Here is a 72,089-nt window from a genome sequence, read left to right as displayed (position 1 = left end):
AATTTTCTATTTCACCAGTATTTCATAATGAATATTGAGACGGTCTCTAATTATTTCACATTATAAGTAATAGCATCAATCCATTTTATTTATATAAGAGATACATATCACTTTTTTTATTTTTTTTATTTTAAAAAAAAAAAGACAAATGACCCATTTTATTAATAAATCATCAAATCAATTCAATTCAATTAACACCTTTTAATGATATTAAAATTTTATTTCAATTAATAATTTAAGTAATTTTATTATATATTAGAACAATTAGAAATTTTATTTTTCAATTAATTCTGTTAAAAATATATTTTAATAATAAAGTATTTGTAATTTTTTAAATCACAAAAAATAATTCATATGTTAAGTAAATTTTAAAAAAATATATTTATAATTTAACTTGTTTTTTACAACTACTATACTAAATATTAAAAAATTGCAATATAGAAAGGTTGTTGATTGTGGATGAATACCATCAGGAAATGATTACTCAAAAGCATGTTGGTTTATCCAAAGAGTAATGGAGGGATTCCAAATGTTTTATTAATATTTTTACGAAATGTTTTATATGAGTGTGAGATCTATATAGGACCCATATAGTGTGGATCATACACCTATGTAAAACATTTGATAGAAATATTAGTAAAACATTTGGAATTTCTAACATTTTTTGTTATCCCCACGAAGGATGCGTGTGTAAATTAATTGTGTAAATAAAATAAACAACAAAATAAATTAATTCAGAAAATAATTTTAAAAATTAAATTCTGAATTAAACGCTTATAGAAATTAAAGTCGAGACTTGTGTTGGATACAATCTCCTTAAAGTAGATTTCACCATCGCTTCGGTGCTTCGAGTTGTAACGGCGTCTACATCCTAGGATGCAATGACTAACACTTGAATTTTGCAGCACTGCAAAACCAAGCCTTGCGAACCAAAATATGTTGTAACTCTTTCTCTTTCTTTTCCTAAAAAATAAATGCAAAAAAGATACAGAGAAACACAGAGAAGAAGGACGAAATTCTGATGGAAAAATCTAATCAAATGAATTGCTGGAAGTAGGCTTTATATAGGCAGAATGGTGGTTGTTCGAACAGGTACCAACATATAGGCAACTGTTCAAATAGGTTTCAACAGATAGAAAATTTGTTTGAACTGTTTGGACAGTTCCAGATCTGTCCGGGAAAGGATTCAACAGGCTCAAACCTGTTCGTGTGGAAACCAACAGGTATAACCAGTTTGGACCTGTTTGGGTGAGGAAAAAAAAACCTGGACCATAATTATTTTAATTTTTGAAACTGAAATTTAAAAATAAAAATTATTTTTGGCCCAAAAAGATAACTGTTGGGCTGGGCAAGCCTAACCCAACCCAACCTTACACCATGCACCCGTGCAACCGATTGGACGGACGGCGGCGTGCGTGTGGTTTTTTGTTTTGGGTCCAATCGGTCTAGCCTATTACACCCATAACCTCATCCTTTTACAAACTTGGGTACCCCTTGGGGCCCGTCCTAAGTATCCTAAGCTAAGGTATATAAACTGAAACAAATCCTTAAGCTTTTCCAATGTGGGACAAGCACATTTCACAGATGTGTAGTAAACCCACCTAAGACTAGTTCCACAAACCCGAAAATGCTCGTTGAATTCTCATTCATCCGGAAATGATTTTGAGCAACCAAATACATAGTTTTATTCACTATGCGACATTAAATATGAACCCAATGAAAAATGTTAAAAATAACGCTTGGGTCCCACCTCAATTAATTCTCAAAGTTAGCAAAAAATAAGAATTTTTAAAGCCATTTTCCAATAAACCCCCACATGGATGGAATTCACAATAACGGACATACAACAAGATGCTGACAAAGAAAGAGTATCTTAAGAAGATACACCATATCGAGATAGGTAACTTTTGGTGTTGAACCTCCTCTAGTGAAAGCCTATTGGACTTACTGGCTAAGTAGTGCGATGCCTTGAACTATTCAGCTGTTTGTGTAAGCCAAGACAATAGACTGCACATAGTGTATCCGCAGACACAGTTTGGTTCTTACATTTGTGTTCATTTTGGCCCTCAACAGCGCCTGGTAATTCATGAGTGCTCTAGAGAATTTAGCCTTCTCAATTCTCATAGAATTGGCCCAGTTCACACTCATATAGGTGATTTCTTGTTAAGAGTATCCTGCTATATCCCACTTGGATGTCCAAGCTATAAGAATCATTAAAAGCAAAGCTTATCTTACTAACGCTGCAGGTATCACTCTTCTTATCATAGAAATGGATAAGAGTAAACTTCCTTAGTGATACATGAAGTCATCCATAACCTTTGAACCTAGATCTTGGGATCTCCAGTCAACTAGGTTGGGTTGCCATTATGGCGACTTTTAAGTAATAGGTTTTAATCCCATTCCTCTCGATAAAATAGTACACTTACTCTTTGGCTAGCCCTTTACTCAATGGATTTACAATATTCTCCTTTGACTTTACATATTCTATGGAAATTATTCCATGTGAGAGCAAATGCCTAACGGTATTATGTCTTTGAAGGATGTGTCGAGACTTACCGTTATACATATGATTCTGTGCCCATCCTATTGTTGCTTCACTATCACAGTGAATGCATATAGCTGGCACAGGTTTAGGTCACATTGGAATGTCTTCCAAGAAATTACGAAGCCATTCTGCTTCTTCTCCCCGTTTTATCTAATGCGATAAACTTAGATTCCATTGTCAACCTTGTTATGCATGTCTACTTGGAGGATTTCCAAGAGACTGCAGCACTTCCCAGGGTAAAGACGTATCTACTTGTGGATTTTGAGTCTTTAGTATCTAATATCCAATTTGCATCACTGTGCCCCTCGAATATTGCTGGATATTTGGTATAATGAAGGCCATAATTCTGGGTATGTTTTAGATACCTAAGTACCCTAATTATCGCTTTCCAATGATCGGACCCTGGATTACTTGTGTACCTACTCAGTTTGCTTACAACATAGGCTATATTTGGCCTAGTGCAATTCATTACGTACATCAAGCTTCAGATTATCCGAGAGTACTCTAATTGTGATATGCCTGCACCTGTATTTTTTGACAAATAAAGACTAATGTCAACAGGTGTTTTAGCAGGACGGTCGTCATGCATTCCAAATTTCTCTAGAATCTTCTCAACATAGTGAGACTGAGATAAAGCATACCCTTCAGATGTTCTAGTAATTTTTATTCCTAAAATTACATCTGCTACTCCCGGATCTTTCATGTCAAACTTTTTGTTCAACATTTTCTTTGTGGATTTAATCATGTCATTATTGCTTCCAATAATGAGCATGTCATCCACATAAAGACAAACTATGACATAGCCTTTGTCTGTGTTTTTAACATAGACGCATTTGTCACATTCGTTTATCTTAAAATCATCCGAAAGCATAGCGTGATCAAATTTTTCATGCCATTGTTTCGGAACTTGTTTTAATCCATAAAGGGATTTGACAAGTTTACAAACCTTTTTCTCTTGGCCAGGAACTTGAAACCCTTTCGGTTGTTCCATATAGATTTCCTCATCTAACTCGCTATTCAAAAAAGTTGCTTTAACATCCATTTGATGTATTTTTAGATTATACAAAGCTGCAATCCCAATCAACATGCGAATAGATGTTATTCTTGTCACTGGTGAATATGTGTTAAAATAATCAAGGCCTTCCTTCTGCTTGTATCCCTTAACAACAAGCCTAGCCTTGTATTTATCTATTGAACCATCTGCTTTCATTTTTCTCTTGAATATCCACTTATATCCAAAAGGTTTACACCCTGGTGGAAGATCCACCAGTTCCCAAGTATGATTTTGCAATATTGATTTAATTTCACTATTCACAGCCTCTCTCCACAACGGACCTTCAGGACTTGACATTGCTTTCTTGAAGTTTTGAGGCTCATTTTCTAACAGGTATGTCAGAAAATCTGGACCAAATGATTTAGAGATCCTAACCCTCTTGCTACGTCTAGGTTCATCTGATTCATTATCATTGTGGTCTTCACTGCTATCCATAGTAGTATCAAAAGTTCTTTTATTTGAACTTTTCTCTTCAGTTTTCTTGCATGGAAAAATGTGTTCAAAAAACGATGCATTCCTTGACTCAATAATAGTGTTTACATGCATATTAGGATTTTCAGATCTATGAACTAAAAATCTATATGCACTGCTATTATTTGCATAACCAATGAACACACAATCAATAGTTTTTGGTCCTATCTTAGTTGTTTTGAGACTAGGGACTGCCACCTTCGCCAAACACCCCCGCACTTTGAGGTAATTGTAGGTAGGTCGTCGACCTTTCCATAATTCATAAGGTGTTTGATCGAGTTTCTTGTAGGGTACCCTGTTAAGGATAAAGTTAGTAGACAAAATCACCTCCCCCCACAAGTTCTGAGGTAACCCTGAACCAATCCACATGGCATTCATCATCTCTTTAAGAGTTTGATTCTTTCTCTCAACAACTCCATTTGACTGAGGAGAATAGGGTGCAGTGGTTTGGTGAGTGATACCATGTTCATAACAAAATTCTTCAAATGGTGCATCATACTCATCACCTCTGTCACTCCTCACTATCTTAATAGTTTTGCCAGGTTGATTTTCAACCTCAAGTTTATATTGCCTAAAAGCTTCTACGGCTTCATCTGTACTTCTCAATAAGGGGTTGTTTGGAATGACTTAAATAAGTGTACTTTTTATCTTTTTATGAAAAGATGTGCAGAAAAGTAGAGAGATGATGTGATGAAAAAAAGATAAAAAGATAAAAAATATGTACTTATTTTAGGTTGCCAAACTTGACCTAAGTAAACATAGCAATATCGAGTGCAATCATTAATAAAACTAATAAAGTACTTCTTACCTCCTCTAGTTTGAACAAATTTTAAACCACAGATATCTGTGTGAATTAAACCTAGAGGTTCAGTACTTCTTTCAACTTTATTAAATGATGCCTTAGTGAGTTTTGTCTCAACACAACTCTCACATTTATGATTAGGATCAAATTCTAAGTTTGGTAAACATTCTAAAGCAACAAGTCTACGTAAAGAATTAAAATTAACATGTCCTAATCTACCATGCCATAAAAAAGAGGACTCAGCAATATAAACAGAAGATGTTCCTATTATTAAAAGCCAAATTAGATACAACCCTTATTACATTGAGCTTAAAAAGCTTGTCACTCATGTAACCCCGCCCCACATACATTCCACTCTTGGAGAGTACAACTTTATCAGATTCAAAAACTAATTTGAACCCATTCTTGATGAACAATGACCCAGAAAGCAAATTCTTGTGAATCTTTAGCACATGGAGTACATTGTTAAGAGTGAGTTCTTTTCCTGAGGTCATTTTTAACACGATCTTTCCTTGTCCTTCTACAGCTGATGTAGAGGAGTTTCCCATAAAAAATTGTTCTCCACTTTCTACCACTTTGTAAGTTATGAACATTTTCTTATCTGCACAGATATGACAGGTTGCTCCAATATCCACCCACCACTCCTTGGGATTACTGACCAAATTTGCGTCAGAGACTATTACAGCAAGATTGATGTCTGTCACTCCATCGGAAATATAAAAATCCTCGGCTATATTTGGCTGTGCTGGCTTTTTGCTCGAACTCCCTTCGTCCTTGCGAACGTGACAATCCTTAGCACGATGCCCATCTTTGCTGCACACAAAACATTTGCCTTTGAACCTCTTGCTGAACCCGTTGTTGATCCCTTTGTTGATCTTACTAGTGGATCCTTGTTGCAGACCATTACCATCATGCTTCCGCTTTTTGTTGTTGAACTTTGACCCTTGTTCATGTTCCACAACATTTGCTTTAGCCTGCATGACATGGTTTCCTGACTTCTTGTCGGAACCATGGTTGTCCTCCTCAATTCTGAGTCGCACAATCAATTTCTCCAATTTCATCTCCTTGCGCTTATGCTTTAGATAATTTTTGAATTCTTTCCAAGATGGTGGCAATTTTTTAATGATTGCCGTAACCTCGAAAGATTCACTAAGAACCATCCCTTTCGCATGTATGTCATGGAGAATTAATTGGAGATCTTGAACCTAGCTAATAACTCTCTTGGAATCCATCATTTTAAAATCCAGAAAACGGCCAACAACAAATTTCTTTGTACTGGCGTCCTCTGTCTTATACTTATGATCTAGAGATTCCTACAGTTCTTTAGCAGTGCTTTTGACACTATACACATTGTACAGTGTATTGTCCAACCCATTGAGGATATAATTCTGACATAGAAAATCACCATGTTTCCATGCATCGACTACGACAACCACTTGCTGGTCAGTTTCTCCCTCGTTCAGTGCCTGTACTTTTTCATGAGTGAAGCGAGTCAAATTCAATGTGGTAAGATAAAACATCATCTTTTGTTGCCATCTTCTAAAATCATTTCCATTGAATTTTTTTGGCTTCTCCCCATGATTTACTAGTATTGTTGGAGTCATCACTGGCACAACAGGTGTGGGGGTTTGAGTAATAACAGTCTCAGTACTGTTAATTTCAGTTGTCTTAATTCTGACAAAATAAAAATGTACTAATCACAAATTTATACACAAAAGAAATTACTCACAAAAATATATAGGAAAATATTTTGTAACAAAATTTCAATGATAAACAATGTATTACTACTATGTTATCAAAGAAATCATTAAATACTATATTACTACTATTTAAGAAATTAAACAGTATATGACTACTACTTAATTTTTTGAAACAAAATATTCATCTGTCTAACACAAAAATAAATAAAAATAGAAATCTACTTAAGATTGTTATCCCTATGAAAGATGTGTGTGTAAATTAATTATGTAAATAAAATAAACAACAAAATAAATTAATTCAAAAAATAATTTAAAAAATTAAATTCTGAATTAAATGCTTAAAGAAATTAAAGTCGAGGCTTGTGTTGGACACAATCTCCATAAATTAGATTTCACCCACGCTTCGGTGCTTCGAGTTGTAACGGTGTCTACTTCCCAGGAAGCAACGACTAACACTTGAATTTTACAACACTACAAAACCAAGCCGTGAAACCAAAATATGTTGTAACTCTTTCTCTTTCTTTTCCTGAAAAATAAATATAGAAAAGATGCAGAGAAACACAGAGAAGAAGGACGAAATTCTGATGGAAAAATCTAATCAAATGAATTGCTGGAAGTAGGCTTTATATAGGCAGAATGGTGGCTGTTCGAATAGGTGCCAATAGATAGGCAACTGTTTGGACAGATTTCAATAGATAGAAAATCTGTTTGAACTGTTTGGACAGTTCCAGACCTGTCCGGGAAAGGATTCAATAGGTTCAAACCTGTTCAGGTGGAAACCAACAGGTATGAAACTATTTCGACCTATTTGGGTGAGAAAAAAACAAAACCTAGACCTGAATTATTTTAATTTTTGAAACTGGAATTAAAAAATAAAAATTGTTTTTGGTACAAAAACATAAGTGTTAGGCCGGGCAAGCCCAACCCAACCTCACACTATGCACCGGCGCAACCGACAGGGCGGACGGCGGTGCGCGTGTGTGGTTTTTTGTTTTGGGTCCAATGGGTTTAGCCCACTACACCCATAACCTCACCCTTCTACAAACTTGGGTACCCTTGGGGCCCATTCCAAGTATCCTAAGCTAAGGTATATAAACCCAAATAAATCCTTAACCTTTTCCAATGTGTGACAAGCATATTTCACAAATGTGTAGGAAACCCACCTAAAACTAGTTCCACAAACCCAAAAACGCTTGTTGAATTCTCTTTCATCCGGAAATGGTTTTGAGCAACCAAATACACGGTTTTATTCACTACGCGGCATCAAACATAAACCCAATGAAAAACGTTAAAAATCACGCTTGAATCCCACCTTAATTAATGCTCAAAGTTAGCAAAAACTAAGGATTTTCAAAGCCATTTTCCAAAATTTTTCTTATACAAAAAAAAGAATAAGAGAAATAAGCAAAGCATGAGCCAAAAAGTCACTGTTTAAAGAGCAGCAGTATTCCCAGACCCTTTTTAATTAGTGTTGTCATTAGAAGGATCCATCAAGAACTGCTATTTGTTTTCTTTACAAATGTTAGGTGCATGCACAAAAAAAAAAAAAAGAGTACAAATTTATTCACACACTTTAATTTTGTATTTGGTTAGAGATTTGAGAAGGAATTTAAAAAGAAAAAAAGAAAAAGCGTATAAAACTTTGTAAATTATAAGTATATTTTATTCACATTTCATCTATTTTTTGTTTTTCCTTTTCAAATCTATTCTCAAATCTCGCAATTTAACACGACGTAATAGTGCATGAAATTGCACTTTTCTAAGGTATATGTGGAACCATCTCATTCATTCACCAATGGGAGAATATTCAAATAAAACTAAAATATATATATATATATATATATAAATTAAACTCTATGGCTTAGATTCATCTTGGGTTTGTTGTTCTTCACAGTAATTTTTTGAACCAAAGTTAAATAGGGAAAATACTTGGGACCCCCATTTTGGGGGCCCCTATGACCCCCAAATGATTGTGATTGGTTGTGTGTCTTTTTTTTTTTTTTTTTCCTATCTCTCTGACACGTGTGTAGGGAGTCGTGGGGGTGGGTGTTTGTAGGGGTCTATATCATTTCTGGTTAAATAGGTTTTCCCACAAATCTAAACCCAAACATACATAAAATGAGAGTTTAGAGGACTAAACCAAGTAAAACACTCCGTTTTACGGGTCAAGAATTTTCAAAGAATCCTGACGACGGTCTACACAGAGGCTTGCACCCAAGTGCACAAGACAAGGATCGAGCTAACTGCAACATATATTAACAGTGAAAAATGCTAGAGGTCCAAGTATTCTATCACCAAATTTACCAAACAATCTTATAAGTATTGGACTGTGGGTGTTGATTTTCGACCACACAACCAAAGAGAGAACTCAGTTGGAGAGCACCAGTAGAATGTATTAAGCCCAACAACCTGTAACAAAAAGATGAGAATTCCCGCGGTGGTTCGTCCACCCGGGGGCACTCCGATGATCAAGTCAATAAATTTTATCTCTCACAAATATTAAAACAGTACTTAATACACAAGACAAAGCATCACAAGTAAAAGCATACCTTAGACCCACAAGGGTGCCTTACTTTTATAATGATCAGTGTCCAATTTCTCCTAGAAGTCTTATTTCATAGGACTCTATCCTTTACAAAGATAACATCTATCACAACTCACACTATTCAGATTAAGATGAACTCCCTCAAGAGTCCCATCTCTATCCAAATAGGTAGCTTTATGTCATCTAGGGCTTTAGTCCTCTATCCAAATATCTTGGATTCTAGTATCCTCGCAGAATACCTCGACAGTGCCCCAAACATCTCAGCCGACATGATTTGCCCACATGGCACCTTGGTTGACACCTCAACGTCGCCTTAACCACATGACGTTATCTCAAAATACTTCTCCATAACTGCCCCCTAGGTTCTATTACCTCGACAACCTGAGGTGACGGAACCTATATCGTTTCATCTTCCAACATGCTAGAGATACTCTTCTGACCGAGATCAAGACTCACCGGCGTATCGAAACAAGGGCTCAAATGTCCACTCGTCAAGAACCAAGAATCAAGAACCATCATGTTCTATTTCATCTGGGTCCAACATCTTGACAGAGATCACACTATTAGCAGAGATCATGATTCACTAGTTCAAGAACATTAAGACCCTAGTATCAACTCATCAGGAACCAAGAACAAACAAGTTCTATCCTATCTAAATTCAACATGTCAACCGAGATCATCATCTCAACCAAGATCAACATCCTAACCGAGATCATCATGTTATCACCTTGTTGGTTCGTATCAGTTACGCATCATTCTATCACATCAAAACTGCCCACGCCTTCTAATAGGCTCGTTGTCCAAGGCAATTACATAATGTTTCACCACATTTTCGTTTTTGGACAAAACTTCCTTCACTTTCTCTCTAGTAGTCTCCATTGCCATTCCTTCGAAGCTTTTCCTATTACAACTCTGGTCACCACTTTTGGCATGCACTCAGCAGTTCCGTTCCGATCAGAGCATTGTCTGACTCTGTCGAAACCCATTCCAGCATTTACTTCCTCGGCTCCACTTTGTAAGTCCTCGATTTCTTTTATTTTAACTTCAGTTCTCCACTGTTTTCAAATATATTCCTTCTGTGGATTGTTACACATCATACACAGTATCTGTATCTGCATCTACATTGCCATTTTGTATTCATATTTGAATCCTATTGTTCTACATGCCTTCGCTTGCTTTTACTCATATTTTGTCCTCCATGTTCTTGAGCCCATCTTCATATTTTTTGTACTTGACACATATCTTCTGCCACACTGTCACCGAATTCTATCAATTTTGTTCATACCCTGAATCTGTCAATGCTCTATTTTTCTTGTATTCTTGAATCTTTGATCACTGTTTCTTGTTTTTGAAACCTGTTTCTTTGGTCTGTTCTTGCTTGTTAGTAGATTATTGCCTCTAAATCTTGTACATTTGCATAGACTTAGGTTTAGGATTTGCTAGAATCTACACTTAGGAAAACTGAAACAAATTTTGCCCCAAAGCCTTCCTCAGAACCTTGAAACTGATAACCCAGCAATCCTTAGGGTTTTGCAGAGGTCTTTAATCCATATAGTCCAACCTTCCTTGCGAAAATTGTCCTAGCCGAGGTCATGGGGATGTTCAAATAGAGGGTAGACTCCTCCAATAAACTAGAATACTTCCGTCAGGAATTCTCCATTCTAGCCGGCGTTCATCTAAGGTTGGCTGGAGAGGAGGATTCCATGATGCCTGGAGAGACATATATGCCCTTCCCTGTAGTATCTATCATCGAGGGTATAGTCAGATTCCATCTTGACATCTTCTTTTGCTTTGGGCCAAGGTGCCTTTTTTTGTATCTGAATAAGTTCTCTTTTTGAATGCAAGTCCTCTTTTTGACTAAGTGTTGAATGCTTGTCTATGTCTTTACTGTCTTGTATGATTCCATACTTAGAATATTTTTGTACTTCTCCCAATTATACTTTAATTGTGTAATCACTTCAGGTTAGAACACATCTGGCATGTACCACCTCGGATCTACTTCATCTCGGGTCCACCCTTAGTTGGTCACCTCGGACCAACTTACCTCGTAGTTCACCTTTTACTGTGATCTCGGCCAACGGGCACTTTATAATTTTTTTTTGAATAACATTCAACAAGTATTGCTTCCTTACTTGTGCTTGTTGTCTTTTATCAAGACTTTACACTTCTAACATTTCCAGGTTTGACGACCTGGTTAGTGATCTCGTGTAACCAAAAATTCGAGTGCCCCTCATCTGGATACCTCGGTTGACTCCAACTTGTAAATTTTTTCAAAAATTTCAACAAGTGCCAAGCCTATTCCTACTTCCTTCATCTAGATACCTCAGCTAACTCCAACTTGTAAATTTCAACAAATGTCAAGCTTATTCTTTATTCCTGCTTCCTGCTTCATGTCCCCCTAATGTGAACCTAAGTATCACTTTTGTTCACATTAAGCATGCATCTTCAATTTTACAGAAGTCTGATTCAAACAAATCTTAGCCTAGGTTTTCTACTTCGGTGTCTTTGTTAATCTGACTAGATCAAACTTAGTTCAACTCTGCCGTTATGGCAAGTCTAAGTTATTCGTCATGTTTCATTCGGAAACATCGCTAACTTAGTTCAACTCTACCATAGGCAAGTTGAGTTCAACTCTACCATATAGTAAGTCTATGTTATTCGACATGTTTTATTTGGAAACATCGCCAACTTAGTTCAACTCTACCATATGATAAGTCTAAGTTATTCGTCATGTTTCATTCGAAAGCATCGCCAACTTAATTCAACTCTACCATATGGTAAGTCTAAGTTATTCGTCATGTTTCATCCAGAAACATCGCCAATTTAGTTCAACTCTACCATATGGTAAGCTAAGTTATTCGTCATGTTTCATTTGGAAACATCGCCAACTTAGTTCGACTCTACCATATGGCAAGTCTAAGTTATTCGTCACATTTCATACTGAACGATCACAAACTTAGTTTAACTCTACTATCTTGGCAAGTCTAAGTTATTCGTCATGTTCGCTAGGAAAACATCGTTATGAGACTTTTCGGGTTTATCACATAATTATGGATTTTAACAATATTTTCATGCATTTTAATATAGGCTTTGGCATCCTTTTGCATGTAAAGCCACCAGAATCCCTGCGATATAGCTCTGTGGGCAAAGGATCTGCCCTCTGCATGGCTTCCACATACTCCTTTGTGGACCTTGTATAAAACGTCTTCAACCTGGTATGGATGTACACATCGTAATAGAGGTCCAGTAAAAATCTTTTATATAGATGGCCTTCTACTGACATGCAGAACTTGGCCAACTTTAGTCTGATCTTCTATGCTTCCTTTTTGTCTTCTAGGATCTGGGATCTGCTTACTTAGATTGAGCTCTTCTCTTCTCGGATCTAATCATCTGGGCCGAGATCTTATTTTCTGGAATCTGGGATTTACTTACTCAGGCCGAGCTATTCTCTTCTCGGACTTAATCATCTAGGTCGAAATCTTGTTTTCTGGAATCTAGGATCTGCTCACTTAGGCTAAGCTCTTCTTTTCTCAGACCTAATCATATAGGTCGAGATCTTGTATTCTTGAATCTAGGATCTACTCACTCAGGCTGAGCTCTCGTCTTCTCGGACCTAATCATCTAGGTCGAGATCTTGTTTTCTGGAATCTGGGTCTGCTCACTTAGGCTGAGCTCTTCTCTTCTTGGACTTAATCAGCTAGGTCGAGATCTTGTTTTCTGGAATCTAGGATCTGCTCACTTAGGCTGAGCCCTCGTCTTCTCAGACCTAATCATCTAGGCCGAAATCTTGTCTTCTGGAATCTGGGATCTGCTCACTCAGGTTGGGCTTTGGTCTTCTCGGACCTAATCATCTTGGCCGAGATCTTGTCTTCTGGAATCTAGGATCTGCTCACTCAGGTTGAGCTCTTCTCTTCTCGAACCTAATCATTTAGGCCAAGATTTTGTCTTCTGGGCACCAGTTTTGGTTGCGGGTGCCGGCATGTCCTTTAATGGAGATGTCGGCCGCATCACGTTGTTTTGCATCATGAGGTTGACCACTGTCTGTAGATCTTTTCTCCGGCATCTGTCCCTCCATACCTGAAGGTCGCTTTCACGGTAGTATTCATCTCGGCTGTCCTTTTTGTTCCCTTCTCGGCCTTTGGTGACATTATTCGCCTCAGGATTCACTTCTTGCACTTTTCCGTTATGGTCCCCGCTTTCAGTGTTAGGATCCACATGCTTATCATCCTTACTGTGGATGTTGTTTCCAATACTTACTTCCTGTCTGTTGTTGGCCATCTATCCTTACTAAGTTCCCACAGACGGCACCAAATTGTGGGTGTTGATTTCGGACTACACAACCAAAGGGGGAACTCAGCTGGAGAGCACCAGCAGAATACATTAAGCCCAACAACCTGTAACAAGAAGATGAGAATTCCCGTGATGATTCTAGGGCTGAGTAAGGAATCCGTGAAATCCGTAATCCGATCCAGTCCAGTCCAGTCCAATCCAGTAGGTTTGGATTGATTTTTTGAATCCGTGGTTCGGTTCCGGATTGAAAAATTAAAAATCCGTAATTCACGGATTGGTTCCGGATTGAACCCCACGGTTCCGGATTGGAACCGATCCGGACCGTATACAAATAGTCTATATTTTTATTATACACCCTCCTGTATAGTAACTTCTTTGATTTCATATAAAATTTAAATCCAAACCTAAACTTACATAGTATCTTCTTTTATTACTTTTGTTTGCTAGTTTTTAGTGTTAATTTATAATGGTCTAAATACTTATGGTGGAACTAGTTTTCTTATGGTTGTTTAAATTCTAGAATAGTTTGTCGCTATTATGAAAAGACATGTTGCTATTGTGAAACTAATATAGTGCTATATTTATATTTTTATGAAATTAAAGTGTTATATATATTTTTTTGTTATTTAATTATGTAAATCCGTGGTCCTAAACCGATCCAATCCGTGTTTAAATGGATTGGTTCGGATTGGTTCGGATTGGTTCCACGATTTAAACGGATTGGATTGGTTCCAATTTTTCAAGATCCGTAGATAACGGATTGGTCCTGATTTTACTTCAATTCGATCCAATCCGGACCATGCTCACCCCTAGATGATTCGTCTACCCGGGAGCACTCCGACAATCAAGCTAGTAAATCTTATCTCTCACAGATATCAAAACAGTAATTAATACACAAGTCAAAGCACCACAAATAAAAGCATACCTTAGACCCACGAGAGTGCCTTATTTTTATAATGATCAGTGTCCAACTTTCCCTAGAAGTCTTACTTCATGGGACTCAACCCTGTATAAGGATAATATCTATCATAACTCACACTATTTAGATTAAGATGAACTCCCTCAAGAGTCCCATCTCTATCCAAATAGGTAGTTTCCTGTCATCTAGGACTCTAGTCCTCTATCCAAATATCTTGGATCCTGGTATCCCGCAAAATACCTCGGCAGTGCCCTAAACATCTCGGTCAACATGATCGGCCCACGTGGCACCACGTGGCGTTATCTCAAAATACTTCCTCACATGGACCATACTTTTTTGAGTATTTGATAAAAAAATTTGATAAGATTTTTTTGTATTAGTAACATTGCTCATTGACTTGGGTACAACAAGGATAGATATGGGGGGCATGGGACGATTGCATTTCCAAAGCATTTTAATTTTTTTAATATTATATTAATAATTTGTAAGATAATTTTAAATTAATATACTTTGCATCCTTAAAATCTGAGTAGTTCGCACACTTAAAATTATAAAGGTTCAAATTTTATCAAAACACTAATCCATTTTATTTGTTATTTATATTATTATTATATTTTTATATTGTTTAGTTTTTTTTTTCTTTTTTTTTTGAGGAAAGGTTATATTGTTTAGTGTTGTTTATATTTTATATTTATTCTTTTTTTAGATGGGAATTATTCTATTTATACTTATTTATTATTATTCTTGTTTTTTTTTTTTTTTGTTGGCATGTTATTAATGTTTTTTTTTCTTCATTAAATCACACTTTAATTTGTTCTGTGCACCTTATTTTGTATTCATTATTATTTGTTGTGTAAATTACACTTTACACCAAATCTCATTTTGGTCCTTACACATGAAATTGTGATAGTCAACCCCTTACACTTTTGTTAAGTGTCAATGTCCCCTTTTGTTATTTCATTGTTTAAGCGTTTAACAAAATTTAGTCATGTGACAAGTATATGAATACAAAATGAGAGTAAGAGAGAAAAATCATTTACATTTTCTACCAAGACACATAAACATGTGAGAGTTATATAATATTATATATATATATATATATATATATGTGTGTGTGTGTGTGTGTGTTGAAAATAGAGACGAAGGGGTAAGAAAATAGAATTTTTTAATTTAAAATAAGTGGCAGAGAAATTAAAGAAAAATGAAGAAGAATAGACGGAAGACATGTTAATGCGGAAAACATAACTTTGTGATTCTAATTTCTGCAAAATCCTAATTTATCTCTTTTATCGTTCACAATCTACAATTTGTTTTAGCCGAATACAATCATAATTTGATGTAAATTTTGGAACAAAATATGTATAGATGGGAAATATGGGTTCTTTTTCTCATTTGCCCTCATTTCATAGTCATATGTTTGTCGCATTACTGATTTCTGTTAAAGACTTACATGGTGGAGTAACAAAAAAAAAAAAAAAAAAAAAGACATTGGCACTTGACCAGAAGTGTAAGGGGTTGATTGTCACAATTTATATATAGCGATCAAAGTGTAATTTGGTACGAAATGCAAGGGTGAAAAGTATAATTTATCCATATTTGTTTATTCTTTAGAAACGAGAATATTTTCTAGAAATGAAAATATTGTCTATGTTCATCATTGCAATCTTAAAAAAGAGTTCATAAAATTTAGGACAAATTACACTGTAGTCTCTGTACTTTGATCCTTGTGTGATTTTGGTTCTTATAATTTTAATTGGATCGATTTTGATCCTGAATTTTTTTATATGTCAAATTGGTCCAATTGTTAGCAACCTTTTAAGGCAAATGCGTACATAAGTGGCATGTGCTATGTTTTTAGCAGTAAAATTATAAACTTGATCAATTCAGTAACTTAACATCAACCAATTCAATAAAAATTTTCTGTTAAAAATCCTAACGACGTTATCAATTAAAAAAAATTGAAGCAAAATTTAAAATTAAGGGTTGAAATTGAACCAATTGAAACTATAATGACTAAAATGACATAATGTAGAGACTACTTATATAATTTGCCCTAAAATTTAATATTTTTTATTAAAAAGAATTATCATTTTATTCATAGAAACATGCATTTATAACTATGAATTTTTTTAAAACTAAACTATGTAATAGGATAGAAGATAATTTTGTAACAAGTTACTTGATCACATTTATTAAGCCATCGCTTGGGAAAGCAAGATTGAGGCTTTTTTTGACTATTTTAGTCACAAAAAATACAATAGGTTTTTTAGCCAAATAAGACAAAGTATCATATCTAACCCATAATCATTACATTCTTTCTTTCACACCAAATCTAAAATAGCCAAAAAAGCCAAAAGCTCTTCCCAAACCAAGCTTTTTAGCCCCAGGCTAAAATAGCCAAAAAAGTCAAAAAGTTAAAATGTCAATCCACTTCTTAAACGAAGGCTAAAAAAGATATTCTTAAGATTTTGATATCGAGCTTATCATAGATATTTTTATATGTATATTATAAAAAGTGACAATCACAATATTTTCAGATAATTAATTTCAATAGACATAATAATAGTTACTATTTTTGGTAAGTTAATGTAGACAAAAAAAAAAATATATGTTCAATCATATTTGTGTACTCAATTATGTTTACAAAAAAAAATGCCTGGTTAATAGTGTTATTATTTACTTTCTGTGCTGATAAGAATTGAATTAAAATTTTTACAATATTTTTTTCAATTAAAAATTGCTTGTGTTTTTGTACCTCTAAAAGCCAAATCCTAAATTCGTTCGTGAGTACAAACGCGATGAGTTCACTATCGTACGTCTAAACTTTGGGGTAGTTTAACGAATGAGATTAAATAAGAAAACTATTTAACAATTACTAAATGCAAAGGTTTAGCATTTACCAATTTTAAGACTACATATTGGAAAGCAGAAAAAAATAAATGACAAAATTTTTGAGATGTGTACGGTATATAATAGAATATATATATATATATATATATACTATAATGTTAGCATATTGGTCAAATCTTCTTGGAATGCGTTACTATTTTTTATTTTATTTTATTTTATTTTTTGAATTGTATATTAACCAATTGCCTCACAGTGAATTATTTTGGGGTAAATTGTACTATTGATCCCTTTAGTTTGAACAAAATTTTACTTTGATCCTTATAATTTCAATTTAAACAATTTGGCCCTTACCGTTTTAATTTTATTATAATGTGATCCCTCCATCATACATTGTTAACATTTTAAACAAAAAAAAATCAAGTGCTGGAGGAACTAAAATGGAATTCAAAACAAACAATAGGAACCACAGGTGTAATAAATTTGTTTTGAATTTCACTTTGGTCCATCTAATTCTACACATGATTTTTTTATGTTCCGAATTCTAACGGTCTAGTTTTACACGTGGTCTTTTTCCATTCAAAATTCCAACAGTAAGTGACGAAAGAACTATATTATAAAAAAATTACAAATATATGGACCCATTGTTCAAATTAAAATTAAGAGACTAAAATGACACTGCACTTAAACTACATCAACTAATGGTATTATTTATCCATTAATTTATTTGTTACTTATTTGCACATTATAGTTTTAATTTACTTCAAATCTTAACATGCATATTGTGATTGCAATTTTAGGCGTGAGTCAAAATTTATTCAGAAAATTGTTAAAGTCATTGAAGAAAAGTTGAACCGCAAGATTTTGAGCGATGCACCTTCCCTAATTGGAATGTATTCTCGAGTCACGAGCATTAACTCATGGTTACAAGATGAATCAACTAATGCTGGTGTGCTTGTAATTTGTGGAATAGGTGGAATAGGAAAGACAACTATCACCAAATTTGTGTATAATTTAAATTACAGAAGATTTGAAAGTAGCAGTTTTCTTGCGAATATCAGAGAAGTGTCAGAGCAACCAAACGGATTAGTTCGTTTACAAAGACAACTACTTTCGGACATTTGCAAGTGGAAAAAAGAAAACATACATAATGTTGATGAAGGAAATATTAAGATAATGGAAGCCATGTCATGTAAAAGAGTTCTTATTGTTCTTGATGATGTAGATCAATTGGACCAATTAGATGCAGTAATTGGAACTCAGGATTGGCTTCATCCCAGAAGTAAAATGATGATAGCAACTAGACATGAGCGATTAATGCAAGCTCACAAAGCTCATGAGGTGTATAAGGTTGAAAATTTTGATGAAGCTGAATCATTTGAGCTCTTCAGTTGGCATACTTTTGGACAAGACCCTCCTATGGAAGGCTTCATTGAGCACTCGAAAAGGGTAATACAATACTGTGGAGGACTTCCACTAGCTTTTCAAGTTTTGGGTTCATCTCTGTCTGGGAAAAGTGCACATGTTTGGGAAAGTGCATTGGAGAAATTAAATGCAATCCCTGAAAGTCAAATTGTGAAAAAACTCAAAATAAGCTACGACTCCTTACAAGATGATCATGACAAAAATTTATTCCTACATATTGCTTGCTTCTTTGTTGGGAAGGACAAAGATTGCTTGATAAGAATATTAGATGAATGTGATTTCTACACAACGATTGGTATTCAAAATCTCATTGATAGATGTCTTGTTACAATTGATAAAAGTAACAAGCTAATGATGCATCAATTGCTTCGAGATATGGAAAGAGAAATTATTCGCCATGAATCACCTAAGGAGCCTGGTAAATGTAGCAGATTATGGCATCGTAAAGATTCCTTCAATGTATTAAGAGAAAAAACTGTAAGTAACATGCTTCTTGTGTATATGAATACTATTTCATATTTGTGTTGATCTGTACATATCTGTGGTATTTTCTTTGTTTTTTTTACATTAACAGGGCACTGAAACAATAGAAGGCCTTATCCTTGACATGCATATGTTAAGGGAAAGCAAGTTTTCAAAGTTAATCCTTCATGCTAATATTTCAAATCTACACCACTTCAAAGAGTACTTATTTGACAAATTATTGTTGGATCGAGAAAATGCACTAAACTGACATCGTTTGCACTTCCTCTCCTCACACCCAACAAGCATTGAGCAAAGAAATGCAAATGATGTAGGCTTCAAAATTGATGCATTTGCAAGAATGCAAAAATTAAGACTACTGCAACTAAATTATATACAACTCAATGGAAGTTATGTGGAATTTCCTAAAGGATTAAGATGGTTGTGTTGCTGTGGATTCCCTTTAAAATTTATTCCCAAAGATTTTCCTCTTGATAGCTTGGTTGAGCTTGACATGCGTTATAGCAACTTGGAACGAGCTTGGAAAGGAACCAAGGTATGACATTTTTGTTTCTTTATTTTATTAATTTTTTATTATTTTTCCAATTATTTGGGTTTGTTGATAATAAAATGATGTTAACACGACCTTGTCCTTCTTTTGTAGCTTCTTGGCCTATTAAAAACCCTTAATCTCAGCCATTCCCATGGCCTTGCAAAAACTCTGGACTTCTCGCTACTCCCCAATCTAGAGAGGTTGATTCTTAAAGATTGTACTAGTCTTTTTAAGATTCACGAATCCATTGGCAACCTAGATAGACTTGCTCTCTTGAACGCAAAAGATTGCAAAAAGCTGAGGAAGCTACCAAGAAATATTGTTATGCTAAAATCTCTTGAAAAACTTATTGTTTCTAGTTGCTCAAATCTTGACAAGTTGCCACCGGATATGGGGAAGATGGAATCTCTGAAAGTGCTTCATGCATATGGAATTTCCCTAGATCAGCTACTCTCTACAATTGGGGATGTCAAACCATGGTATACATTTGTCTGCCTAATGCTACCAAAACCGAGAAAAACTCTAGAAATTTCATGGGTTTCTTTACCTCGGTTCTTAGTGAACTTAAATCTTATGGACTGCAATTTATCAAACAATGCTTTTCCAAGGGATTTTAATAACCTTCCCTTGTTGCAGAACTTGAATCTGACCAAAAACTCGATTTGTACTCTACCAATTGCATCAAAGATTTGTTTGGGCTTCAAACACTTCGGTTAAATTCATGTACAAGGCTCTAATCACTTCTAGGCCTGCAAAGTGTTGAAAATTTGTTTGTGGGGCATTGTACATCACTGGAGAAAATAACATATCAACCGAATATGTTTCGCTCACAACTTGAACATACTAAATGTGATAAGCTAGTTGAGGTCCAAGGCTTCTTCAAGTTGTAACCTATGGGAAAGGTTGAAATGGAAATGATAAAAAACTTGGGTTTATTCAATTTGGAGGCCATGCCTATCCACACTGAGGTGCACATGCTAAATAGTATATTACTTAATATAGCCAAGCATCCCATCTAGGTGCGTTCTCTCTCTCTCTCTCTCTATATATATATATATATATATATATATAATGAAGAGCTCACACATAACCAAACACTACCTTAGACCTTTTACCTTCCCCCGATTGTGACTTCCTATCACTATTGTTTTGGTAGAATTTTAAGCGTCAGTTCTCTAGGTTGTATAGAAACATTGCCCTTCTTGAACTTAAGAAAATTACTAAATTCCATATCGAAAAAGGCAAGGTCATCCTCACAAACTTTTCATCTTCAAACTCAATTGTATCCTCTTTCACATCTTTAAGTGTAATATTCTTTGATTTCTTTAGAGACACATGTCTAGCTCATAGGTTTAAAGAGAACCTACTAGCTCTGCTCTGATATGAGAAAAATTGTTGTTTTCTTCAATACAATGATATTGGCTGTAAAACACACTGGAAGAGGCTTCAATTGGCCTAGAAAGGGCACATAAGCTATACTTAATGCAAATTTACTAACCAATTAGAAGAAGAGAAGAAAAAAAATGAGCCAAGCAAGAAGAGCAAGCAAAACATTCACCACAAGGACACATCAATTTATGTGGAAACCTTAGGAAAAAACCATAGGCACAATGAGAATTAGCAAATCCACCACTCAAGAAAGAATTACAAGATAATAGTTTGATGATTGACAATTCTTAGTGCCAATGATGCGTAACTCTACCTTACAAACTCTTGTTCGTTCTCCAACCCATGGGTAGGTCCAGTCACAATTGACCTCTTCTTGAAATGGGATTGGTACTCCACGGAAAGCCTATAATATTTGATGTGTGCATGGCTTCAATGAACAACCGCTCACTAAAAGGATGGAAGGAACCGACTGAAAGAATGGAATGAGTGATTAAGGGGTTTGCTAGTGTATCTTGTTCGGCTCATGTATATATAACACCTTCATTAGCTAGGTGTTTGAAAAGGTGATACAAATAACAAGAATACAGATAACAGAAAACCAATTAGCTTGCAAGGTACAAAAAAGAACAATAAATCATTCTAGTCAAGTTTATTAGACTAACTAGACATAATTAAAGTTCAAGTATAAAATACAATGGATATGCACATGGTATTTTCATGAAAATAATTATGCACAACACATATTTAACAAGTATGAATAGATTTGATGTGTGTGCCGTGCATAACATGCAGTGAACTCTATTTTAGCAAACGGTTTGAGGCAACTTTTGATTTATCATCAACAATTGTTTTTAAATGATCAAGGGCTTGTAGCAACATGACACATAATATAATGCAATGGATTGTAAAAATTATGAGTTCTATAATGTTGGGTTTGTATGAGTTTGGTGTTGTATTCAACACATTTTTTCCAGGAAGAGAGGTTCCAGGCTAGTATAGCAACAAAAGCACAAGATACTCAATATCTTTTATTGTGCCATCACTACACAATCTAAGGATTCGAGGCCTGAATGTGTGTTCAGTATATGCACTTTTTTACGGTGAGGAGCACGATAGGGCAAGCCGTGGGAATGGTCATCAACCATTTGTACTTGTTGAAATTAGTACCAGAAGCAAGTCTCTAAACATGAAATACAACCCAGTATGTATTGGCTTACATGAAACTAATAAAGATATGATATGGTTAAGCCATTGGAGCATTGGGAATCATTTGGAAGGTGGCGATGAAGTGAATGTTTCAGTAATTATGAGGACAACGTTCTAGTTAAAAGAGTTAGAGTTGATGTGGTGTATGAGGGAGAACAAAAACAGGCCGGTGCTCAAGACAAGGCTTACCCTTTTAATTGTCCAAAATCATTACATCTACTGAGGACAAGAACATGCATCCTTAGCAATGAAGTATTATTGAAATATAATATTTTACGGCCATTTGGCTCAGGTTAACATAAATACGTACTTCAAGCTTCCACAAAAACTACAGGCGTGTCTTGTAGATTCTTATATCTACCATTAAAAACTATACAAGAGTTGAATCTGAATCACACATTTTTTTGGGGGTAAAATTATTGTTACTTTTCTTGGTACCTAGACTTACTGAAATCCAAAATAAAAAAAATACAAAGGTAAACAGGAAAAAAAATATTTCTAACCTTTTGATGTATTTTGCTAATTTGTATGGTTTATAGAAGAAGAAGAAGAAGAAGAAGAAGAAGAAGAAGAACAACAACAACAACAAAAGCATCATAAGAGTGACCAGATGGGTGAAGTAGTAGGAATGGGCAGTAAATATGGTGATGGCAGCCGCAGAGGCCCTATAGTAGTTGTTAGCACTAGCTTCACTGTAAGAATAAAGTAAACAAGTAGCAGCAAACTTGCTGCTGTAAGGAACATTTTGGTGGTGAAAATGGGTATCTTGTCACCACTGTATAACCCTCTGCTTTGTTAATATTCAAGTTGTTTAGTTGCACCTAAATAGTTTTTATGAGCAAAACTTTAAATAGCTGTGAAAGAATGTCTCTTGAGTAAAGTCATCATACACCAGCATAATATTGCATGTGGGGTTAAAAGAATTACTGATCATTTGACAATGAACATAAGCTTAACAAGAAAATAATGAATACAATGATGTTTTGTCACAATTACAAATACTATTCAAAGCAAAATTAGAATATTGAGAGGCATTGTATGAGTTCTACTAATGAAATACTCTAGCAAATTTAGGCACTACCCGACACCAATGTTCTGCTATATGGATGAGCTATTTTAATCAAGATGCAGTGCTTGTTTGCCTATTATTTATGATTATTTGTCCTCAATAGTATTGGACTTTGGTGATTGTATGCAATGCATTGCCATTCTGTTTGTACATTTGGTTCAATATGGCATAGATGCATGGGATCAAGGATGGATCTAAGGGGGAGGGGGGCACCACACCTGCAAAATTATTAAAAATATCATATATTATACTAGAAAATTTGAAATAATTAAAAATTATAAGGATTTGCACCCCCAAACATATTTTCGCACCTCCATAGTAATAATCCTAGATCCGTCCCTGCATGGGATGGAGACCAAGGGGCCATGGCACCCCCAAAATGGCAAATAACTCACTATTTAGAAGAAGACCCTATGAAATCAGAAGTGATTTTCAAAATTATTAACTGTTTTAGGGATAGCCGGATTAGCTTGGTGACAAGCTAGGTTAGGTTTGGGATGACATACTATTTCTTATATTTAGTTTATATTGTGTAGTAAGCATGGGTGGTGTAGAGACCCCAATTTTTGTAATTTCTTTTGAAACTCTAACCTTGAGATTATTACAATTAAGACCTTGAATTTTCACTTTATCGCAAGTTTAACCCCAAAACCCAAAATACATCGTTGGCGAATCCGTATAAACCCTAATCAATCCCGATAACTTAGTAATCATTTATAGCACTCTAATATTCATTATTTAACTCCCTAATTCTAGATTAATCACTCTAAACCGTAGTTTCCGATTTTCATTGCTGTCGTTCAATTATTCACCTTTTAATTCAAAGCGAAGTAACACAAACCAAAATATTTTTTCCTATCACTATTTTAATTAATTCTACACTTAAAATAGGTGTTCTCATTCATAAGTTGAGCCCAGGCCCTCACACTTTATTAGAATTTCACTTTAACCCCAATTCAAGTACTTATATATACATATATAGTTGTACCTTGTCTTATTAAATTTACTTGTACAAAAAAATGTCTACATTATATACGTGAATTGTACACAACATAAAAAGAAAAATCCCTCCCACATGGCCAGCCACTCCTTGATTGTATATATGTAATGTACTTTGGGAGCATTAAGCATGAATTCATGGAAGAATTTGACCAAGGACCCCTAAATTAAGAAAGTTTGTCTTGTACCAATGTACCAACCTAGTTCCAAGCCAACTAAGCTAGATTTAAGTCTAACTAAATCACACTTAACCCTTCTAATCAATCCTCATTTCATTACAATTCAAATAAATACAAGGTTATTCAATTCAATTCTAACCAAGGGACACTTTGGACCTTTCACAACTTTTTTCCCTATAAATACACCACCTCCCTCAACACTGTTGCACATCACACACACACACACACATACACACACACACACAATTTCAGCTAGAGGGAGAGAAAGAGAAGAGAAAGTGTGAGCTTTGAGAGGAGGAAGAAAGTGAGCAATCATCCACAAACAACCCTCTAGGTAAACAAGTAAGCCACAACACAACCCTCTAGGTAAACAACTAAGCCACAACACAACTTGATACTAGAGGCTTCAAGTATTAATCTGAGAAGTGCATATATGGTGTTCATGTGTTTAAATAGGAAGAGTTAAGCCTCGATTGCCACCTTGCATGTATTCTCTTTTAAAATGAAACAAAGTTATCATTTTCTCTCCGTTTCATACATTATTTCAAAAGACATACCTTCAATCTAAAAATCTGAGTTATTTATATATCATTTAGCATATTTTCATCATAAGAGAAGTGAAAAATTTCTCATGGTTGCCCTCTTTTTCTAGTACTCTTCTTAATTCAAGTGTTACGCATGAAAGATCGGTATTTTCAGCCCACTTTCAAAAATTCTAGAAAATTGCAGAAAATTTTTCTTGACCTCATTTTTATTTCAAAACCTTCCTTAAAAGTGTTAACTTTCAAGCGAAAATCGTTTTGTTGAAAAAGAGTGAGTAGTTTGAGAGAAAATTCGATTTTCATAACAGTCGACGAATCTGGACAGCACTGGAGTATTTCTTAAATAATTAAAAATCTAGGAAAGCTATCCCATTTAGAAAAGTGATCTGGAAACTAGATAAAATTCTATGCAAATCCTAGAAAGGCCGAGTTCGGGAAAAATATGAAAATGCCTCTTAGATTGTGATCTTTAAAGTACATCGAATCAGAAAATTTATTTTTTGTTAATGATTCATGTTCGTTATTTCTTGAATGTGTTTTTATCATTTGTTTGAGCCTTTGTATGACATTTACATATGTTTGTGAATATATTTCTTTACAATAGTGCTTTGATGATGCTCATACTTGTGTGTAAATTATTATCTCAATAGATTGTTCTAACCTCAACTTAAAACATCTAACTCAACGAGAAACTTTATAGGGGTGGTAATTGGTTTGCGATCACTTGAGTAACTTCATAAGATAATACTTATGTTACAATTGAATTGGTTGGCGAGACGTGTTCCCTATTGAAAGTAAATTCTTGCGCGAGTGGTTATTTTGGAACCCTTGAATGGAGCAGTTGTATTTGGATTCTAAGTGGTTTCGGTGTGATAAGGTTGGAGAAGGTTATGGGTAATGCCCTTATTTTTACCGTCTCTTTTGAGGTCCTCGGTTGGCGCTATATGGTACATAACTGTTGTAGGCATCCGAGATAAGGTTTGCAAAGCAACAAAAAAAAGGGCATACCGAATAATCCATGTCTAATTTTGTGGTTGGGAGGATGAAATCTCTTTGGAGGATTTCTAACTCACTAACACCTAACTTTATAACCAGTTGTCTGTTTACTTGAATATCATGATTCATTACTTGTTATAATTATAATCGTGTATTGGATTTGGAAAAAGGAATGGGTGTGTGTGTGCATTTACTAAGCATTCCAAATTCATGGCATTTCATGCCAGGTATTGAAAACTATTAGCCGATCAAAGGCGAAGCGGAAACATTTGAAAACATATGGTTACCCTAGAAGAATTATAAACTAGTTTTGTTAAGTCCCTTTTGTAACCATGTTTTGGGATTGTAAATGTTAATATCCTTGTTGTATTTAAGACATGATCTTGTAGTGATTATTTTGCTTATATATATATACCTACGTATCTTTTGTGTAAACCTATCTTTATTTTCTTCGTCAACTTATGTAGACCTTATGTTAAAACCTTATTCAGATATGTCAAAAAGGTAACTTTGCTATGGATTTAGAAAGAAGACTATTTTGACTTCTCGGATCTTTTCTTATGATCTTACTTGGTTATTAACCAAAGAATCCATTAATGACGTTTCCTAGACTTCCACTTTAGAGTAGATTTTGGGTCGTCCCACTTGTAACCTTAGAAACACACTGTATTTATTTGTTAATATATTCCTTGATATTCCCGATTTTTGGGGCTGGCAAGTCTGAACAAAATTTTTAGAAAACTTTAGTCTACTTTGATGTTTTTTTTAATCTAAATCTATTTTCGTTAAGTAAAACCGACGAAAAAAATTGTATTTTAGATATGAATGGCAATGAAAAAGAATAGCACATTTTATGTACATCTACCTTAAGTTTAATCGCTAAAGTGACTTTTTTGTCGATTTTACTTAACCAAAATAGACAAATAATTTATATTAAAAATAAATCAAAAGATTAGTATTTAAATTGATAAAATTAAAAGTTGATAATTTATTTTGTTATTTGGGTCAAACCTAAAGTTTTTTTGTTATAATTTAGTGAGTACAGAAAGAGAAATTATTTATTAAAAAAAATTATGAATTTTTAATTTTATCAATTTTAATTTTTAACTTTTTATTTATTTTTAATTTAAATTATTTTTCTTAAGTAAAATTAAGATGTGCATGGTGTGGTTCGGTTCGATTCGATTTGAGAATAAAATTAAAACTAAACTATAGATGACGGATTGATAAATTTGTTATATGTAACCAATATTTAGTTTGGGTGGTTTAATGGTTTCAATTGAAAATTAATCTTAAATAGTTATTAAGTATTTAAATATATATAATATTAATTTACATAATATTTATATATATATATATATAACATTAATTTACATTAAATTTCACATCTCAAATTTCTTTCACACTAATTTTTATTTATTGATAGTAAAATATATATGTATATATGTTAAGTATGGCGGGCGACGTGGTATCAAAAGCGAATTATAAATTTTATATAGTAAATCAACCTACAATTAGCTAACCGATTGGTGCAAAATGAGACTTTGCAAAACCTTGGGTAAGCCTATGGTGTGCTTGTGCACCCTCTTTGGGATATTTTATCACAAATTAACTTAATAAAATGGCTAAAATTTTATGATTCATGTAATAAAAGTTTGTGACTTCGTTACGACATTTTTTGTTATACTAATTTATGACGAGATTAAGCATTTTCTAATTAATATTCTGAAATTTTATAATAAAATTATACTAATTTATAGCAAAGTACATATACATCCCTAAAGGGATTCACACCATAAGTTTTTCGCTTATTGCTACCCTACATGGATTTTAGTCAATATATTCATGCAAGAGTCAATTGGTAATGGGTGGTGTTTGAAGCTTGTAATTGCAAAGGATTCTGAGACTGCTGTAATCGACCCACCGAGGGAGATTAGGTAAGTTAAATAATGATTGAGACCTCTTTTTTTTGAAGACCTTCATAATTTTTTTTGAATCTCAATCATTGATAGTGTGGGCTCCACACATACATCAATTGTTAAGATCCAAAGGGGATTGTGGGGTCTCCAAAAAAAAGAGAGTCCTAAGCATTTTCCCAGGTAAATTTGGACGAGGAAAGGGCTTAGGGCTAAGGGGTGGGGTTGGAATTGACAGTTCTATTATTCTATCATGGCCTCATTTGGGAAGTTGGTTATTTTAGTATGTTATTTTAGTAGGCTAAAATAGTTGTGTTTGGAAAGGAGGTTAAATTTTTTTGTAATTAGATATGATGTTTATGAGAGAAAAAATAACATGATTATAGATTTGATGTGATATTTTATCTTATTGACTATTTTAACTTATACTCTGTCTTTGGGAAATGTTTGGAACCCCTTTTGGGGATGACCCCCAAAGTGATCATGGTCTTCCATGTATGTGTGTGGTCCACTCATGTATGTGTAAAGTCCACATCATGAGTGGTCCAGATTTATGAGGGTCTTATGGAAATCTTGTGGGGTGGGGGGTCTCAATTATTACTCTTTTGTCTTTTTATAAATTTTAGCTAAAAAAAATCCAAACCCAACTTGCCAAACACATTGGTGGATTGATATTCACTTTATCTGGTTTTTATTTTTTTATTTTTTTCATTCTTATTTCATTTTGTTTTGATGAGAAGCTTGTCACCTTTTACAAATGGAGGTTGATGGTGGTGGGAATGGTGTGGTAGTGGGATAAGTATGTATTAAGGTTACATTTAAGTGCCAAACATATGAATATGTTTTGAGAGTGCGTAGGTTTTGAGCATTTTGAAGTATGTTGATAGTAATAGAAGTAGATATTCTCATAAATCTTATGTTATGATTTAGCAGGTGGGTGAGTGGGTTTAATTATAAGATGGAATGTCCCAAAATAATTAATATCATTTTTAATAATTTTATTTGAGGTTATTGTTGTTAAAAAAAATAAAAGAAAGAATAGTTCAAAATATTAATTAAGGTGATAATAACAACATTTAAATCTATTTTCTAGAAATTTAATTCTTTATTTTGTAAACATTAGTCTACTAGTATTTCTGTTATAAAGGAATGATAGAAAGTAGGATGTATATTTTGGTGTTCCACTGCCATTCGTGATGGCTAACCGTTGAATAGTAGGAGCAGGTTGTCACATGCCAACTCATTGGAGATACGAGTCTTACACCAAACACCTTATAAGTGTATTAGTTTGTGAGCGGTAAGGCAAACAAAGTAGATCACTGTCGTATCACCTAGGTTGGTCCTTGCACATAATGCATGGGATATGCAATACCACTCGTGAAGTCAACTTCTCGAAAGGAAGACAAGCGCTCAATCCATGACAGGGTGGTGACATATGTGATTGATAAAGGTTGTACATGCCCTAATAAGTCAGTTCCCATGGCTTTTCTAGAGATGGAGGGTAGGATCGAACTACCAATAAAGAGTGACTCACAATATTATTATGTTTGTTTTAAAAATTTATCATAAGATTAACAGTCCCATGAGACTATAAAACTCCTTCGAAGAGAATTAGAAATCCCATAGGAGAGGTGGTATTCAAATCCAATCCCATAATATTAGAGGTGAAATTATTATTTTGTCCCTCATTTTATAAAAATAAATTTTAATATTAAAATATAATAATATATTTATACCAAATATATATCTATATAAATAATATAAAATATAATTTTTAATATTAAAATATATAAAAAAATATTAGAGATATTTATAAAATTTCAGGTAGTTAATGACAAAATAAATAAAAATTCTTACTAATTCAGTAATTATCAAACAAATATAATTTTTTTTAATCACATAACTCAATCTTTGGAGATAGGGGATCTTGGCCACTTCCCTGTATACAATGATGGATCTAGGGGTGCGGGCAGGGCATCGCACCCCCAAAATTTTTAAAACCTATATCTATTATACTAGTAATTCATAAAATAATTTTAAACTTGAGTACGTCGCACCTCAAAATTTCAGTAGTTTGCACATTCAAATTATTTACATTACTAAATTTTAAAAATAGTTTTTAAATTGAGTTTTATCAAATATTGATCTATTCTATTTGTTATTTGTATTATTTGTTATATTTCTATATTATTTAAAGTTGCTTGTATTCTTTTATTTGTTTAAAGTATTTTTTCTTCTTTTATAAATCACACTTATATTGCTTATACATCTTATTTTGCATCCTTTCTTGTTTGTTCATTATCTAGAAATAGGAATGTTGTTTGAAAATAAAAATAGTCTACTTCAACATGACATTCTTAAAATAAGTTAATAAAATTTAATAACGCTTATTGAAACGGATTATCATTATACTCATAAAAACATACATCTTTAATTATTTTTTTTTTTTCAAAACTAAACTGCGTAATAAGATGGAAGATGATTTTGTAACAAGTTACTTGATCATAGTTATTGAGAAATATATTAATTAAGGTTTTGATATCAAGTTTATCGTAGATGTTTTTATATATATTATAAAAAGTAGCAATTACAATATTTTCGAATAGTAAATTTTACTAGACAGAGACATAATAATAGTTAATATTTTGCTAAGTTAATGCAGATAAGAAATATGTCTAATTATATTTTTGTTCTCAATTATGTTGACAAAGAATGTCCAATTAATAGTAATATTATTAATTTTTTGTGCTAGTATAAATCAAAATTTAAAATTTTATAATAATTTTTTTCAATAAAAAGTTACATGTGTTTTTGCCTCACAAAGCTCAAATCGTTGATCCATTCCTGCTTGTATACTTGCATACACTGACACAATCCATTTTCTGACAACCGATGCCTTTGATCAGTTTCCATATGCACACATCACTCTCCCATAAAAAATAAAATGAAAAGTCAATGCGTGTGAACATCATCACTGTTGGCCCTAGAGGTCCTCTTGCCTTCAAGGATTTCAGTAATTGTTTTCTCAAAAATTTTGCATCTTCCAAATGTTGTCTTGACGAACTTCTGACGATCCTTGAAGGCAAGAGGACCTCTAAACATGTAGTTATACCTGTTTTTTATTATGTGGATCCGACTGAAGTCAAGAACCAGAAAGGAAGTTTTGCAGAGGCGTTCATGAGACATGAGCATATGGAGGTAGAAAATGATGAAAGAAAAAATAAATGGATGGAGAAGGTGAAAAAATGGGAGGGCGACACTTAGAGAAGTTGCAGATTTGGAAGGAAGGGTTTTCCAAAATCAAGCTGATGGGTAATTTTTCTCCAAATTCCTTTAGAATTCATGATAATTTATTATGCTTTTTGAAAGTATCTTGAGAAGTGATCAAGAATCACTATTTGTTTTTTCTCGTGCAATAACCCAACCTCTTTTTAATTCAAATAACAACTATAGGAAGCATATTGAAGTAAATTGTTACACAATAGAAAAAACCAAAATACAATTACAAGAAATATGAAAGCATGCAAGTATTTTTTTAGGATGGCAACAGTTAGGCACGGAAAGGAAAACAGTTTTAAGTCCTAAATATAAATTTTCCAAAGTCAAGGAAGATTTCCAGAGGCCATTTGGGAAGTTAGGTAGTGTTAGGTAGAGTTTTAGAATTATGATTTGAGAATAGAGTTGTATTTTGAGTTTGTGAATTTTAGAATTATGATTTGAAAAGAGAAAATTTGTTTGGTTATGAGTTTTGAATAGAATTTTGAATTGAGTTTTGAATCTTTGATGTGACACACTACAACAAAAACATACTTTAGTGGCATTCCACTAGTGGCATATGTTTAGAAAATGCCACAAAAATAATATTTGGTGGCACGTTTTTGAAAAATGCCACTAAACGACAAACATAAAAGGCTCTAGTGACACTTCAATAAACAAGTGTCACAAAACTACAACAAAAAACACACTTTAGTGACACTATATTAGTGGCATGCTTTTAGAGTTTTCAAAACTTATAACAAGTGGCTCTAGTGAAAAGAGTTTTCAAAACTTAATTAAAAAACTTATAACTCATAACCAAACACACAATTCAAAACTCTATTGAAAATTTGATTCAAAAGCTCATAACCAAACTCTTTTTAAAATTCAATTCAAAAAAATAATTTGTCATTTTGGTCTAAAAAAGTAATTTCTATATGTTTCGGTCAATCAGCCGGACAATCGGGTAGACCAAAAATTCAAAAATTGTCTGCTTTACCAAACATGTTTTCAAACTGTATTTTGAAATTGGTTTGGAATCATGATTGGAAAACTCTAACCAAACATAGTATTAGAATGTAAGGTTAGAATTAATTTTCGAAAACTTCACCAAACACATTAATGGCTTCCAAATGGTATTTTTCCTGCTCTTAAAGAATAAAATTTTACTCTGGCTGCATAGGTGAATAGTTGGAAATTTTAAAGAACTTTTAAAGTTTATGGTGTCATAAGCATAAATGGAGAAGGTAAATATATGGCGAAATTAGAAAGCTCTTCTCATTAAATCACATATTCAAATGGATATAGTTTAACCCAGTAGTGTTTTCAATTCTATATTCATCCGTTATATGAACAATAAACTGTCACTTGTTATTAATTTGCAAAACGCCTGTTTAAGTAACTTCTAGTCATGACATGCTTATTGTGATCTATTTACCATTTTCATTGCTATTTTTAGGCACGAGTCAAAGTTTATCTAGAAAATTGTTAAAGTGATTGAAGATAAGCTAAACCGCAAGATCTTGAGTGATGCACCTTTCCTGATTGGAATGGATTCTTGAGTCACGAGCATTAACTTGTGGTTACAAGATGAGTCAACAGATGTTGGTGTACTTGTAATTTGTGGGATGGGGGGGAATAGGGAAGACAACCATTGCCAAATTTGTGTACAATTTAAACTACAGAAGATTTGAAAGTAGCAGCTTTCTTGCAAATATCAGAGAAGTTTCAAAACAACCCAATGGATTAGTTCGTTTACAAAGGCAACTTCTTTCAGACATTTTAAAGAGGAAAAAAGAGAAGATACATAGTGTTGATGAAGGAATTATTAAGATCAAGGACACCCTGGGTTCTAAAAGACTTCTTATTGTTCTTGATGATGTAGATCATGCTGACCAATTAGATGCAACAATTGGAATTCGTGATTGCTTTCATCGTGGAAGTAAAATCATCATAACGACTAGACATGAGGGGCTGTTACAGGCTTACAAGCTGATGAGTTGCAAAAGGTTGAAAAATTGGATGAATCTGAATCATTTGAGCTCTTCAGTTGGCATGGCTTTAGACAAAACCATCCCATTGAAGGTTTCATGGAGCACTCAAAAAGGGTAGTGCAATATTGTGGAGGACTTCCACTAGCTCTTCAAGTTCTGGGTTCATCACTTTTTGGGAGAAGTATAGATGTATGGGAAAGTACATTACAAAAGTTGGAATTGATCCCCAAAAGTCAAATTGTGAAAAAAAAATTAAAATAAGCTATGACTCGTTACAAGATGATCATGATAAAAATTTATGAAAAATGCTTGGGAGCACTAATTAGTGCTCCCACTAATTAGGTGGCAGTGGGTCCTGCCATTAATGATGTGATGTTTTGGTCATGGAGTTGTATTTTTTTTTTTTTGAATGCATTAGTGTTATTAGTGGTGGTGTTTTTAGTGGGATGAATCATTGTTGAAAATTTATTCTTGCATATTGCTTGCTTCTTTGTCAAAAAGGACAAAGATTTCTCAGTTAGAATACTAGATGAATGTGATTTCTACACAACAGTTGGGATTCAAAATCTCATTGATAAATGTCTCATTACAATTGATAAAAATAACAAGATGATGATGCATCAATTGCTTCAAGACATGGGCAGAGAAATTATTTGCTAGGAATCACCTAAAGAGCCTGAGAAACGTAGCAGATTATGGCATCATAACGATTCATTCAATGTATTTAGAGAAAAAACCGTAAGTAACATTCTACTTATGTATGTATGTGCTTGCTACTTATCTTTGGTATAATATTATTTCTATAGTGATCCTAGTTTTTCCTCCATTATTCATTGTATTCCGGACTCGGTTCCGTGGGCGGTTGTTGTTGTCTATATCTCTTTTTCGTCCTTTAATTCTTTGTATTTGAGTTGTGGGATGTGTTGGGTAAGCTTGGAACAGGTTGGTTGGGTGTTGGAATAAATGGTTGTTGTCCAGAATTTGGCATCTTCACTCGAGCGTGGCTTTTTGTGCTCGAGCGAGCCTTGGGTTTTTGCTTCTTTGTCCGAGTGAAGGTTCTTGCGCTCGAGCGAGCTTTTTGTGATGTGTCTCTTCGTTCGAGCGAACACTCTTGCGCTCGAGCATGCGTCTGCGTCTGCGTCTAGATTAGACCAGAAGGCTGGTATTCTTCGCTTGAGTGAGCTTTCTTTCACTCGAGCGAGCGAGCCCTATGTTTTGAGTTTCTTCGCTCGAGCGAGAACTTTTTCGCTCAAGCGTGCTTCTGTGTTGCAGACCTGAAGCTTTGTATTGTTCGCTCGAACGACGCTTCCTGCGCTCGAGCGAGGTTTTTTGTGTCTGGTCGCTCGAGCGACCACTCATTCGCTTGAGCGAGCCTCGTATATATCAAATCGCAGCAGCGTGATTTTAATCACTTTTTCACTCCAAACCCTAGATCTGACTCTCTCTCTCTAAACACCCCTTCTCTCTACAAATACTCTTGATCTAGGTTCTTCTACCATACTTCATTTGTAAAAAGGGTGGAGTATCACGTGGGCTACATTTTGATCCGAAAAAACTTGAGTTTGAAGCATCTTGGGTTTTTCTCTTCTTCTCCTTTGAGTCTCTCCATTTGAGGTAGGGATAATCTATTCCTTCTTATGAGTTTTGACATAAACTTTGGTTATTTTGTATAGATGGTGGTGTTTGGGAGTTATGGGCATGGTTAGGGTTTGATTTGAAAATTATGAAAGAGGGGTTTCCTTATCTGGGCTTCACAAGTGTCTTTGAGACCTTGATAATGGGTTAATAGTATATTATGGGTGAAATTTGGCCTTGAGTGCAATATTTGAGGAAATGGAAAGATTTTCCCTAATTGGAATTAAATAAATTATTTGGTATAAATATGAAATTGAGTTGAGAATTATGAAATTGGAGGAAATTGTGATTAAATGGTATAGTTGGATTGATAAATCACTCACCTATGGAAGAGATGATAAATTATCTGTTTGATAAATTTATTTATCCGTTTAGAAATAACTGTTTTGGGCTATCGGTGGAGGATAGTCATGATTGTTGTAGAATTGCATGATGATTAGGTAAATTGAAACTAATCAATTGGAATATGACGGTTGGATTAACACATTGAATATGTGCTTTCATTGATCATTGTATATGATAAACTGTTTAAATACATTATTTGGGAGGAGAAAGAGGATGTACTCCATTGTTTGGGAGGAGATAGGGGATGGACTCAATTGATAACTAAGTTGGCCGGAGTGTCCAGGGTAAAAGTCCCGAAACCTTATATACATCTAAATGATGTAGATGCTTGAAGTGTTGAGAATATGAGTTGTATAGCGATCCCGGTTTTCCTTCCATTGGTTATTGTATTCCAGACTCGGTTCCGTGGATGTCTATTGTTGTATATATTGCATTTTTGTCCTTTAATTCTTTGTATTTGAGTTTTAGGATGTGTTGGGCAGGTTTGTAACAGGTTGGGTGTATTTTGAAGCAAGTGGTTGCTGCCCAGTTTTTGGTGTCTTCGCTTAGCTTTGCGTTTTAGTTCCTTCGCTAGAGCCAGGGTTCCTTCGCTCGAGCGAGCTTTAAGTGGTGTGTCTGTTGGCTCGAGCGAGCATTCTTGCGCTCGAGCTTGCGTCTGCGTCTAAGTCTGGACCTGAAGGTTGTGTTTCATGGCTCGAGCGAGCTTTCCTTCGCTCGAGCGAGCGAGCGAGCTATATGTTTTGGGTTTCTTCGCTCGAGCGAGATTTTCTTTGCTCGAGCGTGCTTCTGGGCTACAGACCTGAAGCTTCGTGTTGTTGGCTCGAGCGAGGCTTTCTGCGCTCGAGTGAGGTTTCTTTGTGTCTGGTCGCTCGAGCGACCACTCCTTCGCTCGAGCAAGGGTCGATTATATCAGTTTGCAACAGCGGGTTTTGACTCACTTTTTCATTATCTTCTTTATTCAAACCCAAGCCCCGGCTGCCTCTCTCTTTAAACCACCACTTCTCTCTACAAGAACTCTTGATATAGGGTTCTCCTACACTATTTCCTTTGTATAAAAGCTAGAGCTTGGTGTGGGCTTCGTTTTGATCCAAAAATCTTTGGATTTGGAGCATCTTGAGTTTTCTTCATCTTCTCCATTGGGTCTCTTCATTTGAGGTAGGGATAACCTACTCCTCTCTGTGGGTTTTGACATAAATGTTGGGTATTTTGGATAGATGGTGTTGTTTGGAAATTTTGGGAAAGTTAGGGTTTGTTTTAAAGTTATAAAAAGGAGGTTTTCAATTGTTAAACTCCATGTGTATGTGAGACCTTGGAATATGGAATTATTGTTGTTAAATTGATGAAATTGAGCCTTAGGGTTGATATTTGAAAAAGGGAAAAAATGCCCTAATTATACTTGAATAATTAATTTGAATAATTAATTTGGGAAAATATGAAATTAAGTTGAAAATCATGAAATTGGGAAATTATGGGATTGAATGGTGTAGCTGGATTGATTAATCACTCACTGTAACAAGCCCGCGGAGGGAGGGGACCTCGCTACAGTTCGGACTCTCGATTTTTGTGTCGCGGTTCTAAATCTGAACCAAAGAGTCCAAATCTGGCAAATCGTTTTGAGAAACAGATTTTTGAAAAAGTAGTGCCAAACATGGACTGCTTTGCCAGATACAGAGTCGCCACCTAAATATTTTTTATGGGAGAATTTAGGAAACCCTGACTCGGTGCCGAAGGCCACATGTCCGTCATCACCGGAGTTGTCTCGGCTCGGGAGCTTGGGTACGATCGGGGAAGGTCAGCTATGAGCACCCCCTTTCGCCCGGTCCGAAGACCGGCCTCTACTAACCGTGATATCCATATTTGAAAACTTTATGTGTTCTTATTCCAATTATTAGCCTAGAATTACTATGTTATGCGCGCAGCAAACAAGTATAGACTAGATTGCCTAATTTGGAAAGAAACATTGCATATCCGTTTGTTTTGAAAATGCTTTGGAATTTGCTACTTGCAAGTAGGCTAAAACACAGATTTCAATGAGTTTTTCCAACTCAAACATTCCAACCTTCACCCACAGGCATTCAAGACAGTTATAACACATAAGCATCTAGCCACATGTTAAGCATGCTGTCATGGTAACATTCACACTCATGTGATATGCTAAAGCGGAAATACTTACATAGTACTCCGTGCCAAAACAAAGAACTTGTTAGCAAACATGCATGATCCAAGTCCATGTGAAGTGCCTAATGCATCGCATACAAAATGTTGCTAGAATAGGCTCGGCTATCCTAAACATGTCATGTGAAAATGCACAATTATCACGTATTCAGTTTGGGAATTGAAGTATTGATGCAGTTAGCGTGATGTACCCAGCCTAACGCATGCAATACAAATGCATGGATGCTAACATGCATAGCATAAGGTATGCTAAATTAAACGTGCCCTAATCTACCATCATAAGCAGGTAAATAAAAGGGAAGAAAGACGTGAGGTTGGAAGACATACACACACTCACGCACACTTATTACAGATTTGCCCTCGCTCGGAGGGACCGAATAAATATTACAAATTAATTAACTACGCAAGCTAATTAATATTACAAATTAACTAATTTAATTAACAAATTGAATAAATTAATTAAAGCAGGAAAACGCCTCGGGAAGCGCGCCACCATGCGCAAGCTGCCTCTGTTTTCCTTCCTTTCCTCCTCTGGAGGCTGTCAAAACCTCAGGACTGCATCCTTGGACAGAGGGGATCACCACCGGCTGAATGAAACTTCCACCGGCAGTGTAGTATGGCCATCGGCACAAAATAAGGTCTGTCGGCAGAGAAAATGGTGCCGGTCGGCACATTACACTGCCGGTCGGCAGAGTATTCTTGCAGAACCTGCAACTCATAGCAACAGAGGGCAAAACAAGGCATGGCAGCATATTTCAAGGCATGTATGCACTAACCATGTCTCTTATCATTGTGATGACTCAAAGGGACATGTGCCTCGGTTCTCGGACCACCAATCACGCATTTCCATGCATGATGGCCCAAAGGACCAAGTATGCAACTTTGATTTAAAATGCATGCAAACCAATCAAACAAATTAGGCCCAATTCCTATCACCAATTCAAGGAACGAGGCATGCATGCAAGATGCAATGCAACCTAGGCATACAAGCTAAGGATGCAACATGGCATGGCAAAACACTTATGCAATCATGCAAGCATACATATGGCAATGCAAATGGATGGCAAGATGGACTTATACATGAATTAGGCAGCTCTAATAAGGCCTAAAACAGTGGCCATAATGACCAAAACAAGAAGCCAAAACACATGCACACATACACATGATGGAAGGCCTACACTTGGGCACAAATCAAGCAACATTCAAGCACACTTGAAAGGGATAAACAAGAGCAATTAGCATGCATTATAAGCTCTAAAATCATGCTAATACATGGTGCCAAACCAAGCAACAAATCAAGCCAAGCATGCACCAAATGGCCTAAGTGTTCAAAGCAAATCAATGAGGCATTGAACTACACTTAACAAGACCAAACAAGGCATGCAAAGAGGGACCAAAATCAGAGGTTTAGCATGTTAAAACAAAAGCTAAAGGACTACTTAGATGGCATCTAAATGGCCCAAATACAAAAGGCATACACCATGGCCAAAACATGGAGCATTGCAACACATGCTTTCAAAGCATTAAAGAGACATGCAAGGCAATCAAACAAGCATGGAAATGGGACTGAAATGGCATGTAGGATGATTCCAAATCATCAAAACAATGCAAAGATGGTATGCTACACATGCACATACTCAAGGCCAACAAGCCCAAATACAAAGGAGCTATATAATGCATGCAAAGGTCAACCCAAACGATTATGGACAGAGCTAAAACATGGCAAAATAAGCACATAATCTTCACAAATACAAGCCTAAAACATGCTCCAACAAAGGCTAACAACCTAGAACATGTTAAGGCACAAATAAGGCATTACATGGCAACTATGCTAAACATGCATGGAGTTCCAAAACCAACTTGAAATCATGTTATATTATGGATATATAAGCATGAAAAACAAACCAAACATGCTCAACACACACTCCAGCATAGGCTTCCTTAAGAGGCCAAAACATGCCCTTTTCAAGGACAACAAGGAGAGGGGGTGGCCCTCTCCTTCTTGGGACTTCAAAGCATCATCTTCACCACTGAAATCCCTCAAGATTTCAGTGGTGAAGAGATCTCAACACCAAAATCCCGGAGCTAACACAAAATGGTCCAAAAAGAGGCCTTTCAAGGCCTAAGGGTGGTCAACAACCCTCAAACAACAAAACACTCTTAATAGAAAATAAAGAGGGCCTAAAAATAGAACTTTTTTATGTTATACAATAAGCACAAAAACAGCTCTAAGATAGGTATAAAATTGATGCAAGAATGGGGAAAAAAAGGACTAGAATCTCACCCTTGAAGACCCCTTTACAAATGGTGCTCCAATGGCCTCCTTGAGCTTGAATCCAACACCAAAATCTCAAGACACACTCTTTAGAACCTCAGCTCCAAGAGGAAGGTGAAACACTAGGTGTTTGTGTGCAATAGTGAGACACAAAACACCTAGTGTACAAAATGGGAGGAAAAGAGAGGTAGGTGAGTGTATCTAACCCTAACCCTAGAAAAACCAGAGCTCTCCTCTGTCTTCTCTCCCCAAAAATGTCTAAAGCCTCTCTCCTTTTGCCTTAGAGAGAGCTCCTCTCTATATGCCTCTTGTAAAGCTTACAAGACAAGCTTTGCAAGAGGGAGATCCCTCCACGTGTATGGAGGGGAGCAAAAGCAATACAGCTGTCTAAAAATATTTGCAAAAGCAGATGAACAGCAATCGGCCGGCCAAAAATGCCATCTTGGCCTAAAAGAGTGCCGACCGGCAAACTATATTGCCGGTGGCAGCAAAAACCAGCCGGTGGCATCTAGCCACTGCCGGTGATGGGTGGGGGTGGTCAACAAGCCCCACCCTGCCTCTCAAAGGCAAGATGCAAGTGTTTGGTGCAAAACCAGACACTAAACGGTCGAGTTCGGAGATCCTGAGGCAAGGCGCGTAGTCGAGGCCTCCGGGAACTCCAAACGAACACAAACATGGATAATCACCGAGTGTTCAAATGGTGACGTCCAAGTCTTGAGGACGGTCAAAAATGGGGTGTCTACACTCACCCATGAAAATGTGGATAATTTATCTGTTTGATGAATTTATTATCTGTTTAGAGATAACTGTTTTAGGCTATCAATGGAGGACAGTCTTGATTGTTGTAGACACTGTATGTTGATTAGGGAAAACTGAAACTAATCAAATGGTTAAGTCATTGAATATGACGATTGAATTAACACATTGAATATGTGCTTGGATTGATCATTGTATATGATAAACTGTTTAAATACATTGCATATGTATCTTGTTTGGGAGGAGATAGGGGATGTACTCCATGCTTTGGGAGGAGATAGGGGATGCACTCTCAAACCTGTTTGGGAGAAGATAGGGGATGGACTCCATTGATAACTAAGTTGGTCGGAGTGTCCAGGGTAAAAGTCCTGAAATCTTAATCACGTTTGCATAACGTAGATAATTGAAATATTGAAATGTTTTAATATGAGTTTTAGTCTCATTTGAATTGTGGATAATGGAAGTGCTTTAACATGAGTTGTAGTCTCATTTAATTGTTGGCTAGATAATGAGCCATGTTTATGAATTTGAATTGGATAAGTAAAGGAAAGTGGAATGAAACACGGATGTATTTGTCATAGTACTGGGAAGTGTTGTAAATTGGTTTACAAGTGTTAACCATTTATTGAATGCTAATGTTTTAGTTATTGCTCATATTTGGTTTCGCGTATCTCTACTGGGCTTTGGCTCACCCTATATGGGACATCATTTTCAGGTACAAGTGATATGCCACCTCCAAGGACGCAGCTTGGGAGGCTTAGAGGCAGAAAGATCCTTTGTTATTATCTTTTTGTATTACATGTAAATCAAGCCAAGGGCTTATTTTGTATAAAGAGTTAGAACTCTTCTTTTGTTGTAACCAAGTGTTGACTTGGAAAGTTGTGAGCCTATAGGGCATTTACTTTTGTTGTCAACATGTAATATCTCTTGTAAGAATACTCTGACGTATGGAATATGATATCTCTTTCTTGTATCATGAATGTATGATTTATGGGTTTATTTATGAGGACATTACAAGTTGTAGTCTCATTTTTGAATTGTTTGGATAAATAATGAATCATGTTTATGAATCGATTTGGATAAATAAATGGTATTGGATTGAAATACGATTGTAAATGTTGATTAATTTTGAAAAGGAGATATGTTAGTTTACAAGTGTTGACCATTTATCGAATTCTAATGTTTTAGTTATTTTTCATATTTTGTTTAGCATATATCTACTGGGCTTTGGCTCACCCAATTTGGGGTACCATTTTTAAGTACAGGTGACATGCCGCCTCCAAGGTGTTAGCTTGGGAGGTTTAGGAGTTGAAGACTCTGTTTGTTATTTGTTTTGTTGATTACATGTGAATTCAAGCCAAGGGCTTTATTTGTAAAAGAGTTAGAACTTTTCTTTTGTTGTAACCAAGTAGCAACTTGGGAAGATGTAAGCCCGTAGGGCATTCTGTTATGTTGTAAACATTTGAAACTTATATGAAATATCCCTTTGTAATATTAACCCTGATGTATGTATGGAAATGTGATTTATCTATCATGTATATAGAACTGTTAGAGGATGGGATTATGTATTATTTTGAGGGCATTACAACTTGGTATCAAAGTGTACCGGGTTTAAATACTTTGGGTACGTGGGAAAAGGTTAGTACAATAATGGGTTTGTCTCGCTTGTTAGAGACTTATGTATGATGTTATGTGTTTATATGATAACATGCTTACGTGACTATGTGGGTATGGGATTTAATTTCTAGGATGTTGAACGGGTCTATGGGTTTCTAGGAGTCCTGTTGGAAAGGCACTTGATCATAGCCATTTCTAACTAGAACTCTAGTAACGCCACGTGACGGTCATTATTTGGAAATGAAATTCGTAAGTGCTTATGTGATTAGGTGCTTATGTGGAGTGAATTACAGTTGTCCATTGTATTAGGACGTGAATGAAATAGCTTCGACACATTTGTGAATGTGCTAATCCTTTTGTTACCTTTATTAAGATGTCAAGACGAGGACGTGGTGGTAGGCGTGGTAGGCCTAGGAGGCAGGAGATGCCTATACCAGATGAAATTCTGGCGTCGGAAGAGGGAATTGGTCAGGCCAACGTGGCCAAGCCAGTAGGTCAGCAGGCCATGCGCACCTTAGTTCGCAAGATGGCAGGAGCACTGAGGGAATCCATGGACATTCTCAAGGCTGAGAATCAAGTCCAAACCCATGTAGCTGAGGCAGGGCCGTCCTTTTTAAAGAGGGAGTTCTTTCGGTCGAATCCGGACGAGTTTTTGGGTGACCCTAAAGAGCCACTGAAGGCTGATGAGTGGTTAGAACAAATGACGAAGACATTTGAGATGCTTGGCATTGAAGATGAGGTTTGAAGGTGACCTTGGCGTCCTTCCAGTTGAAGGGAGATGCGGGTCGGTGGTGGAAGTTTATTCAAGGGCGTATTGGAGGGACTTGGGAGGCTTTTGTTGATGCCTTCTAGGAGATGTTTTTGCTTTCCACTGTTAGGGAGAAGTTGAGGGATCAATTCTGTTAGCTCAAGCAGCTAGATACACCTATGGCAGAGTTTGAAACCACTTGTACTAGCTTATCGAGATTTGCTCCAGAGTTATGGCGACCGAGAAGCGTAGATGTTTGGAGTTCGAGGAGAAATTGAGGACCAGACTCATGTTTCGAGTGGCCGGGTCCATGATTAGGGAGTATGGGTGCCTTGTGGAGGCTGCAACCCATCTTGAGACTATCATGCATGCTGAGGAGGAGAGGATGAGGGGCCCCAGGAAGAGTCAGGATGGTTAGGAGGATGGTAAGAGGCAGAGGGGTTCTAACCCTCAGCATTCCTAGGGAGCGCATTCTAGATCTACCTTTCCAGTACCGAGTTCAGGTTCTAGGAGAGGCGGTTAGAGAGACTTCACCTGTTACAAATATGGCCAGCTGGGCCACAAGTCTCCATCTTGCCCGTAGAGGGGAGGAGGGCAGCGAGCAGCTTCATCTTCGGCTCGTTCTTAAGGCTAGAGTCAAGGTAGAGGCTAACCACTCACTTGTTATCAGTGTGGGCAGGTGGGGCACCTGAAGAGGTTTTGCCCATAGTTAAGTGGCACATCTAGTGCGTCTGGTTCGAGACAGACACAGAGTCACCAGTCAATTTAGTCAGTACAGGCCTCGAGGGCCAATCAGGAAGCCTCTTCGACTTAGTCCGTGCAGTAGTCTTGTGCTCCGAGAGGTGAGTAGGTAGATTAGAGACCTATAGGGCGCGTGTATGCTATTACAACGCCAGATCTTGTACCGGCTCCATCAGTATTGAGAGGTACCTTTTTGTTTTGCAACTCGGTTGTTAATATGTTAATTGATACGGGTGCATCCCATTCTTTTATATCTTCTGCATTTGCATCTGTTTTGGGGTTGGAGTTGGCATAGTTAGCGTCTCCTATTTGTGTTGTATCACCCATTGGAGGTGAGGTAGTTCTGAAGCAGGGGTGTCGGGGCTGTGATATAGAGGTCACCGACCGTCGACTTCCCATTTCTTTTGTATTGATGGACATGTCTGGGTTTGATGTGATTTTGGGTATGGACTGGTTATCGTCATACCGGGCTGTCATAGATTGCTACCGTCAGAGGGTTACTGTATGTACCTTGAGCAGTGACTGTTTTCATTTCTTGGGGGATGGGGTTGGTAGAGTCTTACCACCGGTGTATGATCCGCGAGGGCAGAGTGAGCTTAGTTGTCTTCTTGCTAGCTTTATGAGTAGTGAGTGTGACGAGACTGGAACTGAGTTGCCAAGAGTGGTTTGTGAGTACTCGGACATTTTTCCCAAGAATCTCGTTAGTTTACCACCCCATCGAGAGATCGAGTTCTCTATTGACTTAGTGCCTGGCACGACATCGATTTCTATGGCACCGTATCATTTTTCCCCAGCCGAGTTGAGTGAGTTGAAGATTCAACTCTAGGAGTTATTAGATAAGGGTTTTATTCACCCTAGTACTTCGCCTTAGGGAGCACTGGCTCTCTTTGCTAAGAAGAAACATGGGGCTTTGGGACTTTGTATCAATTACCGAAAATTGAACCTGGCTACGGTTAAGAACAAGTACCCTATGCCTCGTATAGATGATTAGTTTGATCAGTTGAAAGGATCCCGCTGTTTCTCTAAGATAGACTTGATATCAGGTTACCATCAATTGAGGGTCAGGGAGGAGGATATCCTGAAGACAACATTCTGTACGCGGTATGGCCATTATGAGTTTCTGGTGATGCCTTTTGGGCTTACCAATGCACCGGCTATATTCATGGACTTTATGAACCGGATCTTTTGAGAGTTCTTAGACCGCTTCGTAGTCGTCTTTGTGGACGATATTTTGATTTATTCACATTCTGAGGAGGAGCACGAGGAACACTTGTGAGTGGTGCTTGAGTTGCTTGGAGCCCATAAGTTGTATGCTAAGTTTGGGCAGTGTGAGTTCTGGCTAAGAGAGGTCAAGTTCTTAGGCCATGTGGTATCCGAGAAAGGGGTGACTGTAGATTCATCCAAGATAGAGGCAGTGCATGATTGGGCACAACCTAAGAATGTCTTTGAGATTCGTAGTTTCTTGGGGTTGGGCGGGTATTACTGCTGATTTGTGAAGGATTTCTCCAGGCTAGCTATGCCGTTGACTAGATTGACGCGGAAATGGGTCAAATTTGTATGGTGTGAGACTTGTGAAAAGTCGTTCCAAGAACTTAAGATTAGACTTACCACTGCTCCAGTCTTGATTATTCTGGAGAGGGATTTGGGTTATGCAGTGTATTGTGATGCCTCACGAGAGGGTTTGGGTTGTGCATTAATGCAAGAAGGAAAAGTAGTAGCTTATGGCTCACGTTAGTTGAAGACACACGAGAGGAACTATCCTACTCACGACCTAGAGTTGGTAGCTGTCATATTTGCCTTGAAGATTTGGAGGCACTACCTTTATGGTGAGAGGTTCGAGGTATTCTTGGATTATAAGAGTCTGAAGTATCTATTTACACAGAAGGACTTAAATTTGAGGCAGAGACGGTGGATGGAGTTCATAGAAGATTATGACTTCGAGCTACATGATCATCTGGGGAAGGCCAATGTTGTGGCTGATGCCCTAAGTAGGAAGTCCATTGGCGATGTAGCATGTATTGCTATCCGAGAATGGGATAGGAATTTGACTTGAATCTGGGTGAGTCTGTTGAGTCTGCAGCCTTGTTTTCTGTAGTTGCACAACCTATACTTGTGAATTGAGTGTTAGAGGCACAGAAAGATGACCTTGAGGCAGAATCTCTCCGGGGGAGGATATCTAGTGGGAAGGTAGAGAAAGGTTTGACCATGTATCCTGACCTGGGTGTGAGGTACCGAGACCGTTTGTTTGTACCAGAGTCTTGCTGAGAGGAAGTACTTCGAGAGTTTCACCATTCACGCCTTGCGGTGCATCTGGGAGGCACAAAGATGTATCATGATTTGAGTTGCCAGTTCTGGTGGAGAGGTATGAAGAAAGATGTGGCGGTGTTTGTGTCAAAGTGCCTTACTTGTCAGCAAGTGAAGGATGAGCATCAGAGGCCAGCGGGTTTGTTGCAACCCTTGCTTATTGCTGAGTGGAAATGGGAGCATGTCACGATAGAATTCGTTGTAGGTCTTCCGAGGACTTAACGGGGTAGTGATGCCATTTGGGTGGTAGTGGACCGGTTGACTAAGTTAGCACACTTTATTCCTATGTGCGTGAGAGATTCGGTAGATCACCTTGCTGACTTGTATATTCGAGTTATAGTGAGGTTGCACGGGGTCCCAGTGTCGATTGTTTCAGATAGAGACCCACGTTTTACTACAAGGTTGTGGCAGAGTTTGCAGAGTGCCTTGGGCACTAGATTGACCTTTAGCACAGCTTACCATCCTCAAACTGACGGGCAGTTTGAGTGCACCATTCAGATACTTGAGGATATGTTTCGAGGCTGTGTCCTTGACTTTAAAGGGTCGTGGGAGAGACACTTACCCTTAGTGGAGTTTGCCTACAATAATAGTTTCCAATCGAGTATTGGTATGGCACCGTTTGAGGCCTTGTATGGCCGACCGTGTAGATCCCCAATGTGTTGGGCCGAGGTGGGTGATGCACCTCTGTTGGGTCCAGAGTTGGTTCGGGAAACGATGGAGAAAGTGGCACTTACCCGTAGGAGACTTGTTACAGCCTAGAGTCGCCAAAAGAGTTATGCCGACCGTAGGAGGAGGCCTTTGTCATTTGAGGTGGGTGATCATGTCTTTCTGAAAATATCACCTAGGCGGGGTTTGATGAGGTTCGGGAAGAGTGGGAAGTTGTCCCCTCAGTTCATTGGCCCTTTTGAGATCCTTGAGCAGATTAGGGAGGTTGCATACCATCTAGCTTTACCGCCGCAGTTGTCCGGAGTGCATGACGTGTTTTCATGTTAGTATGCTTCGGAAATATGAGCCGGATCCATCACATGTGTTGGATTAGACCGACTTAGAGGTAGATGAGGATGCTTCGTATAAGGAGAGACCGGTGAGGGTCTTGGATAGACAGGACCAAGTTTTACGAGGGAAGACGATTCCCTTGGTCAAAGTACTGTGGAAACATCACGGGGTTGAGGAAGCAACTTGAGAATGTGAATTGGAGGTCCAAGAGAAATATCCAGACTTGTTTGTTAATGCTTGACTATGTGTTGAGAATATTGTTTCGGATTATGGAAGTATTGAAATTGTTAAATATATTTCAGAAATGTGAGTTCAATTTAACATTGTATATGTTGAATGCGTTGTAGAAATGCAAATATGTTAAGGAATTATGGAATATATGTATTGAAATTTGTTGAATTTCAAAAGGATGGATATTGATAATGTATATTAAGCTATATATTGGTAAGTTGTTCTCTTGAGAAGAGATGGAATGATCAGTAGTGGATCATGTTGATAAGAGTTGTATTATAATCATGTTGAGTATTGAAAGATCACAATTTTGAAACTTATATATCTAATTTCGGGGACGAAATTCTTTCAGGGGGGCAAGTTATAGCGATCCCGGTTTTTCCTCCATTATTCATTGTATTCCAGACTCGGTTCCGTAGGCGGTTGTTGTTGTCTATATCTCTTTTCCGCCCTTTAATTCTTTGTATTTGAGTTGTGGGATGTGTTGGGTAAGTTTGGAACAGGTTGGTTGGGTGTTGGAACAAATGGTTACTATCCAGAATTTGGCATCTTCGCTCGAGCAAGGCTTTTTGCGCTCGAGCGAGCCTTGGGTTTTTGCTTCTTCGCTCGATCGAAGGTTCTTGCCCTCGAGCGAGCTTTTTGTGATGTGTCTCTTCGCTCGAGCGAGCACTCTTGTGCTCAAGCGCGCGTTTGCCTCTAGATTGAACCTGAAGGTTGGTATTCTTCGCTCGAGCGAGCTTTTTGTGATGTGTCTCTTCGCTCGAGCGAGCACTCTTGTGCTCAAGCGCGCGTTTGCCTCTAGATTGAACCTGAAGGTTGGTATTCTTCGCTCGAGCGAGCTTTCTTTCGCTCGAGTGAGTGAGCCCTATGTTTTGAGTTTCTTTCGCTCGAGTGAGTGAGCCCTATGTTTTGAGTTTCTTCACTCAAGCGAGAACGCTTGCGCTCGAGTGTGCCTCTGCGTTGCATACCTGAAGCTTTGTATTGTTCGCTCGAGCGATGCTTCCTGTGCTCGAGTGAGATTTTTTTATGTTTGGTCGCTCGAGCGACCACTCCTTCGCTCGAGCGAGCCTCGAATATATCAGATCGCAGTAACGTGATTTTAATCACTTTTTCATTCCTTTTTTCACTCCAAACCCTAGATCCGACTCTCTCTCTCTCTCTCTCTCTCTCTCTATACACCCCTTCTCTCTACAAATACTCTTGATCTAGAGTTCTTCTACCCTACTTCCTTTGTAAAAAGGGTAGAGTATCATGTGGGCTACATTTGGATCCGAAAAAGCTTGAGTTTGGAGCATCTTGGGTTTTTCTCTTCTTCTCCTTTGAGTCTCTCCATTTGAGGTAGGGATAATCTACTCCTTCTTATGAGTTTTGACGTAAACATTTGTTATTTTGTATAGATGGTGGTGTTTGGGAGTTTTGGGCATGGTTAGGGTTTGATTTGAAAATTATGAAAGAGGGGTTTCCTTATCTGGGCTTCACATGTGTCTTTGAGACATTGATAATGGGTTAATAGTATATTATGGGTGAAATTTGGCCTTGAGTGCAATATTTGAGGAAAGGGGAAGATTTTCCCTAATTGGAATTAAATAAATTATTTGTTATAAATATGAAATTGAGTTGAGAATTATGAAATTGGAGGAAATTGTGATTAAATGGTGTAGTTGGATTGGTAAATCACTCACCTATGGAAGAGTTGGTAAATTATCTGTTTGATAAATTTATTTATCTGTTTAGAAATAACTGTTTTGGGCTATCAGTGGAGGATAATCATGATTATTGTAGAATTGCATGATGATTAGGTAAATTGAAACTAATCAATTGGAATATGCCATTGAATATGACAGTTGGATTAACACATTGAATATGTGCTTTAATTGATCATTGTATATGATAAACTGTTTACATACATTGCATATGTACATTGTTTGGGAAAAGATAGGGGATGGACTCCATTGATAACTAAGTTGGCTGTAGTGTCCAGGGTGAAAGTCCCGAAACCTTATATACATCTGAATGATGTAGATGATTGAAGTGTTGATAATATGAGTTGTAGTCTCATTTTGAGTTGTTGATGATTGAAGTGTTGATAACATGAGTTGTAGTCTCATTTTTGAATTGTTTGGATAAATAGTGAATCATGTTTATGAATCGATTTGGATAAATAAATGGAAGTGGATTGAAATACGATTGTAAATGTTGATTAATTATGAAAAGGAGATATGTTAGTTTACAAGTGTTAGCCATTTATCGAATGCTAATGTTTTAGTTATTTCTCATATTTGGTTTAGCATATCTCTACTGGGCTTTGACTCACCCTATTTAGGGCACCATTTTCTGGTACAGGTGACATGCCGCCTCCAAGGTCTTAGCTTGGGAGGTTTAGGAGTTGAAGACTCTGTTTGTTATTTGTTTTGTTGATTACATGTGAATTCAAGCCAAGGGCGTTATTTGTAAAAGAGTTAGAACTTTTCTTTTGTTGTAACCAAGTAGCAACTTGGGAAGATGTAAGCCCGCAGGGCATTCTGTTATGTTGTAAACATTTGGAACTTATATGAAATATCCCTTTATAATATTAACCTTGATGTATGTATGGAAATGTGATTTATCTATCATGTATATAGAACTGTTAGAGGATGGGATTATGTATTATTTTGAGGGCGTTACAGTTTCTTACCTTAACAAGGAAGGCCTTGTCCTTGACAGGCATATGTTAAGAGAACCTACGTCTTCAAAATCAGTCCTTAGTGCCAATATTTCAAATCGTCATCGCTTCAAAGAGGTTTTTTCACTGAATCAACATCGCTTCGGCTTCCTCTCCTGTCATCCAGCCGGCATTGAGCTAAAAAATGCAAATGAGGCATATTTCAAAATTGATGCACTAGCAAGAATGTGCAAATTAAGACTCCTCAATCTTAATTATGTACAACTCAGTGGAAGCTATAAGGAATTTCCTAAAGGATTAAGATGGTTGTGTTGGCAAGGATTCTGTTCAAAATTCATTCCCAAAGATTTTCCTCTAGAGAGTTTGGTTGTGGTTGACATGCATTACAGCAGCTTGGAACGAGTTTGGAAGTGAACCAAGGTATGATATTTTTCTTTCTTTATTTTATTATTTTTATTTTTCCTTTTTTTTTTAGGGTTTTCAGTGATTAAATGATTGTAACACCCTTTTGTTTCCTTTTGTAGTTTCTTGGCCAATTAAAATTCCTTAATCTTAGCCATTCCCATGGCCTTGTCAAAACTCCTGATTTCTCACAACTCCCCAATCTAGAGAGGTTAATTCTTAAAGATTGTACAAGTCTTTTTAGAATTCATGAATCCATTGGCAACCTAGAGAGCCTTGTTCTCTTGAATGTAAAAGATTGCAAAAATCTAAGGACACTTCCAAGAAACATTGCAATGCTAAAATCTCTTGAAAAGCTTATTGTTTCTGGTTGCTCAAAACTTGACACATTGCCACCGAATATGAAGGGGATGGAATCTCTGAAAGCACTTCATGTAGATGGAACTCCTTTAAATCAACTGCTCTCTACAATTGGTGAGGTCAAACCATGGCATGCACTAGTTTGGCCTTTGGTATCAAAGCCAAGAAGAACTCCAGAAATTTCAATAATAATTAAATAATAATAATATTACAATCTCAAATATTTTGGTGGTGAATCTTGAAGTGCAAATTAAATATTTGGAAGGTGTTTTAATTAATTTTAAAACCTAAAATAAATTTATGGTGAAAGTCTTTAATTTAAAGGCAAGATTTATTATTTAAAAAAAATAAAATAAAATTACGTGCCAAATTAGTAACCATATTTTGATCTAATAATATTTGTATTTTAATGGAGATAGAAATTAAAATAATATAAAGAGATAATAATTTAAAACCTTTTGTTTAGATATATAAACAGCAACCCTAGTATTCCTAGCAGCCACAGTCGCAGTAGTGAGGAGGAGGGAGAAAGAGTGGGAGAAGAGTAGTCGCAATCCAAGTCTTGGACTTAGGTTTCGTAGTAAGGAGGTAAGCTTTTGAATCCTATCTTCCTTTATTCCTCATCTTCCTTCCATTATCTTAATATATCCAGTGGGTTAATTAATTGGGTAGATGATGGATGATATATTATTATGCCTAACCAAAATTATATTGCAAGGATGATGTATACATCGGTGGAGTGTTTCATGAGAGTTCATACACCCAATATTGTAGTTTAGGAATTAACTAAAGATGATGTTGGGGGACTGATTTTTTTAGCAGGTCATGGGCCTTTGAAGAACCAATGTGGGTATGCAATAGTATTCTAGAAATTTTAATTGAATTTCATATCTGAATTTTCTCATAATTTTTGGGAGTCAAAATCCATATAAACTGATGCATTCAAATATGTCCAGAAAACTAATTTAAAACAGTAAGTTCGGAAGTATCGTTCTCTTTGGGTATAGATCCGAAAATTATCACACTAGTATCATTAGAACCGGTTACGAGTCTAGTTTCGTACATTTTTGGCTTTGTGTTGATTGCTCATGTATACTAAGAGAACCATTAATATTTTTAAAGTGCTGCAGAAAACAACCTGTTTAGATATAATTAATTGTAGATAATTATTTTGTTACGAAAATCAAGTAATACCAATTAGGTTTGAAACTTAGGATATATTAGTTGATATCTGGAGGGTTTTGGAATTTTTCAAATAACGTGGAGTGGGTTTTGTAATTTTCAAAGTTAGCGAATAGATTGGGAAAACTTGTTTAAAATTCTGTTTTATCTTAAAGTTACTTTTAATTAAGTTTCGATCTGAACCCATGTCTTGGGTAATTTTAGACCTTGAAGAACATGAGCTTAGGTAATATTTAAGGGTAATGGTGAGTTGGGTTGAGCTGTGTTAGTGCACTTTAGTACGGGGTACTTAGTTTATTATTCTCTTTAGTATTTTTAAATTAGTAGTGACGTGTAGTCTTCATACTTGGTTCAGGGCACTAGTTGGACTTTCATACTCTGTTCGAGGATTATATTATTTCGTTTTCAGGTGAGTAGTTTCATGCTACATATTTTTATAAATGTTTACCTACCCTGAACTGCTGGAAAAATTATTTGTTTTTGGTCTCATATTTATAATGGTGAACTACCATGTTTTGCAAAACTAATGTGTATTGATTATCGGGACCATTTGTTTACTTTAGTCCAAGGAAATTATTCCACTGTGTGTGGTGACTCTGGCCACTAGGGAACAAATCTGGGTTGGGCTGTGATGACTCTAATGCTCAACGATTGTGAGGAAAAGGCCTAGGTTAGGCTAGGTGACCTTCAATCGGATCGTCTTAGAGAAAAGACCCGGGTTGCCACCCTGAGGATGACTCTTAGTTCGGTATTGGATCTAACGGGGCTTATTGCCTTGAGAATTGTGTGGCATGTTACTTGTTATTCTTGGTACCCAGAAAATTATTGGTGCTCATGTTGTAATCTGTTTTAAGTGAAAAATGTCATTTATCATGTTCTTGAGAGACATGAGTATTTTAACTGTTGAACTGTGGAACCTTCTTTTTGAAATAGATTGTCTTTATCAAACTGCATGCCAATCTAGTTTCTGTGATATATATCTTATTTTGGAATTGAACCCTATTTTCAAAACTGTATTTATTATCCATGTTGCTACTCACTGAGCTATTAGTCGACTTAGTTGTTTATCATTTTCAAGTGTTAGAAGGACTTAGAGTGGACTCATGGCATAGCGGAGACTCAATTACATGGACCTCGAGGACATTCATTTAATTTGTTTTAGGTTGTTATGTTGGGTTTTGTGCTTACATTGTGGTTGGGTTTTATTTAGAATTATTTTATTTTGTGGGCAGTTTGTGTCCCATTTAGTATATATATATATATATATATATTTAGGAAGTTGGTTATGGCTTGTTTTTCACTTATGGCATGTCACTGGATTGGGTTTTGATTTATTTATTTTTGGGCTATCATTACATTTATTCTTTATGGTTTTGGGTTCATGTTTAGGCTTAGGTGTGCCTTGGGCTAAGTGCCTGTGGGCCACGGCCAGTCATGTCCAGATTTGGGGTGTGACATTTTTTTACCTAGGTTTTTAGTAAGCTTAAGTCTTGTGGATTGCAATTTATCGGATGCTGATTTTCTGAGGGATTTTAGTAACCTGCCCTTGTTGAAAAACTTGAATCTGAGCAAAAATCCAACTTCTAGTCTACCAGATTGGATCAGAGGTCTGACTAGGCTTCACACACTTCATTTAAATTCATGTACAAGGTTCTAATTTCTTCCAGGCCTACCAAGTGTGGAGTTATTGTTGGTGGGGCATTCCACATCACTGGAGAAAATAACATATCAATCAAATATGTTTAGCTCGTAATTACTCGAACATACTGAATATCGTAAGCTAGCTCAGATTCAGGGCTTATTCAAGTTGCTACCCTTAGGAATGGTTGAAGCAGAAATGATGCAAATCTTGGGTTTGATCAACTTGGAGTCCTTGGCCAACATTCAGGTCTTCTTTATGAATGGCTGTAATATAGGGAAGTGTCCCATCAAGGTGCTCTCTCTCTCTCTCTCTATGTATATTGCAATGGATTGTTAAAATTATGAGTTCCACAATGCAAGGCTTGTATGAGCTTGATTTTGTATTAAGCACATTTTTCCCAGGGAAAGAGGTTCCTTTCTGGCTTTGTTATAGAAGTACATCATCATCGATATCTTTTACTGTGCCTTCACTTGATGATCTAAGAATTTGAGGCCTAAATATTTGTTTGGTATATGAATTTTACGTTGGTCGGGATAGTTGCTCATTAAGCCATGACAAGAATCACCAGCCAATTTTATGTGTTGAAATCAGTATTGGGGACAAGGCTCTAAACTTGAACTATGGCCCAACATGTTTTGGCTTTCCTGAAGCCAACCAAGATATGATATGGTTAAGCCATTGGAGCATTGGAAATCAACTAAAAGGTGGCGATGAAGTGAATGTTTCAGTGACAGTGCGGACATTATTCAAGTTAAAAGAGAATGGAGTTTATGTTGTGTATGAGAAAGAACAGAAACAGGCTACCCAAGATAAGTTTTATCCTTCTTGTTCATAGTCGAATTATATAGTGAACACCATAATGTACAACCTCAACAATCAAGTATTCCCGAAAGATGATGCTTTAGCTTCAATATCTTGCTCGGGGTGGGAAAATTACATATGTCAAACCTTCGCAGAAACTACAGGTCTGTGTCTTGTAGATTTTGAAATCGACATTTGATAGTAAGAAGATAAAGAAAAGTAGGGAAAACAAAAAATTTCTTTCTGACCTTTAATGAATTTTGCTGATTTGTATAGTTTACAGATAAAGAGCAAAAGCATCCCAACAGTGGCATGATGGGCAGAGAAGGAGGACACAAATCAGTTCTTATTACTTCACAAATGAAGTGCAGAAGTAGTGGTCATTTTGTTGCTAGTTAGCAACGTTTTCATTCAGTGGTGAAAATGCATATCCGCTTACCAAAATAACCATCTCCTTTGCTAGTATTCATGCTGTTTATTTGTAAATAAAACTTACAGAGTTGGAAAAAATAACTTGAAAAGTGCCTAGAAAATGAAATATATGGTATAGATTCATATAGTTATAATCATAATGAATCTGGTACGCACACTTTATTTTCTGGTCACTTTTCTGATTACTTTTTCTAGCTCAATACCATTGTTGTAGTTACAGAACTCTGATTTTTGGAACAAAAATTTTAAATTGCTATGAAAGAGTGTTGTGTGTTTGAGTCATCATGCAACAACAAAATGTGTGGAAGTTGAGATTTCACATTTGATAATGAATGCAAGCATAACAGAATATAATGAATGCATGGATGTTCTGCCACAAATACAAGTGAAAGAACTTGGCCTAAGCAGCATATAAGGGAAAATTATTCAGTAGCCGCATAGCAAGTCTATATGGTGCTTAGCTTGATTGTTATTGGTTAAAATAGTAGGATTCGGTACTTTTATGTTAGTGTAAGAGAGATAACATGACATAAATGGTGTGAAGGATTACTTCAAGATCACTGAATAACTTCTCCACACTCAGAATTTAGAGATCACCTATGACTTGAGCAAACAAGAGAGGTGTTAAACCTTAGGCCTTGTGTTTGTACATTTGGTTTGATAGACCGTGTTGTGCTTGTCTAAGCTGGTCTCCCTTTAGACACATTCTTACCCAAGTTGAAGAAAGATTTATATATGCATTTTGTGCTATTTCAAAACAAAAGTACCTTTCTGGGTGACTTATAATTTTGAAAATGAAAAGAAAAAAAATTAAGTGGGCACAATTTATGCTTAGAACCAACCAACCAACCTTGAACAACTGAAAATTTTCATGTTGAATCAAATTCATTCAATTAATTTTTTTTAAAACTTAATAAAATTCATAAACGAATTTAAATAGACTATATCTTGTGGATTTAATTAAAATTAAATTTGAATAAGTTAGATATAGATACAGTATAAATTGATACATTATTTAGTCTAATATTTTACATTTTACGTTTCATTTTAATTACAATTTTATTTAACTTGGTTTTTTTATGTATTTATTATTATTATAAAAAAGGGGAATAAAGTGACAAGGCAACATCAATTATATGCACCTGGCCATCTCCAATGGTTACTCAGATTTGTCATCAAATTTGAATTTGGTGAAAAAAGTCACATTTTTTTTGCTCCAATAGTTTCATCAAATAGGTATCAAATCCAGGATTTCAATTTTCTTTTATCAAATTGAGGACCAATGTGCCTTTTATCAAATCACTGTTCAAAGCCGTTGCCGGATGTCCCCCTGGATGTCCTTCTGAAAAGTTGTGAAAAAATTACACTAGTCGGTCGACCACCTCAAAGCAAAAAAAAAAAAAAATTTACATTGATCAATAGACCGGCCAAACATCTGCCCGGTCGACTGATGTTCTGATGAAGCTACAAAATCTCCATTGGAGCACTTAATATTAAAGGAAGCTTTTACTCAAATTTGATATAAAAAATAAAAAAATAAAAAATTGATGCACCATTGGAGATGCTTTAAGACTGTCTCCAATGGTTACTCAGATTTGTCATCAAATTTGAATTTGGTGAAAGAAGCCTCCTTTTTCTGCTCCAATAGTTTTATCAAATAGGTATCAAATTTAGGATTTCACTTTTCTTTCATCAAATTGTGTCTTTTATCAAATCACTATTCATAGCCGTTGTCAGATGTCTTCCTGGATGTCCACCTCAAGGAAAATATTTGTAAAAAAATTGAACTGGCCGGTTGACCGGCCGAACATCCGCCAAGTCGTCCTTCCGGTCGACCAGTGTTATGATGAAGCTCCAAAATCTTTCGTTGGAGCACTTGATATCAAAGAAAATTTTTACTCAAATTTAATAAAAAAAAATTAACGCACCATTAGAAATACTCTAATAAAACATGTTGTCGTTGTTAGGCCAAAGGGATGTGTAAGTGTGAACCCATCAAATGTAACATCATTACATACATCACTATTCACTTAAACAAGTAATGATATAGTAAGGGGCATGCTGTTGGATTTTGAGGCTACTGAATTACTTTAAAAATCAATACAATAGTGTCTCCTATTATGCTACTATCTCTGAAAGTAGTCCTGGGGTAGTAGAGATGGTGACCTCCTCCACTTGCATATTTCTTATTTCTTTTTCTTTTTTTTCTTCTCAATTTCCTTCTCTATTATATAATGAAAATTAGAGAAAGTTACCGTGTAATAGAGACAAATTTAAAATATGGCGACGGAGAAAAATGAAAATAAATAATCTCATTCTCAACTATGACTACTTACATCTTTACAGAGTAATATAAAGAAAGAAAGAAAGAAAATTGAAAAAAAAAATCCTAATGTATTTGCAAAAGGGAAAATGGAAAAAGGATGGACAGAGAGGGACGATGAGGGGTTGGTAGAATGGGGACCCTGACTGTAGATAATAGAGGAATATGGAGGAAGAAAAGGAAAGGAGGAAGAGAAGTGTTTGACGGGGTAAAAATGTAATCTTATGATACTTTAAATTTTTTTTTTTAATTTTCATGCGTATTACAATTAATTTTTTTTATCCTGTCTACTATTTACGATTATTTTAAATTCTTTTTATTTTTATACAATTTTCCAAAAGAAAATAAGAAGGAAAAAGTCTGAAGAAGTTGTTTTGAATTGACTACCTTTTTGTGATGTTGATTTTATGCACATGCATTACCTACACTCCACATATTAATCATCTAAAATACCTAAAGTTTCAATCCATTAAATTAAGGGAAAAAAAATGGCAAGTTATGGATAAATCATGAAATTTGAAAAGGTGGTCCAAGTAATCCTTAGATATATTTCATATTCCGTTTGGTCCTGGTGGATGAGGTGTTTTGAAAATGCCCTTGCTTTTTGGGTTGTGTGTAAAGACGGCTTGAGTAACTTTTAGGATGGGGTGTGATTGGGTGTCACGTGGGCAAAAAGCTCTATAGTAGTTTTTGTTGTGTTTTAGTTGTATGACAGTGTGACGTCATACCAGTTATAACCAGACCCGGCTGAATTGGCCTGCATGTTATGCTATGGAAACCCCCAAATCAAGCAACAGTGTCACTTAATCCCTAGTTTTTGGTGTTACCATTTTACTATTATTGGAATTGGGTGATTGTGTGGATATTGATTTGGGATTCAGAGAAATACGGCAGGGTTTCGTGTGGGTTGGAGTGAGTTTGTCCTTGATTTTTTTTCGAATTTGTGTGTTGGAGGCACAGTGTATTGTAGGGTTTTCAATGGTGGTCGGTGTGTGTAAGTTATGTTGGTCGGAAAATCGACGTGTGGACGAACTGCGACAGTGGCAATGGCGCACAAGCATAAGTGTGTTTTGTTGGTAGTATTGTTATGTTTTCATTTTGAAAGTAATTGAAGGGTGGGTTTGAATGCAGATGTGGTGTGTGACATCTGTGTGTGTGTATTATTTACATGTGTAACATGTGTGTTTCACTATTAAACACTTATGTGTTTGCATTTGTATGCAATGTGTTTGTCGTCCGGAGTGTGTCAACTTATTGTGTGTTGGCATGTCTTTATTGATGGGGTTTATTTTTGAGAAGTGGATGTTGTGCGTGAACGCATATGTGGGGATGTGAAGGGAATAAAAAGTTTGTGTGATATGCAGGTGTTTGGTCTCCACCTTACGTACTCAATGTGATACTCTGTAGTGTTTTTTAAATAATTTGTCTATTACCTATGTGTGTCACATGTTGACATGTGTATGTAAATGTGTGTAGCCCAGATATTCACTTGTGTTGAATTGTTTATGTGGTTGTTTGAAGTGGTTCATGATGGTGTTGTGAATGTAACGTACGACGACGTAATCAGGTTGGGGGGGCTTTAATGTTGCAATGTATGTTTTTTGGTGGTTGTAAATGGTAGTCCGGTAGTTGTGAATGTTGTTAGAAAGATTAGTTGGTGGGCCGAAAAATGGTATGATGGGTGTGTGTCATGGGGTAGCTGTTACGATTGGTGCGTTGTCAGAACTGGGTAACGTTAAATGTGAATGTGCCGTGTGTGTTGGCTTTTATTGTCAACAAGTGTTTAATGGTATGGAAAAGTAGGGGTGGGGTTGTAAGTTTGCAAAGTGTGTTATTTGTTATTTGTCAATGGTATTGGGAATGGGAATTGGTCCGGTAAATGGTAACGTGTGAACTGTACATGGAAGGTTAAAAAATTTGTTCCAAACAACAATTGTTGTGATACATGCTCTTTTAGTATATGTTATGTTGTTTGGATCGCATCCTGATTGTTTTTTTTTTGAAACAAAAGATGTTGTGTGGATGAAGAGCCCGTAGACTAGGTCAGTTAAGCATAAACGTCTAGAGGCTTCAAGTATGGCGTCGTCGTCGAGGCTTCGTGTGAGGTTACAGGGGCACGTTTTGTTTAAACAGCCGTAAAGTGTTGGTCATAGAATTCAGTCGCCTTGGAAAAGCAACACATCGTATAAATTTTTGGTCCAACATGTTAGGCGTAATTAAGGTTGTTTTCGAGTTGGGGTTGAGTGAAAGGCACTTTTGGCAGCTGAGGCAAACACTGTTTTGGTTAATGTTTGAAGCCATCATTATCAACAAGTCAGACTTCAATGAGTACAGAAAATGTGATGAGTTGGTGATTAAAATTTTAAGGACATTAAATTGGCGTGACGATGCATTCTACGTTGGTGGTTGTCCAGTTAAAGTGAGTAAAGCTGACATTAGGTTGCTTTTTGGGCTGCAGAGTGGTGTACAGCATTTGAACCTGACTCCGAGCACATGCCCTGCATCTGATTTCATTCAACGGCGGTGTAGTGGCGTAGGGCGGATAACAACTAGTCTGATTAGAACTTTACTTGATGATGTGGTGAAAGGTAATTCAAAGCACAATGAGGAAGACACTGCTAAACTGTTGTGTTTGTATGTGTGTGTGAAGTTGTTTTTCTCAACGTCTAGGGAGATGATGAGTTGGGTGTTTGTTTGGTACGTGGACAATTTGGACACTGTGCAAAATAATAATTGGACGGTGGCAATTCTAGACACCCTGATAGGGTCCGTGCGAGAATTTTATTAGACACCGAAGAAAGTTACGGGTAGTGTCATCATGCTATTGGTATGTTGTTGATGTTAACTGCTACTATTATTTGCTGATGTCACACATCCTGAATGATGCGGATGTAAAGTTTTGCTTCATATGTGTTTAAAATTGTGTTGGTTGCATGAAATAATTGTTGTTGTTTTTGTGAATGCACAGTACTGGCTTTGTGAGCATACGAACATTGTGTCTAGTACTAAACCCATAATGTTTCCGCAATTTTTGAAGTAGAACATTAGTTCATTGTTGGCCAAAACACGTGGTTTGGATTTAACATCTACGTCACATTTTGAGGTGCATGAGTACATATTTGATGTTTGTTATTCGTGTGTGTTTAACACATTCACATTTTGTTTGTTTGTAGTAGTCTCATATTGATATGCATTATTTATGTGGCAGGTGATTCCTTGTGAACCAACAATATGAGAAGGTTATAATAGCTTGGGAAGAGTTTGATGGTGGGAAAGACACTAATGTTGATGAAGATCTAGAAATGGGTGGAGAATACAACAGCGATGATAATGATGGTGTTGGTGGTGATAGTGGCAATGAGAACGATGTGAGTGTGGGTGATGATGGAAACGAAGGTGTGGTTGGGTAGCTGTTAAACGAAACATAAGGGGCAGTGGTGATGGAAGATGAAGTGCAGCGGAGGTGGATGTGGTTGTGGTTGCAAAGGGTAAACACAGTGTTGCGGTGGATGGCACAAGTGTTGACAATATTGGTGGTATAGTACGTGGAGGATGGGTGGCACGTGTGGGTGATGGCAGGGGGGAACTGGAGACAGTGTTAAATGAAATAGACGCCCTTCAGACATAATGTAGACTTAAAGATGCCATGATTGTGGAGTTGGAAACAGAGGTTGACCAGTTGAAGAGGATGAAAGAAAAACAAGCTGTGGATATAGTTGATGGTTTCACCTTAGTTTTCAAGGTGAACGACGACGAGATGAAGAAGGTGGTAGAGGAAAATGGTGATCTACGGAAGACGATATACGTTCTGGAGGAGCAGTTAGCTAAACAAGATGTGCACAAAATCACACAAGCATTGCGTATGGTGGATAGCGGATGCACTGATAGGGGGGATGGCGAGGCAGTTAGAATTAAGGATGGAACCTGAAGTGTAAGGTGAGAAAGGGACTTAGACTATCAACTTTTGATTACAATAGTGTGGGAAACTTGAGGATAGGGTGTAACGTTGTGGTTGATAATAAGGTAGTGGATGTTGGACATAGCGGTGTGGGACGTGGTAACACTAAACGAATTATTGACGTGGATGCGTTTGCGGTCAGGAGCAGGGAGTGGTCTAGTTTTTCTTTGAACAACTGGCTAAGGGTGTGGAAAATGATGACTGAGGTGGAGAAAGATAAAATCAAAGACGCTTATAACAAAGATGGGGACATGTATGAAATTTGTGCGTGATTGCAATAAGATGGTGTTTACGTGTACACGTATTTGACATACATTGTCTTTGTACTTGTAGGGCGGTTATGTGGGCTAGCAATGGACATGATGTGTGTGTGTACTTTGCTTGGCAACGTAACTAATTGGTTTACAGTACTAGTATTATTGTTTGCATGTATCGTTTTTTTTAACGTTTGGTATAATAATGTACCATTTTGTGGCATGTGGTAAACACGTACGCAGTCTTGTTGATGGAATAACAAGGCAGACTTGCTATTGGAGTGGAATTCCCAAATAAGTCATACATTTTTAGTAGTATATGCCTTGTGTGTTTGTCATGTTTGATTTCAAGTTCCATTGGGAAGCTGTGTGTTGCATGTTTGGAACAATAACACAAAAAATGTAATGGGGGAAATAATGATGTAGGATATGTTAAAGAACGAAAACACTAAGGCACGGGATAGGTTTGTGTTGGACAACTTCATGGGATGTAAAGATTGTCAGTACATCCACTTCCTAATTTATTTCCGAGCGCACCAGACACTAGTAGTGTATGACACTGAAATAGGTGACTAGAAACATTACAACTCTATGAGGCCTCAAGCTGGAATGGAAGACAAACACTTTAATGAGGTGGTGTTTGTGGTGAGTAAAGTGTATCACTATCTATGTGGTATTGGGTAGTGTTATGTGTATTTAAGTTGGGTTTGTTTACTAATGGACCGGTATTGTTTTTCAGAGGGACACCATTCTTGAAATCCAGCGAGGAGCCGTGGCTGGGTTGGGCGATGACAATGCGATGCAGATTGCTGGTATGGGTGTGGATAGGTTTGTGTTGGACACCATTCTTGACTGTTCGCAACAGAAACACAACTCGTACGTGCTTTTTCTGATTAATTTCAAACAGTATACCAAATGTAATCCGGTATATGGTTTTTTAGAGGCGTTAATAAGTTGTGTGTGTTTTTGTTGTCACACATTGCAGGGAGGATTGCGCGATCATTATGTGTGCTGTGATGCGTTAGTATATGCACCATGTTGATGTCAACAGATCGTTGCAGGGGGATAATTGTGTTATTCTGTGTGCCAACATGGTTAAAGGGTTTGTGAATGACCATGCTAGGGGGTTAAAGGACATTGCATGAAATAGGGAAGTGTTTGTTTTTGTGGTTGGGATTGATCTATCGTTTGATTTATTGTGTGACAATACGTTGGTGTTACGCTAAAGTGAAATTTTTTGTGGGGTACTTTTTGCACAATGATGAACTTAGTTTATTTAGTTTGAGTTAGTTTTTGTTAATGTTTGGATTGCTTTTAACGTTGGGTATTAAATAATGAATAATACCAATTGCGGATGGCACTTAAACAATTGTGTCTTATGTTACAACTATGATGGTGTTTTGTGAATTTATTATTTTAACTTTTGTATGTTCGTCATATATTGCTGATCTAAGTGGAAAAGACGGCATTGTTTTGTTATGTATCTACGTGTGTGCCTGTTACCACGCGTATGGTGTTGATGGGGGGTTTGCACTTTGTGTGAGTAGGTGTGAATGAGTTGAGTGTGTTATGTTGTGTGGAGACAGTGGTTTAGTTTGGTGAGTGTGGTATGGGTGTTTATATGGCTGGATTTGTGTCTGGCTGTAAGTGAGAGTGCTGGGTATGGTGCAGAAGATTGGGTTGGTATGGTTTTTGTGAGTTGGATGTGGTGATGTGCTATATTGGTTCTTTGCAGGTCTTCCAGTTGTGGTTTCCCATGAGGCCACACCTACTGCAACGTATAGGTTGCACTTCCTCGCAGCGTGATGGTATCTTCTTCTTCTTGGGCCTACCAGGTGGTCTTTGACAATAGGTGGCAGTATGACAAAATTGTGGCCATGGATTTGGGGTTGTTCGACTGTTGGTATTGATGTTATGCTGGGTCTGTATGACAAACGATATTCTGTGGCATGGAAATAAGGCTCAATTAGTGTGTACAAATCTTGCCCACTTTTCCGAGTGGCAACAATGGCATGTGCGCATGGGAACCCATTAATCTGCCACTGGAAGCACAAGCATGTGCGTCTGTCCACATTGACCATCACGGACGGGTGTGAGTGTACCTCATACACTGTGGGGCTTGATTGGCTTACAGTCCATGACTTTCCATCATTGTATGATTTTTCTAGGCGTTTTTCCATTTTTGGACATAATACACCATGCCATTTAAGTGACGTTTCCTGTCTGGTTGACATCTGTCTCATTATTTGTGTTCTTATACTATCCACCAAATGGGTTATTAGAAAGTGATGTGCCTCAGAAATCCAGTTGTTGAAGGATTCAGTAGCGTTGGAGGACATCTCGCCATACCGATTACCTCTGCATTACAGGGTGTTTGCCAACACAAAGGCAGCGTTAGTGTACGTAATGTATTATAGCACAATGCGGTGTATGTTAAAAATGAAAGGTATAAGTGGAACATGGTAAGATATGCACCTAAAATAAGCATTCGCCCAATATTGTGGAGGAAGATTTTTGAGGAAATGGTTTGCAATTTTCTTACCGGAATTGGTGAACTTTCCTACCATCTTTTCAAATGCATTAACAGTTGGTGCATAAGCACAGTTGTTGAACTAGGTTATCAACCCAATCCGATGCAACTTGTTCATATATTTCAGCTTGTCCCTTAGGTTCCTTTGAAGGTGTTGCATGCAAAATGCATGGTGAGCATTCGGGAATATAATGGGCATTGCCTCCATGAGGCCAACATGCCGATCTGATATGAATGTAAACGTCCTGTCATCACCAAGTGTGTTACGAAGATGTTGCAAAAACCATGACCAGTTTTTTGCATTTTCTGTGCCAACAATCGCAAACGTGACTGGGAACAATCCTGAGTGGAACTATATTGGTAAGTTGTGTGTAAAGGTGTCGTTGTATGTGTGGCAGTTAAAATGTTGAAGTAGCAGGGACATCTTGGGCGAGCATGGTTGTGTGACATATGTGTATTATATTTATGTAAATGTTAGATATATCGTGGTTTCCATCCTTAGATGTGGCAGCAAGTAAAATCCCTTTGAACCCCCCTTCAAGAAAGTGCCATGCAGGAAAAGTAATAGCCAGCAATGTTTGAATCCGTCAATGCATGCTTTGAATGATATGAAAAAACGTTCGAACCAGTTGCCATACTCATCACAATCAATATTGATATAACTATCCAAGTTGTGTTCTGCCACGGCCCCAATGTACCACCGTAGTTGATCGAAAGATGCACTGTGGGCGCCAAATAACTCGCCTCTGGCTTTTTCGACACCTAACCAAGCAACACGATAACTTGTTTCAAGCCCGTAATTTTTTTTCAAATCAAATGCAACATCAGTTGGCGTGGTCAAAGGCTTGTCGCGAATACGGTGTGTGAAAATGTCAGACACCAAGTCTGATCCAAAACGACGGTTGTTGATTGTACGAACAGTGATGCCACAAATGTGTTCAATGTTCCATTTACGAAGGTAGAAAAACCCAATAGCATCCAACACTCACGCGTGTACCAACCGAGTGCAACCCTTCGAGTCTCGCAGCGAACACACAACAATAATTCGTATCGAGTTGTTCTTCAAGTACTTGAATTCAAAACCACACTCCACCACATATTTGCAAAGTACTATCCGAAACTTATGCGCATCCCCTTTGAAACTCTGTCCCACATGAGTAATCCGGTTAGCCCATGTTGCTGATAAGAATGTCTTTTCATCATGTGGATAGTAATTTGGCAACAAATCGACATCAGAATCAATGTCCATCTGGTGAACACCGCGTTCGACACCGCACGCGGGGGGGGGGGGGCTTGATATGACATCCACAAAATCATCTGCTGTTGTTAAACCTACATGACTGCGGGACTCAACCATAACGTCGATTAGTTGCAAGCGGAAAGAGTATGTAAGGTGAACCATATTTTGCATATTTACATCATTTTGTAATGAGATATTGTTGTAATCCAGAATCTTGAAAAACAAGCAAACATTACCCGGCGTAAGGCTACCGAATTTGTCACACACAAAATTAACCTGCTGGACAAATGTATAAGGGGATTTGAGATTGTATGCAATATTGGTGGATCGGTAACAACACAACATAATAATGTCATCCATCCCTGCATAAAAATTAGTAACAGATGATTTAGAAGGTAGGGAATAAATTAACAACACATAAACAATTTTGTGTATGCCGTACACGACAAACCAAACTATACATTACACACGATTTGCATAATGCACATGGTAAAAAACACATCAGGAATGGGGGGGTGCCACAGACAATGCCCAAATCTTAGGCAACAAACATTGTACATAGGGAAAAACAACAGCGTACCTACCGACGTATATACTGACGGCGTTGAACTAGCAATCTCGATGTAACCCTAGAGTGAAATGGGTATGCGAATAGATATGTGCCTTCTCTGTGCTCTGACTATGGTGACCAAATGTTTTGCAATATTCTCCCCCCTCACACATAATCACATACCACACAAGATGGATATGAGGATATGGACATGATCCCTAATTTTGTGTGACCCAGTAAAGGAAAGGGTACAAACGACCATAATATCAAAATAAAAATCAAAACAGGACCTACTGGTGATAATGTTATAACTAATGGGATCTACCAGTGTATGTGTAAATCGGTAGGACTAAACGGGCTTGCTGATGTTGATATGGGATTTTTGGATAATTTTCCATTAATTATTTTAATTCGTTTTATTTTATGTTTTTTGAATTTTAACCTAAAAAATGTTAAAATTTCATTTCCTAAAAAGAACTACAGGGTGAAGACTTGGTGTAGCTTGCTTTTCGTGTTCCTTTAGGATACGAATAGCCGTACAGTTTGAACTCCAATGGTTTTGAATCTAATTCACAAGTGCAATGTGAAATAAACAAACACAAAAGAGCCCAAATCTGGAAAATCTTCTGGAAAATCAATAAATTAACAACACATAAACAATTGTGTGTGTGGCGTACACGACAAACCAAACTATACATTACACACGGTTTGCATAATGCACATGGTAAAAAATGCATCACGAATGGGAGGGGTGTCATAGACAATGCCCAAATTTTATGCAACAAACATTGTACACAGGAAAAAACAACAGCGTACTTGTCGACGTATATGCTGACAGCGTTGAACTAGCAATCTTGGTGTAACCCTAGAGTGAAATGGGTACACGAATAGATATGTGCCTTCTCTGTGCTCTGACTATGGTGACCAAATGTTTCACAATATTCTCCCACCTCACACATAATCACATACCACACAAGATGGATATGAGGATATGGACATGATCCCTAATTTTGTGTGACCCAGTAAAGGAAAGGGTACAAATGACCATAATATCAAAATAAAAATCAAAACAGGACCTACTGGTGATAATGTTATCACTAATGGGATCTACCAGTGTATGTGTAAATCGGTAGGACTAAATGGGCTTGCTGATGTTGATATGGGAGTTTTGGATAATTTTCCTTTAATTATTTTAATTCGTTTTATTTTTTATTTTTTGAATTTTAACCTAAAAATGTTAAAATTTCATTTCCCAAAAAGAACTACAGGGTGAAGACTTGGTGTAGCTTGCTTTTCGTGTTCCTTTCGGATAGGATTAGCCGTACAGTTCGGACTCCAATGGTTTTGAATCTGATTCACAAGTGCAATGTGAAATAGATAAACACAAAAGAGCCTAAATCTGGCAAATATTGAAAATCAATAAATTAACAACACACAAACAATTGTGTGTGTGGCGTACTCAACAAACCAAACTATACGTTACACACGATTTGCATAATGCACATGGTAAAAAATGCATTAGGAATGAGAGGGGTGTCACAGACAATGCCCAAATCTTATGTAACAAACATTGTACACAAGGAAAAACAACAGCGTACCTGCCGACGTATATGCGGACGACGTTAAACTAGCAATCTCGGTGTAACCTTAGAGTGAAATGGGTATGTGAATAGATATGTGCCTTCTCTGTGCTCTGACAATGGTGACCAAATGTTTCACAATATTCTCCCCCCCTCACACATAATCACATACCACACAAGATGGATATGAGGATATGGACATGATCCCTAATTTTTTGTGACCCAGAAAAGGAAAGGGTACAAACGACCTATTATCAAAATAAAAATCAAAACAGGACCTACTGGTGATAATGTTATAACCAATGGGATCTACTAGTGTATGTGTAAATCGGTAGGACTAAATGGGCTTAATGATGCTGATGTGGGATTTTTGGATAATTTTCCCTTAATTATTTTAATTCATTTTTTTTTTTGAATTTTAACCTAAAAAATGTTAAAATTTCATTTCCCAAAAAGAACTACATGGTGAAGACTTGGTGTAGCTTGCTTTCCGTGTTTCTTTCGGATACGATTAGCCCTACAGTTCAGACTCTCATGGTTTTGAATCTAATTCACAAGTGCAATTTGAAATAGATAAACACAAAAGAATCCAAATCTGGAAAAATCTTTTGGAAAATCAATAAATTAACAACACACAAACAATTTTGTGTATGCCGTACAAGACAAACCGAACTATACATTACACACGGTTTTCCATAATGCGCATGGTAAAAAACACATCAGAAATAGGGGTGTCACAGACAATGCCCAAATCTTATGTAACAAACATTGTACACAGGGAAAAACAACAGCGTACCTACCGACGTATATGCTGACGGCGTTCAACTAGCAATCTTGGTGTAACCCTAGAGTGAAATGTGTATGCGAGTAGATATGTGCCTTCTCTATGCTTTGACTATGGTGACCAAATGTTTCACAATATTCTCCCCCCTCACACATAATCACATACCACACAAGATGGATATGAGGATATGGACATGATCCTTAATTTTGTGTGACCTAGTAAAGGAAAGGGTACAAATGAACATAATATCAAAATAAAAATCAAAACAGGACCTACTGGTGATAATGTCATAACCAATGGGATGTACCAGTGTATGTGTAAATCGGTAGGACTAAATGGGCTTGCTAATACTGATATGGGATTTTTGGATAATTTTCCCTTAATTCTTTTAATTCTTTTTTTTTAATTTTAACCTAAAAAATGTTAAAATTTAATTTCCCAAAAAGAACGACAAAGTGAAGACTTGGTGTAGTATGCTTTTCGTGTTCCTTTCGGATTCGATTAGCCGTACTGTTCGGACTCGCATGGTTCTGAATCTGATTCACAAGTGCAATGTGAAATAGATAAACACAAAAGAGTCTAGATCTGGAAAATCTTTGCAAAATCAATAAATTAACAACACAAACAATTTTGTGTGTGCCGTACACGACAAACCAAACTATACATTCCACACGGTTTGCATAATGTACATTGTAAAAAACGCATCAGGAATGGGGGGATGTCACAGGCAATGCCCAAATCTTATGCAACAAACATTGTACACAGGAAAAAACAACAGCATACCTGACGACGTATATGCTGACGGCGTTGAACTAGCAATCTCGGTGTAACCCTAGAGTGAAATGGGTGTGCGAATAGATATGTGCCCTCTTTGTGCTCTGACTATAGTGGCCAAATGTTTCACAATATTCTCCCATCTCACACATAATTACATACCACACAAGATGGATATGAGGATATGGACATGATCCCTAATTTTGTGTGACCCAGTAAAGGAAAGGGTACAAACGACCAAACTATCAAAATAAAAATCAAAATAGGACCAACTGGTGATAATGTTATAACCAATGGGATCTACCAGTGTCTGTTTTTTGAATTTTAAACCAAAAAATGTTAAAATTTCATTTCCCAAAAAGAACTACAAGGTGAAGACTTGGTGTTGCTTGCTTTTCATGCTCCTTTCAGATACGATTAGCCCTACAATTTGGACTCCCATGGTTCTGAATTTGATTCACAAGTGCAATGTGAAATAGATAAACACAAAAGAGTGCAAATCTGGCAAAGTTTTTGGAAAATCGATTTTGAATAAAAAATTCCAAAAATGAACTACATTGCCAGATTACAGAGTCGCCACCAAAATTGTTTTAGAAAATTTAGGAAACCCGGGACTCGTGCCAAATGCCATTAGTCCGTCATCACCAAATTGTCTCGGCTCAGAACTTAGATACGAGAGGGGAAGGTCATGAATTGAGCACCCCGCTCACCCGATCAAAGATCTACCTCTACTAATCATGATGTGATTTTTATTTATAATATAAGTTCTTATTCCGATTATTAGGCTAACTTTACTAGGTGATGCACACAAGTATTGACTAATTTGTAAAAGTTGGAACATTTGATTTAATGTTTGTTTGAAAAAGTGTTTTGAATATGCATTACTTGAAAAAAGTGAGTTTGTATGTACATTAATCAATTTATTCCAATTCAAACAATTAACCTTCATCCACCGGCATTCAAACATGTATATCAAATAAGCACTTAACCTCATGGAATCATGTTTTGATGACATGGAAACAATCACACGCATGCGGTTTGCTAAAGCAATTAAATGTTCACATAGTACTCCGAGGCAAGCCAAAGAAAACAAAATAGTTAGAAACGATGCATGCTCTGGCATAATGCAATATGACTAATGCAACACATACAAAATGTAACTAATAAGCTCGGTCACTAGCATGGCATACGAGTCCATCCAAGACATGTGATATAGCACGTATTCAAGGAAGTAATAAATGACAATGTTGTTTAAAATGATGAACCGAACTCAATGCATGCAAAAAAATGGATGCAAGTCATGGAAGATGCTAAGTAAATATGATGCTAACATTATAACCGGAAAAATAAAAGGGAGAAAGAAATGGGGGTCGGAAGACATACACAATTATTACATTTTTTTTCCTCGTGCAAGAGGGTCCAAATGTCCGTGTGTCCGAATAAACTAACTATTACAAACCTGAATGAATACTAAGTGGCCAAATTAACTAATTCAAATGAATTGTAAATTAACTAGCTATCTAATTTTATTACAACAAAGGTATTATAATAATACTAATTACAACAATAATGAAATTGTAACAATAATTACTTATTACAACAATAATAACTATAATAACGATATTAATACAAGCACAAATGAGGCATAAGGATTGCATGCACAGTATTCAGAAACTGCTTTGTGTGCTCAAACGTGCTCTGTTTCACCTTCAGTTACTGCCCTTTGTTTTCTACAAAACACTCTGTTTACCAAACATTGGGAGCTGGCCGGCCCTAAATGAGATTCGGCCAGGTCCAAAAAGTGTCAGTCGTACCCTAATTTTATGCCAAAAATGTTTTTGTGCTCTGAGGTTAGAACAGTGTAGACAGAGCCTTTCTAGGCCATGTTTGTCTCTTTTGCTCTTTTCTGTCATGGATAGCCTCAAGAGAAGAATGAAGTAGTTTCTAAAACCATCAATGAGCAAGTTGATTGCTTGATAATTTCAGACATGATTTTGGACAAAAATCAATGAATGCAATGAATAACAACCACCCCTCCCTCCTATCATGGAGTGAGCTCAAAGCCTAGATAGAGACACATCAAGGTTCATCAAAACACCATGAATTAGTGTATGATGACCCTTGACGCGATGGACTCGACATAATGTCCGGTCGAACCGAAGCAATATAACTCATTTTCTTTATGTTGGTTAGTTCATTTTAAGCCAATTTTACTAGTCATTTCCATTCTTTAATCAATTTGTCTGAAGTGATAGTTAAGTCCACTAAATGAGAAGAAACGTCAAACGAGAGGTGATCCTAAACATGAAAGAGAGACCATGTCGTTGATGATGAACCTCTGTAGAGATTAAGCCATTGAGTATAGATCTCTTTTTCATGCTTTGAACAACCATCAATTGGTTGAAATGGCTTTCAAACAAAAGAAGAAAAGAAGAAAGGACGGAGGTTGCAGAAATGAATGCTAAATTGATTATTAAAATGATACTCTCACTACAAGAAATTGCACTTTTGGAAACTACTTTTGGCGACACAGTGATCAATTTCGTTGGTAAAAGTATACCTTTACCAACGCAATTTGCTATCATTGCTAAAAAAGCATAACATTCTTTTAGCACCAAAATTTTTGGTTGGCGCCAAAATTTTAGAACTTTTAGCTACGAGACTTATGTTTTAACAACACAATGAGCGTTGCTATTAGTGTGCATACTTTTGGCGATGACAAGTTGGCGTGGGCAAAGAGTTAACCATTTAGCGACGATAACACTATTCATCGGTAAAAGTTTTGCTAGTGGAATGATGTGATTTAGTGATTTGTATTTTTTATTACAATTTTTCAAAAAGTTTTAAATATTCGAATTACTGAATTATAAAATTAAAATGATCATTGAATTAGATCACAAAATGAACGGATTAACACTACAACAAAACTAAGTTTTTACGGCTTCACATCAACGACATACAGTAAATGCAAGCCGTGGTTTCTCATTTTTACGATTTACTTTTTTTGCATGTCGTAAATAATTTTCCAATCACGACATGTCTATTGCGTAGGTCGTGAATGCTAATAATGATGATTTTTTTAACACTTGCAATGTTAGTCGTAAATAATAAAGTTTTTTATGACATGCATATAGCATGCCGTTAATAGATTAACTATACACGACACATGTATGCTAGCTGTTAAATATATTTCACTTTTTACGGCGCATAATTTATGTCATGAATAATATGAAAAAAACATAGACGCCAAAGTAAAAAAAAAAAAAATTAGGCGCCAAACACTAAAATACATATTAAAAAAAAAAAGTCAAATACATTCAACTCTTGGGCTTTTTATAATCAAAAGAACTAGGGTTCGTCAAAAGGCAGAGAGTGACCGACCGTAACCCTTGCTCCACCATTATTGCTCTTTCTGTAGTGAGAAACAAAGGCAAAGGCAAAATCAAAAGCCCCATCACAATTTTGAACCATCAAATTGCCTTCCTCTAAATCCCTCAAATGCGTCCATCAATCGCTTACTCTATAGTTTTTCCAGTCGACAAGATGACCGAATCGACATGTCGAAGTACCAAGAAGCTTTTGCGAAGAGGATGGCCACGGCTGGTCTCAAATCTCATCACCGTATCGGTCTCTC

General features: G+C 36.6%; 1 protein-coding gene across 1 annotated transcript; it reads left to right on the top strand.

Annotated features, from left to right (window-relative positions):
* Positions 1-18,064: 18,064 nt before the first annotated feature.
* LOC114281675 (disease resistance protein Roq1-like) lies at positions 18,065-54,429 on the top strand. The gene is made up of 9 exons (XM_082910329.1): positions 18,065-19,075; positions 19,173-19,282; positions 19,472-19,616; positions 19,725-20,092; positions 27,778-27,930; positions 32,850-33,249; positions 50,168-50,519; positions 50,884-50,993; positions 54,307-54,429. Exons 1-9 carry the CDS (start codon positions 18,065-18,067, stop codon positions 54,427-54,429), a joined length of 2,772 nt encoding a protein of 923 aa, XP_082766455.1.
* Positions 54,430-72,089: the final 17,660 nt, after the last annotated feature.

This window comes from Camellia sinensis, chromosome 2 (genome assembly GCF_055761805.1).
Source record: "Camellia sinensis isolate YWXY chromosome 2, ASM5576180v1, whole genome shotgun sequence".
NCBI lineage: Eukaryota > Viridiplantae > Streptophyta > Magnoliopsida > Ericales > Theaceae > Camellia > Camellia sinensis.
Note: the sequence above shows the minus strand (reverse complement) of the source record. Positions and strands in the feature narration are given on the sequence as shown.

What these genes read in the sequence shown, in the direction of transcription:
- LOC114281675 (XM_082910329.1), top strand. Translation starts at nt 18,065, where the DNA reads ATGTATTCTCGAGTCACGAGCATTAACTCATGGTTACAAGATGAATCA. An exon ending in GACCCACCGAGGGAGATTAG is followed by an intron (nt 27,931 to 32,849) that starts GTAAGTTAAATA and finishes TTTAAACTACAG; the next exon opens with AAGATTTGAAAGTAGCAGCT. An exon ending in ACAAAACCATCCCATTGAAG is followed by an intron (nt 33,250 to 50,167) that starts GTTTCATGGAGC and finishes TTCCTTTTGTAG; the next exon opens with TTTCTTGGCCAATTAAAATT.